This window comes from Epinephelus fuscoguttatus, linkage group LG7, assembly GCF_011397635.1.
Source record: "Epinephelus fuscoguttatus linkage group LG7, E.fuscoguttatus.final_Chr_v1".
NCBI lineage: Eukaryota > Metazoa > Chordata > Actinopteri > Perciformes > Serranidae > Epinephelus > Epinephelus fuscoguttatus.
In genome coordinates this window covers 47011072-47073700 of record NC_064758.1, presented here as the reverse complement: position 1 = coordinate 47073700, position 62629 = coordinate 47011072, and the positions used below count along the sequence as shown (strand labels likewise).

Here is a 62629-nt window from a genome sequence, read left to right as displayed (position 1 = left end):
ATAAACTGGACTGGACTGATCACATAACAGCACTGTACAGGAAAGGCTAAAGCAGACTCTACCTGCTGAGGCGGCTCAGGTCTTTTGGAGTGCAGGGGGCGCTCCTGAAGACCTTCTTTGACACTGTGGTGGCATCAGCCATCTTTTATGGAGTGGTCTGCTGGGGCAGCAGCGTCTCGGCTGCAGATAGGAAGAGACTGGACAAGCTGATCAAGAAGGCCAGCTCTGTCCTGGGATGCTCTCTGGACTCTGTGCAGGTGGTGGGGGAAAGGAGGAGGACAGCCAAGCTGTCATCTCTGAGGACTAATGACTCCCATCCTCTGCAGGAGGAGATAAAAGCTCTGGAGAGCTCCTTCAGCGATAGACTGATTCACCCAAAGTGTGTGAAGGAACGCTATCACAGGTCCTTCGTGCCTGCTGCTGTCAGGCTACATAACCAGCACTGCTCACAGTAAACTGCACCATGGACACTTTAGGGACACTATGGACACCACTATAAGCATTGTTGTCCCCCATGTTGTTATTTGCACATTCAGTATTCACTTTGCACTAAATATGTTCACTCTAATCTATTGCTCACTTTTTTATCCACTGCTCATCATTATTATTATTGTTATTATTTATTGCTGTTTCTTGTATCTTTTGTACTTTTTTCTGCATGCCTAGTTTTTTAAGTTTTTAAATACTGATATCTTTAATTTGACTCTTTCCCCTTGACTGCTGTAACACTGGAATTTCTCATTTGTGGGATCAACCAAGGTGTATCTTATCTTATCTTCATGTCAGTCTGACACGCACTCCTCTACTGATCCAGTTCATATCTGACACACACTCCTCTAGACATGCACCTCCCCAGAATTGTAACCACACTTTGCGGTGACGCAGACCTCCTGTCTGTCTTTGTAAGCTGACACCATTTCCCTCAGTGGGAATGAAGCTTGTATTTACTTGTATTTCACAGATAAGAAACAATAAATTGTGAAGACAGTAAAGCCTCCACTAAAAAAACATTTTAAGTCCTTTGTGTAATTTCAGGAATTCATACTTTGGGATTTATCTTGGCCTCATATGAGCAGAGGAACTCTCCGCTCATCGCTAGGCTAATGTGTACAACGTAAAATGCCATAGGCTGGCGCTAATAACGTTAGCATGTTGTATTAGCTTGGAAAACATGTTTAGTTTAAGACAGTTGTTTTGTCGGTGAATGTTGTAAGCTGTAATGGAGCTGAATTATGTGCTGTTACCTTTGTTACATGTTGGTGTTGTCCCTGGTTTTATATGAGAACAGGAAAAGATCGCTAGCTGCTAGGCTAATTTATACAATGTAAAATGCCATAGGCTTGTGCTAATAATGTTAGCATGTTGTATTTGTGGGGAAAATGTGTCCAGATAAAGACAAGTGTTTGTCTGTGAATGCTGCGAGTTATATGAGTGAGACCAATGCGGAAGTGCCAAAAACTGCAGTTCACTGACTGTCCACTTGAGGCTGGCTCCGGAAGTGAGTCAATTCCCATAGACCCCCATGTTAAAATGCCCAACTTTAGAGCAGAAATAAACATGTTTACAGCCTGGTACAAAAAATGGTTTTGGTCTCTATAGTTAAGTTCCCCTTTCATGACAACTCCGGGAATTTTTCTAACTCTTCCGTTTAAATGTTATTAAGGTTTGAAATTGCGCATAATTAAGGGCGTCTGCTCGGCATCATCTCAGCCAATTCGTGCCCATGTTCAAGGCATTGAACCTGTACTCTCAGCCGTGTTTGCGCCTTTCGGATAATTTTTCAGGCAAACATTGGAGTAATATGGCTTGCTGTTCGACTAATTATACCAACAGACCGTCCAAGAAGTCTGTGCTCCAGGTTTTTCGGTAAGTGAAATTCTGAAATTCTAGTATGATTCTAGTTATTTTAATGTGGATGAATTGCATACTGTACATTCATACTCCACTTGTCTTGATAGTACAGTTAAATTTAAAATCACATTCAAATATAAAGTTGAATATCTATAGAACTTAAACACAAAACTATTTTATGAATGACAGCCACTTACTCAGCAATAAGATCATTTTGGTGGTGAGTGGGCTTTTAACCAAGACAGGCTGTAGTCAGTGTTTTCTACCTGTGTTTTTAACCTATTATCTTTCTCTCATGTAGGACACTTGTGGAAAGTTACAACGCCTCGGCCAATGTGATATTTACTCCACAGTAAAGAGGTTGTTTAACAAGAAATTAAGATTTTGCAAATTATGACACTGGGTCCTAATCCATAGGTTTTATAATTACTGTTATAAATCTTTTCATTTATTTCATGTGTACTTTTTGTAACATTTTAAAATGGATGTTTTTATGAATGCAAGCTTTGACTTAATTTTGTTACTGTTTGTGAAATGGTTTGAATTTTTGTGATATTAAGTGGATCAGACAAAATTTACTTTAGAGTAAAAGCAATTTTTTTGAAAGCTGTCTTTCATCAGTTTCCTGTGATGATTGGAAATATAGTGGTGATTTAAACCTTTAACAAAATATAATAGTTATTAATGGCATCTTAATGTTTTCATTTATGTCTTAACATTTACCCAAGTTTGCATTTATCTTAGCAGAATGTAAAAAAAAAAAAGAAAATGAAAAGCTGATGTTATGTGCTGGTTTTGTTTGAACATTTCTTTAAGACAAATGAAGAAATTTCACTGAGAAAGTCTCCTCCTTTTGTGAAAAACAAGGAAATATCTGCACATTGAGTAGTTTTAAGTCCCGTAGGAGGTATTATTTATTTGTGACGTGACATATGAGAAGGTTCTGTGGGTATTGCTCGGTACTGAGACTTATATAGTGAGGCTAAAAAAAAAAACAGCAACACATAATTGGCTGATTATCTTTCTGCTTGCCTCACTATAAAAACGTCACAGTACCTTTGCCTGAGGAAGACCCTCTCAGAGTTGGCAACACAGCGAACAAGTGATACCTCCTTGGGGGTTCAAAACTATTGTGTCCAGCTAATTCTTTGTTTTTCACTTTGAGCCCTTTTATCCAGTCACATTCTTCTGTGTTAAAACTAGACTTCTAACAGAGCAGCAAACAAAGGTTACTCTTCAAAATCTTCTCAGGCTCTGCTGCTGGGTGTAAGATGCTTAGTTATCTTCAAGTACAAAGTTAAAATAATCAGGCCCACACAGAAATGGACTGCTTAATTTTTTGTCAGTGACAATGTTAAACATTAATGCTTAATGTTTTGTCTGTAGTATATGATTTGTTTGTCCTTTGAATTGACAGTCAGATTTGATTGTGAAATACAACATTCAGTCAGTAACAAAGACAAAAGGAGTGCAAATATAAATAGAATTTATTGAAATTTTAAACAAGTTATAGATGAATATCAAAAACTCAACATTAGCCATGACAGCCTGGGCTATGATCAGGCCTAACAAAATGTGTCCTAAAGGCCAAATTCAAAAGCAGTGACACTGCCAACAGTAAGCAGTTCACTGCGTTTGGAGGTGGTCTTTAAGACAATTAACTAATTTACTTAAAAACATATAATTTCCCCTAGGTGTGAGATGAATGTGTCTGATGTGAGGGTGCTCAATTATGGCACCATTTAAACTATGAACAAATGTAGCCATAACACACATTTCCTGGCCTTATCAATCTTTGCTGGATTGCCACCAGCCTCCCACCTGCACCTTTGGGCCAATGAAGAAAATATTATCTTAATGCCAGGATGCTGGAGGTGAAGCTGGTGCAGGTCCTCCTTCATCATGCTGACCAGCTTGACACTGCTGACCTTCCCCATGTCACTGCCGCCACAGTGGATGATGAGAACATCTGGTGCTGCTCTTCCTCGCAGGGAGTGCGAAAAGAAGGAGAGAAGGCCTCCCCACTGCAGTCAGCCAAACCAGCAGACACGGACGCCCGGCATGCTGAGGGTGCTTCCCAAGGTCTCTGCAGCTCTCTGGACACCACGCCGGACATAGCTGTCACCAATGATCCACGCTGTGTATATGAAAGTAAAATGAGTGTAATAAATTACTAGCGTTATATATTTTTAAAAAAGTTGAAGCTTTTTTTTTTAAGATAACAGCTGAATCATTGTTTCAAAGTTTGTTGTATAACGTTAGTTTCAGCTAAACTCAACTTACCTCAAGTTTCGTGAGGGAGCTGGCACCAAGGGAGCAGCCAACACCACAGGGCTAGCCAAAGTAACGTAGCTTCTTAGCCTCGTAGCTTCTTAGCCTAGCTTGTTAGCCTTAGCTAACTTAGCAGCGCTGAGCGAGGTGGGCGTGTTTAGGCAGCCAAGGCTTCCTTTGGCCCACCTCTTTGCCCATTTTTGATTGTCCGGGAGTTGGGCGGAGTCAGGCACCGCCAAGATGGCGACGTCCAGAGCGGAGTATTTTGAGCTTCAAATCCACTCTTCAGAAACGGACGGATGACGTCATGGTGACCATGTCCATTATTTTATACAGTCTATGGTTTAATGTGTGAATCAAATAAACTTTACAGCTCCTAACAGAGATCTCCACCACCAACTAGTGTTTTGGAGGTGTAACTGCAGAGTGATACAGACACAAGTAAAAATGCTCACAACGACATAGACGACATGCGTAGGCTACATGTGTAAGGTCTACGCACAACCATAAATCTTGCTTTACTGACACACACTGACTAAGCGTCCAGCAGAGATTACAGACTAAATATCCAGGGGCCTCATTTATAAAAGAGTGCTTAGGATTCATACTAAAAGTCGACGTGCGCCCAAAAGCTGAAAATGGCGTGTGCCAAAAAATAATCTGATTTATAAAACCATGCGCATGCACACTTGCACAAAGTGTTCTCTTTATAAATCACAGACCTCCTGGAGTTGTGCGCACCCAGATCCGCCTCATATTCCGACATCTACACGCCCTAGTTCAACCATAAATGGTCATGCAAATCACCTCATGAATGCGATCTGCATATAAATAAGCCGGCATGCAAGTGTTCTCTCGTGAGTCACGGCGACAGGTGAGAAACAAACCAAAAAACAGAATTTCTCCGAGACTGAGCTAGAGACCCTTTAACGGGAGGTGGAGGACTGAAGAAAGATTTTATTTGGTGGCCACAGCAGCGGGATCACTAATAAAGCAAAAAAAAGTGGCAACACATCAACGCTGCTGATGCTGTCAGCTGTGTCTGTGGGACTGCACCGACAGTGACAGAGAAATAAAAAGTGGTCTGATCTAAAGGTAGACCAAATATTTCTACTCCTTTACCAACATGTAGTTAATGTGTTGCTTTTAAATTTGAGGATGTTTGACATTGATGTGCGACATAAAGAATCACATTCATTAAAGGTGGAGGCAAAAAGGAGGATGTGCCAGTGCCATCTTATGCAATTACGCACGAGGGTCACCGCAGTATTTATATGTTTATGGCAATCAGTCTGATCAGACTCCCGGCCTGAATTACAGCATGAACCAGTGGTATCCCTGTCCCAAAATACAATGTGTAATTTGAAATACAATTCAAAGATGAAAGTGTAATAGGCGAACACGTTTCTTCATGCCGGTTTTGTCATGAACAGCACATGTCTAAGTAGCGCTGATGAAATGAGTGTAACGGTTGTGCTTAATGGCTGTATTTCGAGACATGATAAATGCACTGGAAATATTTAGCTAAATAAATAAATATATTCCATGCAGCCGCGCCGTCCTCTCCCCCTCCTGCGCTCACAGAGTGGACAATGAGATGTTAGAGGCAGTGCAGTGTAACAGTCAAATATATGAAATGTGCCTTTAACATGATGTATACTGTGTCGCTTAACAGCAACGTCATCAAGCAGCACTTGTTAAGATTTCTGTCTGTTGAGAGCGCACCCAAACGCTGGTCGGACTACACCTATGTGCTCCCGCTTTCCTTTATGTCTCTCAACACAATAGTAATGGTTGTAAGTACGTGTGGCAACTATTGTGTTCATGTGTGGAATTGTAGTAGCCATACAACTGGGCTTGGTAAGGTTGGAGTGTTTTAAGTGGACGTAAAAATAAACAACGAGCATTTGTGAAATCCCACACGTGTGTGAAAGTGAGTTTCTGCCTGTCCTCTAACTCCAAAGAGCTACACGGACCCAAAACCATTACAGCAGATTAAATACATATTTAGAAAGAATTTCGATTCAGGATTTGAGTTGGATTTTACAACGTTTTTATGAAACAATTATCCCTCACTCCAAGCGCAAAATAAGGCTGCTGGATTTAATTTCAATGATAACGTGTATCTAAGGTGGATATAGCGTGACATTAAATTTGTGTGAGACATCAATAAAAATCTGACTCCACTTCTCCACCTCGCCGTCTGCGTCGCCACTTCCCAGTGTCTCCAAAATATGCGCACGCATGACTCAGAGTTTGCTGACAGGTGCGCACATTCTCCCACCAAGTTTATTTTTATAAATCACAACCTTTGCGTGGGAAGTGGCGTCCGCCACTTTCAGGCCCCGTTTTGTGCGTAAGCAAGCTTTATAAATGAGGCCCTATATCATGATTAACTAGTGGAAAAACTTTATTTTCTAACATAGATAATAAACTCTTAAATTAAAAATGAGGAGAACTGAGTCAAAAAATAAAAACGCTCTGTCAGTTCCTACGTTTTCTGACTGAAAATATCAAAGTAATTCACCAAAATGCGAACTCATGCCACAGAATCATGAGCCAGTATTCATGTGTAACGCTCATATTTTGGGAGGCTGTGATCATGTGACCATTGTGTCGCTGGGATTGAAGAAGGAAGTGGTCCTGTAAGGTCGCAGGTCGGGGTGGTGAACAGGTCACAGAACACAGGACTTACCTCCGAAGATCACTGTTCAGGACCGAGTGAACTCTGAGTCTTTATAAAGGACATCATGTTTCTTTTCCTGAAGCCAACCACAGCAACTTTACTTAACTTACCTATCACGTACCTTTACATCAGGACACCACTAGTTCATATGATATCATTACAGGTCATTACACGAGGATATGTAGAAACATTATGGTGCATTTTTATCCAGAAAACGTTGATGTTGATGTACGATCCAGCAGCCAGTGAAGTGTCTATTTCTGTGCTTACAGTAATGTCGATCAATTTTCTTTTGAATTTTACGTGTCAGAGAAACTTTACCACATTTTTCCCACTGAACATCATCCGTCCTCAAACCTGTCAAAGACTCTGTCTCATCTTCCTCACACTCATGTCTCTCTGTCTGTCTAAAGGGATGACCTCTTTCTGAAGTTAGCGCTGGCCTGGTTCCCACTTCAAACAGGACTTAACGTAACCATCACAACCAGGCTGTAAACAAAATACACCACGGTCACATGACTAATGTCACATAAAGCTGTAAACTGACAGTGGACTATTGACGTCTCTCCAGCTCATGTTAACACACACCTCATATCACACATCTAACCAAAAACACTAGGGAACAGGAAGTGCTAATATGCTAACATGCTAACATGCTAACTCGTGTCTGCAGGACTCTGTTCAGTGTATTTGAGATATTCAATTTTGTTTTAAAGCAGATCGACAAAAATCTAAATTCAGACCGACACCAGGAAGATTAAATTAATTAATAAGAGGAGGAGGAGAAACACACACACACACACACACACACACACACACACACCTTAAGAGAATATGTGGGACTCGAACCTGTGACCTTCGTGTTAAGTAACAGTTGGTTCCCATCCAGTCTGTTCTTGTATGACCAATGGAGGTCTAGTCGCCTGTGTGTGTGTGTGTGTGTGTGTGTGGCTTCATTAGTGAACAGAGAAGTTTCTGTTCAGTCGTTTGTTTCAGACGAACTCTCACCACTACTAATGAGAACAACATCACCTCCTGAAACACTCTGTTCCTCCATCAATCTCTCCCTCTGTTCCTCCTCCTCCACCCCCCCCGTCCTCCTCTGAAGAGCTCCTTGTATCATGTTTTTACTCACCTGAAATTTCTGACAGTTCGTTATCAGCAACAGAAGAAACAGATGAAATGTGGTGACAGAGGCTTGAGGTCACAGTACAACAAACTTTTGGACTTTCTAACACATGGTGTGTGTGTGTGTGTGTGTGTGTGTGTGTACGTGTGCGTGTGTGTGTGTGTGTGTGTGTGAGTGAATTTGGGCTGGTATCCCATGGCGACGGGACAGTAGTGAGGTCATTGATATGCAGTGCAGCAGCTCGTAGCTGCTCTGAGACGAAGGATTCCTTCACATGAGTTTCTCTGTCTGTTTTTTTTTCATTGAAAATGAAACCAGATTTTATTTGTTCTTTAAATGTTAAATTAAATGTTTTCAGAGGTTCCTGAGTTCAGTTAGTGTTTGACTCCATCTTGTTTCCTTCGTCTTCATCACATTGTTCCTGACTTTAATTTTAACAGTTTTAGAATTTAGTTTTTAATTTGAGCAAAGTTGTTGTCTGGCTGTTTGTCTTTGAATATTTAACATTATAGAAACAAAGGTTTGTAATTTAAAATAAAATGAATAGTTTTAGTATCTGTAGTTTTTCTCTCCTCAGACTGAAGGTGAGAGATGACTTTAATTGTTTCCTCGTCGACGGACATTTTGTCTTGTTTTTTTTTGTTTTTTTAAAGATTATTTTTTGGGTTTTTTGCCTTTAATCGACAGGACAGTGTGGAATGGGGAGAGAGAGAGTGGGGGGATGACATGCAGCAAAGGGTTGCAAGCTGGAATCGAACCTGCTACTGAAGCAGTGAGGTATCGCCTCTGTACATGGGGCGCCGGCACTATCCACTATTCTACTGACGCCCTGTTTTTGTCTTGTTAATTAACCTTCATTAATCATCAGCCTGATGAAGTCAAATACATCATCATCGAACAACCAGATCGGTTTTAAAACCAGTCCTTCATCATTCTGATGATTCATCCGTCAGTTTTTTGGGTCATTAAAAACTTCAGCTGAGTCACTACGTCTAAACTTTAATGGACCTTCGTCATAACTCTTGAAACTTTCAGCTGCAGACATCGAACAGGTCGAATGACAGATGCCTCAGAAATGAACCCTGAGGGACTCCGCAGGTTGTTTGGTCAGTGACATCATTATTGCATCAATAAGTTTTCCAGACAGCTGCAGTTTAAATTACACAACTTTATTTATAAATTATCATGTCTACATGGGATCTGTCAGTTTATGCCTCCTTCACAAGATCAAGTCAACCTGCAGAGACACATTGACAGAAAAATGGACGACAGACACTGAAGTTAGATTTTTAGATTGAAACAGACACTTCATGTTCACATTAAACTCCAACATGACATCAGCTGTTAGTAAGTCACATGTCTTTTCTCCAGTCCAGGAAATAAAACAGCATTTTACCATCTGTAAGAAGAGACTAATAAAGTAAAAAAACACAATCACTGTTTGTATTTATGGTTCATATGTGACAAACAGCATCAAATATAAACCACCTGCATCAACTTTCCGACGTCCTGCGTGATTCATGTGAAACTGTCGTATTCAGGACGTCAGGCCTCAGTGAGGATGCAGGTTTCTGGTTCAGAGCCGTGTGAACTTTAACATACTCTTCAAGAACCGAACCTTTATAATAAGGGGTAGAGCTCCAGAGTGGAGTGATAGTTTGAGGGACATCATCTGAATAGTTGTACGAGGACACACTGTGACACGGGTTAATTATTTCATCAACTCCAGTTATCTGGCTTTATTTTCTTCAGATAATGAAATAAATAAATCATAATCTTGAGATAACGGCATTAAAACACGTTGTTGAGGGCACGGCCGCTCTCAAGCATGCTCAGATCTAACTGATCTTTTTATTTTCCATGTTTGGTCATTGATGATTTCTGTGCTTGCTGAAAACTTGTAGCGTCAGACGGTGACTCAGTTTGAGGGAGCTGCTCAATGTTAACGTTAGTCAGACTGTTTTCTCTGACTGTTACATCATCTGTTGATTCAGACAGCCTGACAGTCTGAGCTGAGGGCTGAAGGTACACTAAGGCACAGGTGGCTCTGACACGTATGAATTGAACATGCTGACAGTGAACTTTACAAACATTCATGTGACATTAAAAAAGAAACGACTCACTCAATATAAAGATTAGTTATAAATCTAAAATTAAAATGACGTCACTATATCTTCTGTCTGAGTGAAACATTAATACAATGACACACTAACTACACACTTTAACTTCCTGTACAGAGAGGCCGCCTCGGTACCGAGAGGGTCTGAGTCCTGTTCAAACACTCTTCAGATCTCCTCCCTCCCTTCCTTCACCTCCTTCTTTCCTCTAGGAAACATTAGACCTGTTTCCACTGAAGAAGTTCCTGGTACTATTTGGGGGGCAGGAACTACAACAGGAACGTCCTCTCGCTCGGCCCTCTCAACCGCCGTGTCTCCACTGAGAGAGCGGAGTAGGAAGAAGGTTCCTGTAAAGTTACTGGGCTCTGGATGTGATGTAATCGTTGTGCGACCATTTTGACCGGGTCGACGTAGGGACGCAGCTATCGCTGTTAGCCGATAGCGGTGTCTGTAATAACTCAGTAAACTCACAAAGTGGCCCGTGAAAAAAATATTTTTTCCAGCGGATGTCTTAGTTACAACATGATTGAGCTAACTGGAGTAGTTTCATGTCGTTTCCGACAGCAGGAGGCTTTTAACAGATGACGTCCTGATGTTAGCTTTGCTGCTGCTGTTAGCTGTCCCTGTCAGCTGATGCTTTCTAGACATTGTGATTTCCCAAAACTGAATAAATACCACACATAGCAACACAAAACTGCTTTGCTAGCTCAATCATGTAACTAAGATATCCGCCGGAAAAAAATATGTTTTTCACAGACTGGTTCTTGAGTTTGTTGCGGTGGTAGCTATATGAGCGAGCTAACTCTCGTCTGCTGAGTTTTAAAAATGCCGGCTATTTCGTTGCTTTCTGTTGACGTCACATTTCGCCTTGAGTACATCCAATCAGCACCAAGTAATCCCCAAGCCCCAGCCAGGAGTTTTTCGGGGCCGTTCTGAGTACCTACTCCGAGGCAGGGACTTGTTTAGCCCCTGTAAAAGTTCCGGAACTCTGTCCTTCAGAGGTGGTTTCTGCGGTGGAGACACGCACCAACGGCCCCGGCCCCGTAAAATTGCCCCAAAGTTCCTGCGGTGGAAACGGGCCTATTAATGAACCTGCAGAACCTCATCTGTCCAGATAAAACCTGCAGAGCTTTATCGGTCCACAGATGACATCTCCTCTCAGAAACTGATTCCAGGATCGTTAAATTGAAACCAGTAAAGTTCTCTATCTGACACCTTCAGTTCTTCTTCTCCATCTGACCCCCATCAGCTGACTGAAAGGTTTCAGACGCCACTGATGTTCTGATGTTTTGGTGGCGACTCCTTTAAACACATCACGCTGGACGTCACTACAGAAGGTACGGGCTGCAGCTTCTGCGGCAGCTTGACGATCACAAGTGACATTAAACCAAAAAACACTTCCAGTGAACCAAACAGGTTTTTCTCTAGATGTGGGTGGACACAGGACACAACACTAGGGTTGTTTCCAAACTGCTGGGGGCGGGGTAATTTTGGGCAATACTTTAAACTCAGATCTCCCATCAACGAAGCCCTGATTGGTTCACTGTTCTTACATCACTAAGTGAATCTATGGTGATTCAGATGCCTGGAATCCCGTCAGGTTAAAAACCTTTGCATAGTCATTCCCTTTCTTTTCGTTGGACGGCTAAATTTGAATATGACCTCATGTTGTGTCGATTATGCCAACGTTGAAACTTTCATCCGTCAAATAATTTTTGAACCATTGGGGAGGGGCTTATGGTTTTATTCTGGCTGAGGGGCGGGGCTTACATGGTTTTATTTTGGATTTATTTTACTGCAGATCTTCAAACATGTTTTCTTTAAAAATTTCCAAAAGGACTCGTTTATCAGCCGAAACTCTAAAAACAGAAATTATTGTTGGATTTTCAAATTTCCAACGGTCCTTGAACACATCATGTGATGAATGCGTCCATCATTAAAGACAAGAAAAACAGATCTGATGTTAAAACAGTCTACATCTTCTTTAAAATTTTTCCCAAAAAAACCCTCATTTATTGGTGGAGGGCAGAGTCACACTGCTGCTCCGCCCCCTCCTCTGGTAAATGAAGAAAAGTCCCTAACTGAAACCCTGTTTGTGCGACACACTGTTGTTCTGCTGTTTCTGATGTAACTTCCTGTTTCAGCTTCTTCTCCATGAAACAGGTGAACCCTTTGGATGTCTGCGGTTTTCAGATCGTACGTCATCACAGCAGGAAGTTGGGGGGAAGAGTCTGTGTGGCGTCCTGAAACAGGCTCCTGCTTTTACAGCAGCTGGTTGTGCAACAACAGCAACTTTTCTAACCTCACTACAGATTAAACATCACTTCCTGTACAGACAGGAAGCTGCAGGGGAAACACTGTGTCCACAGAGGATATCACACACATGGAGACTCTGAAGGAGGACGAGAGGACAGAGAGACAGACAGATGGTCTACAAGTGTTCTGGAGGAGGAGGAGCTTTGGACAGAGGACAAGTTAACACTGAGGATGATGATGATGAAGGGTCAAACAAAGGACTGACTCATGGACGAGGACATGGTGGACTGAAGGTTACAAAGGGACCTATGTCTCTAGCTGGAGATGGACAAGATGGCTGACGTCTCTTTAGCCTTGTCGAAGAAGATGGACGTCTCATTGGCTGCCTTCAGTTTGACCTGGGCGGAGCTTGGCAAGCCCTGAGTGGTGGTTGGCTGACACTCCTGACAGCAGCAGCAGCAACAGTCCATGAAGGCCTGTCCCAGAGCCTGAAGACACAGAGACACCTGGGTCAGGGACCAATTAGAGGACATCTCAGGGACCAATCAGAGGACATCTCAGTGACCAATCTGAGGGTCTCAGTGACCAATCAGAGGACTTCTGTCTGAGAACATCTCTGTGACCAATCAGAGGACTTCTGTCTGAGAACATCTCTGTGACCAATCAGAGGACTTCTGTCTGAAAACGTCTCTGTGACCAATCACAGGACATCTGAGGGATCAATCAGAGGATGTCTCAAGGACCAATCAGAGGATGTCTCAGGGACCAATCAGGGGACGTCTCTGTGACCAATTAGAGGTTGTCTGAGGGACCAGTCAGAGGATGCCTCGGGAACCAATCAGAGGACGTCTCAGGGACCAATCAGTGGACGTCTCTGTGACCAATCAGAGGACGTCTCAGGGACCAATCAGAGGACGTCTCAGGGATCAATCAGAGGACATCTCAGGGATCAATCAGAGGACATCTGAGGGATCAATCAGAGGACGTCTCAGGGACCAATCAGAGGACGTCTCAGGGACCAATCAGAGGACGTCTCAGGGACCAATCAGAGGACGTCTCAGGGATCAATCAGAGGACGTCTCAGGGACCAATCAGAGGATGTCTCAGGGACCAATCAGGATGTCTTTCTGACCAATCAGAGGACGTCTCAGGGATCAATCAGAGGACATCCGAGGGATCAATCAGAGGACGTCTCAGGGATCAATCAGAGGACATCTCAGGGACTAATCAGAGAATGTCTCAAGGACCAATCAGAGGACACCTCAGGGACCGATCAGAGGATGCCACAGGGACCAGTCAGAGGACATCTCAGGGACCAATCAGGGGATGTCTCTGTGACCAATTAGAGGTTGTCTGAGGGACCAGTCAGAGGACGCCTCGGGAACCAATCAGAGGACGTCTCAGGGACCAATCAGAGGACGCCTCGGGAACCAATCAGAGGACGCCTCAGGGACCAATCAGAGGACATCTCAGGGACCAATCAGAGGACATCTCAGAGACCAATCAGAGGACGTCTCAGAGACCAATCAGAGGACGTCTCAGAGACCAATCAGAGGACGTCTCAGGGATCAATCAGAGGACATCTCAGGGACCAATCAGAGGACATCTCAGAGACCAATCAGGATGTCTTTCTGACCAATCAGAGGACGTCTCTGTGACCAATCAGAGGACGTCTCAGGGACCAATCAGACGTGTCATCTCAGTGACCAGTTAATGACCATGTGACCATCTCATCCATTAACCACGTGACTTACCTTACACAGACACAGCAGCAGCACCGGTGTCACTGATGACTTAAAGAACAACAGGAAGTGATGCAGCAGAGTCAGCATGGTGGCCGTGTCCTCGGACACCGTAATGTGCGTGTAGGCCAGCGTGATGTTGCAGACGTGTTCGGGAAGAGCGCAGACACCGTAAACCACCGCTAAGGCCAACAGTGTGCAGTTGAGCTGGCGCTCAACCGCCTGGTGCTGCTGGCGCTTCTGATTGGAGGAGCGGTCGTCTTGGTTACGTTGCTTCTGGGTGGAACTTGAGTCGTTGTTGACGTTACGCGTGGCCATCTGGCAGAGAATGGTGAAGAGGATGGGGAGGCAGAAGTAGCAGCCGAAACACCACCACATACGACCCTGGGACAGAGTCCAGCAGTAATCTGATTACTTACAGTCATACTTTGTGGTACTTCAGTTGTTCATAATAATACGAGTCGTCATATGACAGTTCGTATGATATCTTAAATTAACACCTCTGCATATTTGGAAAATAATCACGGTCAGGCCTCGTCTTCGAGTAAAGTTTTGTACGTAACGCCACGTGACAATGTGGCGACTTATGTTACACCAACTCAAACGTCGCGTGCCGATGCGACAGCGTACGTTACAACTACTCAAACATCACTTCATGATGACGTATGTTACAATGAATCAAACGTCATGTACCAATGTGACAACATATGTTACAACTCAAACATCACGTGACTGTGACGATTTACGTTACAACTCAAACGTCACGTGACAATTTGACAACATATGTTACAACAACTTAAACATCTCGTTACGATGTGACGATTTACGTTACAGTAACTCAAACAAATGTTACAATAGCTCTAACGTCATTTTCCCAAGTGACAACTTACGTTATAACAAATCAAACGTCAAGTGACAATGTGACGACATACATTACAACAACTCAAATGTCATGTGACAATGTGACGACATCTGTTACAACAACTCAAACGTCATGTGACGACATACGTTACAACAACTCAAACATCGCATGACGATGTGACGACATAGGTAACCACAACTCAAACGTCATGTGGTGATGTGATGACATACATTACAACAACTCAAACATCACATGATGTACATTACAACTCAAATGTCACGTGATGATGTGACGATGTGACGATGTACATTACAATAACCTAGACTTCACTTGGTTTTGTATGATCACCAGTCTTGTGGGGTGAAGTCCTGTGTCAGTTTGATCCAACCTGCCTCGCTAAAATGAAATCAAATCTAAAATAACAGGTTTTTAAAAGTGATGTCAAAGACGAGTGTGTGTGTGTGTGTGTGTGTGTGTGTGTGTGTGTGACTCAGTGTGTCTCAGTGTGTGTCTCAGTGTGTGTGTTGTGTCCTCACCTGGTGGTACCTGAGCAGCAGAGAGTGGAGGGAGTCGGGCAGGTAGAGGGACAGAGGGGAGGAGGGGGTGATGGTGCAAGAGTCGACCAGCCGGCCAGTGGATGGGGACACGGCCTGGCTAAGCTGCCACAGGAAGATTTCGGGGCTGGACAACAGCAGGGCGGCGAGCCACACCAGCAGCAGCTTCAGCAGCACCGTGCGGCAGCGCTCCACCCGCCGGGCCTTCGGCTGGGATGAGGAGGTAGCGGCGTGGAAACGATCGATGCCCAGAGCACAGAGGGTGAAGGAGGTGATGCCCAGAGACACGGCCTGCAGAAATGAGGAGGAGGAGAGCGATGATGAAGGTCAGAGATGTCAGAATGTTTTAATCAAACCTGATAATCTGATCTCATTAAAATTGTCAGGACTCAAAGACGTAGTTCAGTTTTTAAATATCCTTCTGTTACTCTGGTTCTTCTCTGTGAACCAACAGCAGTAGTAAAGAAGCCTGTCAGTGAACAGTCTGAGTTAGCTTCACTTACATGGTGCATTCACTGACGTTAGCGTTAGCATCAGGTGTGTTACCTCATTTTGTCTTTTTTCCACTGTGACTTCACTTTACATACGTGTTCCTATAATGTGTCTGAGATGAAGAGATACAGTCTGCGTTACCACAGAGTTTCAAATGCCACTGTCTTGCCATCCAACACGTTACATCCTCCTGATGTTTGTACATGTCACTGAACTTGATATAAATCAGCCTGTAACTCTGTGAGGGTGGTGTTCATGGTGAAGGAAGGTTCTCTGGATGTTCCAACAGTCTCTCTTGTTTTAGAAAAAAATCATCTTTAGAAACCAAAAACTGACCTCGGTTAATTTAACCTGGATGTTGTTTGATCATCATGTTAACTTCGCAGCATTCCAGAGTTTTAATAACTTACAGAAACATTGTGTACAACAATCAATCAATCAATCAATCAATTTTATTTATAAAGCCCAATATCACAAATCACAATTTGCCTCACAGGGCTTTACAGCATACGACATCCCTCTGTCCTTATGACCCTCACAGCTGATCAGGAAAAACTCCCCAAAAAACCCTTTAACGGGGAAAAAACGGTAGAAACCTCAGGAAGAGCAACTGAGGAGGGATCCCTCTTCCAGGACGGACAGACGTGCAATAGATGTCGTACAGAACAGATCAGCATGATAAATTAACAGTAATCCACATGACACAATGAGAGAGAGAGAGAGAGAGAGAGAGAGAGATGCAGGACAGACAATAATGACAGTAGCTTACAACAACATTAATGAAAGTAATAATATTATAGTTATAGTTCTGGCTACTGTGGTACAATATGTTGAAAGTATGTATTAATATCTGACAGTATACATGTGTGACAATAATCATATGTGTATAATAACAGTAGAAGTATAACTAATGACTAATGATGGCAGCAGCAGCAGGAGGCATCTGGCAGGACCACGGCAGCAGCACAACCACACATGTCACGCTGTCCAGGCACCGCTGTGATATGAGTTAATCTGAGAGACAGTGGAGCACAAAGGCTCCGGAGAAGAAGCCGAGTTAGTGACATCCAGAATGGCCGGGTTAGCAAGATGCAGTAATAGGATACGAGAGAGAGAGAGAGAGAGAGAGAGAGAGAAGGAGAGAAGGTGCCCGGTGTATTATAGGGGGGTCCTCCGGCAGACTAGGCCTAAATCAGCCTAACTAGGGGCTGGTACAGGGCAAGCCTGAGCCAGCCCTAACTATAAGCTTTATCAAAGAGGAAAGTCTTAAGTCTAGTCTTAAATGTGGAGACGGTGTCTGCCTCCCGGACCGTAACAGGAAGATGATTCCACAGGAGAGGAGCCTGATAGCTGAAGGCTCTGGCTCCTGATCTACTTTGGAGACTTTAGGGACCACGAGTAACCCTGCGTTCTCAGAGCGCAGTGTTCTGGTGGGATAATATGGCACTATGAGCTCTCTAAGATATGACGGAGCTTGACCATTTAGAGCTTTATAAGTTAACAGTAGGATTTTAAATTCAGTTCTGGATTTTACAGGGAGCCAGTGCAGAGAAGCTAAAACAGGAGAAATATGATCTCGTTTCTTAGTTCCTGTTAGTACACGTGCTGCTGCATTCTGAATTAGCTGGAGAGTTTTTAAGGACTTACTAGAGCTACCTGATAATAGAGAGTTACAGTAATCCAGCCTAGAGGTAACAAACGCGTGGACCAATTTTTCTGCATCTTTTCGGGTCAGGATAGGCCTAATTTTCACAATATTACGCAGATGAAAAAATGCAATCCATGAGGTTTTAAATGAGAAATAAAAGACAAATCTTGATCAAATATTACTCCGAGGTTTCTTACGGTAGTGCTAGAGGCCAGAGCAATGCCATCTAGAGAAACTATGTCATCAGATAAAGAGTCTCTGAGTTGTTTGGGGCCAAGAACAATAACTTCAGTTTTGTCTGAATTTAACATCAGGAAATTGGTGCTCATCCAGGTTTTTATGTCTTTAAGGCAGTTATGGAGTTTAGTTAATTGATTACTTTCTTCTGGCTTCATCGATAAATACAACTGAGTATCATCCACATAACAATGGAAATTTACAGAGTGATTTCTAATGATGTTACCTAAAGGAAGCATATATAGAGTAAATAGGATTGGTCCGAGCACAGAACTCATGGAACTCCAAAACAAACTTTAGTACGTAAGGATGATTCATTATGAACATCAACAAACTGAAAACGATCAGATAAATAAGATTTAAACCAGCTTAGTGCAGAACCTTTTAGGCCAATTAAGTGATCCAGTCTCTGCAGTAGAATTTGATGGTCAATAGTGTCAAACGCCGCACTAAGATCTAATAAAACAAGTACAGAGACGAGTCCTTTGTCTGAAGCAATCAGAAGGTCATTTGTAATTTTAACTAGTGCTGTCTCAGTGCTATGATGCACTCTAAATCCTGACTGAAATTCCTCAAATAAATTATTATCCTGGAGAAAATCACAAAGCTAGTCTGCGACTACTTTCTCAAGGATCTTTGACATAAAGGGAAGATTAGATATTGGTCTATAGTTGGCTAACACCTCTGAATCCAGGGTGGGCTTTTTTAGGAGAGGTTTAATTACAGCTACCTTAAAAGACTGTGGTACATAGCCTGTTAATAAGGATATATTGATCATATCTAATATATGAGTGTTAACTATAGGTAAGACCTCCTTAAGTAGCCTAGTTGGGATGGGGTCTAAGAGACACGTTGATGATTTAGATGAAGAAATCACTGCGGTCAATTCTTGAAGAGAAATTGGGGAGAAGCAATCTAAATATATATTAGATTTTACAGCTGTGTTTGAGGTTAGATAGGTACTATCTGAGGACAGGAGGTCATGAATTTTGCCTCTAATAGTTAGAATTTTGTCATTAAAAAAGCTCATAAAATCATTACTGCTAAGGGCTAAAGGAATACAAGGCTCAATAGAGCTCTGACTCTCAGTCAGCCTGGCTACAGTGCTGAAAAGAAACCTGGGGTTGTTCTTATTGTCTTCTATTAATGCTGACTAATAGTTTGCTCTGGCATTGCGGAGGCCACTCTTATAAGTTTTGAGACTGTCTGCCCAGATTAAATGAGATTCTTCCAGTTTGGTTAATCGCCAATTCCTTTCAAATTTTCGCGATATTTGTTTTAACTTACGGGTTTGAGAGTTATACCACGGAGTGAACTTTCTTTGCTTTGTTAACTTCTTTTTAAGAGGAGCTACAGAGTCAAGTGTTGTTCGCAGCGAGCCTACGGCGCTATCGACAAAATGATCAATTCGGGAGAGGTTAAAGTCGGCACGGGAAACCTCTGTTACTGAAGGACTTGGTATTGAATTTAAAGACGGAGTAATCTTTTCCTTAAATTTTGCGACAGCACTATCTGATAAACATCTAGTATAGTAACTGTTGCTGAGTGGTGTGTAATCGAGTAAAAAGAAATCAAAAGTAATCAGATAATGATCCGATAGCGAGGGATTCTGTGGAAAGTCTGTTAGGTTATCAATTTCAATTCCATACGTCAGAACTAGATCGAGGGTATGGTTAAAACAGTGAGTAGGTTCATGTACAGCCTGACTGAAGCCAATGGAGTCTAATAATGAGATAAACGCGGTAGCCAGGGAGTCATTATCAACGTCGACATGAATGTTAAAATCACCTACAATAATAACTTTATCTGATTTAAGAACTAAACTGGATAAAAACTCTGAGAATTCAGATACAAATTCAGAATACGGGCCAAGAGCACGGTACACTATAACAAATAAAAGTGGCTGCGAGGTTTTCCAGGTCGGATGTAAAAGACTAAGAACGAGGCTTTCAAATGAATTATAATCTAGTTTAGGTTTAGGACTGATTAACAGACTAGAGTTAAAAATGGCTGCAACTCCCCCTCCTCGGCCGCTGCCTCGAGGAATGTGGGTATTACTATGACTGGGAGGAGTGGACTCATTTAGACTGACATATTCATCTGGACACAGCCAGGTTTCAATGAGACTGAGTAAATCAATATGATTATCTGATATTAATTCGTTTACTAACACTGCTTTAGACGATAGAGACCTGATATTTAACAGTCAGCATTTAATTCTCCTGTTTTGTCTTTCTGTCACAGAAGAGGTTTTAATTTTTATGAGGTTGTTATGCACAACTGCTCTTTGTTTAATTTTAGATTTAAATAATTTAGGTGGTCGGGGGACAGACACCGTTTGTATAAAACTATGAAAACTATGGCTGGGTAACTGAACTACAAGCTCAGAGAGGCGTATAGGACTGTGACTCCGAGTCCTGAACTCAACTCTGGGTTGTCAGGGATTTAAATTACTAGGCAAGGCAAGGCAAGGCAATTTTATTTATACAGCACCATTCATACACAAGGCAATTCAGTGTGCTTTACAAGAGAAATACGTTAAGATAAAACATTAAAGGAACAATAGATCATTAAAAACAAAAGCTAAAAGCAAGAAAAACAGTGCAGAAAATGCATTTAAAAAGCAAACATAAAGCAGACAAATATAAAAACAATAGCTACAGATTATCCTAACAATAAGTTACATATCTAGTTCACTGGTAAGCTGCAGTAAATAGTAATGTTTTAAGCCCTGATTTAAATGAATTGACAGTTTCAGCCGACCTCAGATATTTTGGAAGTTTGTTCCACAGGCGGGGAGCATAGAAACTAAAGGCTGCTTCACCTTGTTTGGTTTTGATCCTGGGAACACTGAGTAAACCTGTTCCAGATGATCTGAGGGGTCTGGATGCTTCATAACGTACAAGTATATCAGAGATGTATTTAGGCCCGAGACCATTTAGTGATTTATAGACAAGTAACAAGATTTTAAAGTCTATCCTTTGACACACAGGAAGTCAGTGCAGTGATTTAAGCACTGGTGTGATGTGCTCCACTCTCTTGGTGTTGGTGAGGACTCTGGCAGCAGCGTTCTGGATGAGCTGCAGTTGTCTGATTGATTTTTTACTCAGGCCTGTAAAGACACCAATACTAATAAAATTTGCCAGGCTCCTAGAAATGAGAGCAGCTCCATCCAAAGTGGGATGAATGCCGTCTCTCCTAATAAGACCAGGTTTTCCCCAGAAAATTTGCCAATTATTAACAAAACCCACATCGTTTGCTGGACACCACCTGGACAGCCAGCGATTAAATGATGACATGTGGCTAAACATGTCATCACTGGTCAGATTTGGGAGGAGTCCAGAGAAAACTACAGAGTCCGACATAGTTTTTACATATTCACACACCGAGGCAATATTAATTTTAGTGACCTCCAATTGGCGTAACCAGGTGTCACTGCCGCCGACGTGAATAACAATCTTACTGAATCTACGTTTAGCTTTAGCCAGCTTCACGTTTCTCAGAATAGAGCTGCCAATAACCAGAGTTTTATCCTCAGCGGGTGTGTCGCTGAGTGGGGTAAAGCGGCTGGAAACGTGAACAGGCTGGTGGTGAGCCGTGGGCTTCGGCTTGGAGCTACACTTCTCCCGGACAGTTACCCAGCCTCCTGGCTGCACGGGGGTTCCCAGAGGACCACTAGCAGAGGCTATGCTATGTGGCTCCGTACCGGCTACAGGGGGCTGGCTAACTACTGCAGCTACTGAATGGTTTTCCATGGTGCGGAGCCGCGCTTCTAATTCACTAAGCCTCGCCTCCAACACAGCAAATAAGCTACACTTGTTACAATTACCACTGTCGCTAAAGGAGGCAGAGGCATAACTGAACATTTGGCACACCGAGCAAAAAAGAGCAGAGGGAGAAGCCATCGCTAACTGTTAAGCTAATGTAGCTACCAAGGCTAGTAATGTGCAAACAACAACTAAGAGATTAGCAAGAAAGTCGTAAAAGGAGGAGAGCTATAAGTGCTTAAACAGAACTAGTGTGGGTTAAGACTTGGAGTAGATGTTAAGAAACTGAGGTGAGAAAAGCAGAAAGCAGGCTAGTAGAATTCACTAAAGCAGCACAGAGACGCTGTCACAGAAAACACCGGAAATGTCACAACATGCTTATCGCAATACGATGCACTTCACCTTCTCCCCGCTCTCTGTCCTTTATCTCTGTCTCCACAGTGCTGATTGTTCTCAACACAAATTTATGTTTCCTCGGATGACCCGCCCTACTCTCCCTTACTCAGCCTCTGATTGGCTTACACTGACATTGTTACCCTAACCCTGACTAATCCCATTCCTCATGTCTAAACCTAACCAACCCACCCAACAAAGGCAACAAGAAGCAGCCAATCAGAGGGGGAGGAGGGTAGGCTCCTAAAACTGTCGGTGAACAGAAAGTCAAGGCTGAAGTCGTGTAGCATGCACGAGGTAAAGGTGGCTGCAGTAGCATCATAGAGGCAGAACAGCGAGATCTTTACATCTGTTACACAGCACAAAGACACATCTGATTCTCTGGTAGTGATTCATATATGTCGCAGACGACGAGTTCCACCCTCAGTGTTTGTTTGAGTCTGTTCAGAGATTTTCCTGCCTGGTCTCAGGTCAGTTTTAAATGATGTGTCTCTGTTGCTTTATTTTATATTTGTTTTAAAGTCAACCAACAGGCCCAAACCAACAATGTGTTAGCGCGTCTCTCAATACTGTCTGACTTCCTGTCTGACTTCCTATCAGTGGCTCTGATCTCCAAACCCAGTGGTTCCTGCTGAAGACACAGATCTTTAAAATATATAGTTTGATTCATATAAAAAGGCTCAGTGAATTCCTAAAATGCTGATGAATAAAGTAATAGACCCCAGGTGACGTTCTTAATCCTTTTGTTTTAATCCAACTACTGACCTGACAGAACAGTTTTATTAGATTAAAACCAGCACTGCTCACAGTAAACTGCACCATGGACACTTTAGGGATACTATGGACACTTTATGGACACCACTATGAGCATTGCTGTCCCCCATGTTGTTGTTTATTTGCACATTCAATATTCACTTTGCACTAACTATGTTCACTTTAATCCATTGCTCACTTTATATCCACTGCTCATTGTTATTATTATTATTATTATTATTGTTATTGTTATTGTTATTATTATCATTATTTATTGCTATTTCCTGTATTTTTTTGTACTTTTTTCTCCCCTAACCCTAACCCATCAATAAAGGTGTATCTTATCTTATCTTATCTTATCTTATCTTATCTTATCTTAATAGCAACTGAGGAGGGATCCCTCTTCCAGGACGAACAGACGTGCAATAGATGTCATACAGAACAGATCAACATGATAAAGTAACAGTAATCCATATGACACAATGAGACAGAGAGAGAGAGAGACAGAGACAGAGACAGATGCAGGACAGACGGTAATGACAGTAGCTTACAACAACATTAATGAAAGTAATAATATTATAGTTATAGTTCTGGCTACTGTGGTACAATATGTTGAAAGTATGTATTAATATCTGACAGTATACATATGTGACAATAATCATATGTGTATAATAACAGTAGAAGTATGACTAATGATAACAGCAGCAGCAGGAGGCATCTGGCAGGACCACGGCTTTTGTTACCTCTAGGCTGGATTACTGTAACTCTCTATTATCAGGTAGCTCTAGTAAGTCCTTAAAAACTCTCCAGCTAATTCAGAATGCAGCAGCACGTGTACTAACAGGAACTAAGAAACAAGATCATATTTCTCCTGTTTTAGCTTCTCTGCACTGGCTCCCTGTAAAATCCAGAATTGAATTTAAAATCCTACTGTTAACTTATAAAGCTCTAAATGGTCAAGCTCCGTCATATCTTAGAGAGCTCATAGTGCCATATTATCCCACCAGAACACTGCGCTCTGAGAACGCAGGGTTACTCGTGGTCCCGAAAGTCTCCAGAAGTAGATCAGGAGCCAGAGCCTTCAGCTATCAGGCTCCTCTCCTGTGGAATCATCTTCCTGTTACGGTCCGGGAGGCAGACACCTTCTCCACATTTAAGACTAGACTTAAGACTTTCCTCTTTGTTAAAGCTTATAGTTAGGGCTGGCTCAGGCTTGCCTTGTACCAGCCCCTAGTTAGGCTGACTAATACACCGAGCACCTTTTCTCCTTCTCTCTCTCTCTCCCTTGCTAACACTCATGTCCTGTTACTGCATCTTGCTAACTCGGTCGTATTGCATGTCACTAACTTGGCCATTCTGCATGTCACTAACTTGGCCATTCTGGATGTCACTAACTCGGCTTCTTCTCCGGAGCCTTTGTGCTCCACTGTCTCTCAGATTAACTCATATCACAGCGGTGCCTGGACAGCGTGACGTGTGTGGTTGTGCTGCTGCCGTGGTCCTGCCAGATGCCTCCTGCTGCTGCTGCCATCATTAGTCATTAGTCATACTTCTACTGTTATTATACACATATGACTATTGTCACACATAACGTATACTGCCAGATATTAATACATACTTTCAACATATTGTATCACAGTAGCAGAACTATAACTATAATATTATTACTTTCGTTAATGTCGTTGTAAGCTACTGTCATTACCTGCATCTCTCTCTCTCTCTCTCTCTCTGTCTCATTGTGTCATACAGATTACTGTTAATTTATTATGCTGATCTGTTCTGTACGACATCTATTGCACGTCTGTCCGTCCTGGAAGAGGGATCCCTCCTCAGTTGCTCTTCCTGAGGTTTCTACCATTTTTTCCCCGTTAAAGGGTTTTTTGGGGAGTTTTTCCTGATCAGCTGTGAGTGTCCTAAGGACAGAGGGTTGTAAAGCCCTGAAAGGCAAATTGTAATTTGTGATATTGGGCTTTATAAATAAAATTGATTGATTGATTGATCTACATCATCTACGTCTTCATCTACATCTTCATCTAGATCATCTACGTCTTCATCTACATCATCTACGTCTTCATCTACGTCTTCATCTACATCATCTACATCTTGATCTACATCATCTACATCGTCATCTGCGTTTTCGTCTATGTCTTCTTCTACATCATCTACGTCTTCATGTACCTCGTCTACGTCTTCATCTACATCATCTACGTCTTCATCTACCTTTCCATCTAGATCATCTACGTCTTCATCTACATCTTCGTTTATGTCTTCATCTACATCATCTACGTCTTCATGTACATCTTCATCTATGTCTTCATCTTCATCTACATCTTCATCTACGTCATCATCTACTCCTTTATCTACATCATCTACGTCTTCATCTACGTCTTCACCTAGATCATCTACATCTCCATCTACATCTTCATCTATGTCTTTATCTACATCTACGTCCTCATCTACATCTTCATCTACGTCTTCATCTACATCTTCATCGATGCCTTCATCTACATCTCCATCTACGTCTTCATCTAGATCATCTACGTCTTTGTCTACGTCTTCGTCTATGTCATCATCTAAATCATCTACGTCTTCATCTACATCTTCATCTATGTCTTCATCTACCTCTTCATCTATGTCGTCATCTACATCATCTACATCTTCATCTACATCTTCATCTAGATCATCTATGTCTTCATCTACCTCTTCGTCTATGTCGTCATCTACATCTCCATCTACGTCTTCATCTAGATCATCTACGTCTTCATCTACGTCTTTGTCTATGTCATCATCTACATCATCTACGTCTTCATCTACATCTTCATCTAGATCATCTACGTCTTCATCTACCTTTTCATCTACCTCTTCGCCTACGTTGTCATCTACATCATCTACGTCTTCATCTAGATCATCAACGTCTTCATCTACGTCTTCGTCTTCATCTACATCATCTACGTCTTCATCTACGTCTTCATCTACATCATCTACATCATCTGCGTCTTCATCTACATCTTCGTCTACATCTTCATCTACATCATCGGTCTTCATGTACATCATCTACGTCTCCATGTACATCTTCATCTACGTCTTCATCTTCATCTTCATCTACATCTTCGTCTACATCATCTACGTCATCATCTACGTCTTCACCTAGATCATCTACGTCTCCATCTACATCTTCATCTACGTCTTCATCTACATCTACGTCTTCATCTAGATCATCTACGTCTTCATCTACCTCTTCGTCTACGTCGTCATCTACATCATCTACATCTTCATCTGTCTTCATCTAGATCATCTTACGTCTTCATCTACGTCTTCGTCTACATCTTCATCTATATCATCTACGTCTTCATCTACGTCTTCATCTAGATCATCTACGTCTTCATCTATCTCTTCGCCTACGTCATCATGTACATCATCTACGTCTTCATCTAGATCATCTACGTCTTCGTCTATGTCTTCGTCTACGTCTTCATCTACATCATCTACGTCTTCATCTACATCTTCATCTACGTCGTCATCTACATCTTCACCTACGTCTTCATATACATCAGCTACATCTTCATCTATGTTGTCATTTACATCTTCACCTACGTCTTCATCTACGTCTTTATCTACATCTTCATCTACATCACATACGTCTTCATCTACGTCTTCATCTACATCATCTACATCTTCATCTACATCTTCAACTTAGACTTTATCTACGTCTTCATCTACGTCTTTATCTAGCCTACGTCTTCATCTACATCTTCATCTTAGACTTTATCTACGTCTTCATCTACGTCTTCATCTTAGACTTTATCTACATCTTCATCTACGTCTTCATCTACGTCTTTATCTAGCCTACATCTTCATCTACATCTTCATCTTAGACTTTATCTACGTCTACATCTACGTCTTCATCTTAGACTTTATGTACGTCTTCATCTATGTCTTTATCTAGCCTACGTCTTCATCTGCATCTTCATCTTTGACTTTATCTACGTCTTCACCTACATCACCTACATCTTCATCTACGTCTTTATCTACATCTTCATCTACATCATCTACGTCTTCATCTACATCTTCACCTATGTCTTCATCTATGCTCTGCTATCTTGCTTTGCCACTGTCTCCAGAGTCAGATCAGTTTGATGTTTGCATGCCCATTACAGAGACAAGTCCAAGACATGTTAGCCTAGCTTAGCACAAAGATTGCAGGTGGAAAGAAAGAGAACAAAATCTAAATCTGTATAAAGAAGAAGAAAAGCTGATCTATCACGTCTGTTCAGCTGAGCAGAGCTGTAATATGGCCGCCACAGACGGAGAGTCACAAATCATACAAACAAAGTTTCACCCCACATTTGTTCCTGTCAAACACTGAAAGCAACAGCAGGATGTTCCAGCAGAGAGAGCAACAGGTTACCATGACAACTGACTCACAGCTTCAGTTTGTGTGACGGCTGTTTGATGAAATCTCCTCAGCACAAAGTCAGAACTAAAACGACAAACAGAGGAGTCCTCTGACCACTGAACCAGACAGAGCAGTGACCCGACAGAGCAGTGATCTGACACAGCAGTTACATGATGGAGCAGTGATCTGACACAGCAGATACATGATGGAGCAGTGATCTGACACAGCAGTGACCTGATGGAGCAGTGACCTGATGGAGCACTGGACTGATGGAGCACTGAACTGAGAAGCAGTTACCTGATAGCGCAGTGACCTAATGGAGCAGTGAACTGATGTAGCAGTGATCTGACAGAGTAGTGACCTAATGGAGCACTGAACTGAGGAGCAGTGACCTGATGGAGCAGTGAACTGAGGAGCAGTGCCCTGATGGAGCAGTGAACTGAGGAGCAGTGACCTGATGGAGCAGTGACCTAATGGAGCAGTGAACTGATGGAGCACTGAACTGATGGAGCACTGAACTGAGGAGCAGTGAACTGATGGAGCAGTAAACCGATGGAGCACTGAACTGAGGAGCAGTGAACTGAGGAGCAGTGACCTGATGGAGCAGTGAACTGATGGAGCAGTGAACTGATGGAGCAGTGACCTGATGGAGCAGTGACCTGGTGGAGCAGTGAACTGATGGAGCAGTGATCTGACACAGCAGTTACATGATGGAGCAGTGATCTGACACAGCAGTGACAAGATGGAGCAGTGACCTAATGGAGCAGTGACCTGATGGAGCAGTGAACTGATGGAGCAGTAAACTGATGGAGCAGTGATCTGACACAGCAGTTACATGATGGAGCAGTGATCTGACACAGCAGTAACATGATGGAGCAGTGACCTAATGGAGCAGTGAACTAATGGAGCAGTGGACTGATGGAGCAGTAAACTGATGGAGCAGTGATCTGACACAGCAGTTACATGATGGAGCAGTGATCTGACACAGCAGTGACATGATGGAGCAGTGACCTAATGGAGCAGTGAACTGATGGAGCAGTGACCTGATGGAGCACTGAACTGATGGAGCAGTGAACTGAGGAGCAGTGACCTGATGGAGCAGTGAACTGATGGAGCAGTAAACTGATGGAGCACTGAACTGAGGAGCAGTGACCTAATGGAGCAGTGAACTGATGGAGCAGTGACCTGATGGAGCACTGAACTGATGGAGCAGTGAACTGAGGAGCAGTGACCTGATGGAGCAGTGAACTGATGGAGCAGTAAACTGATGGAGCAGTGACCTGATGGAGCAGTGACCTAATGGAGCACTGAACTGAGGAGCAGTGACCTGATGGAGCAGTGAACTGATGGAGCAGTGACCTGATGGAGCAGTGAACTGATGGAGCATTGACCTGATGGAGCAGTGAACTGATGGATCACTGAACTGAGGAGCAGTGAACTGATGGAGCAGTGAACTGGTGGAGCACTGAACTGAGGAGCAGTGACCTGATGGAGCAGTGAACTGATGGAGCAGTGACCTGATGCAGCACTGAACTGAGGAGCAGTGACCTGATGGAGCAGTGAACTGATGGAGCACTGAACTGAGGAGCAGTGACCTGATGGAGCACTGAACTGAGGAGCAGTGACCTGATGGAGCAGTGAACTGATGGAGCAGGAAACTGATGGAGCAGTGACCTGATGGAGCAGTAAACTGATGGAGCAGTGAACTGAGGAGCAGTGACCTGATCAAGCAGTGAACTGATGGAGCAGTGACCTGATGGAGCAGTGACCTGATGGAGCAGTGAACTGAGGAGCAGTGAACTGATGGAGCAGTGAACTGATGGAGCAGTGAACTGATCAAGCAGTGAACTGATGGAGCAGTGACCTGATGGAGCAGTGAACTGAGGAGCAGTGAACTGATGGAGCAGTGACCTGAGGAGCAGTGAACTGATGGAGCAGTGACCTGATGGAGCAGTGACCTAATGGAGCAGTGAACTGATGGAGCACTGAACTGAGGTGCAGTGACCTGATGGAGCAGTGAACTGATGGAGCACTGAACTGAGGTGCAGTGAACTGATCAAGCAGTGAACTGATGGAGCAGTGACCTGATGGAGCAGTGACCTGATGGAGCAGTGAACTGACGGAGCAGTGACTTGATGGAGCAATGAACTGAGGAGCAGTGAACTGATGGAGCAGTGAACTGAGGAGCAGTGAACTGAGGAGCAGTGACCTGATGGAGCAGTGAACTGATGGAGCAGTGAACTGAGGAGCAGTGACCTGATGGAGCAGTGACCTGATGGAGCAGTGAACTGATGGAGCAGTGAACATGTCAGAGCACCTGGAGAAAACCCACACTGACATGGGGAGAACATGTCGGAGCACCTGGAGGAAACCCATGCTGACATGGGGAGAACATGTCGGAGCACCTGGAGGAAATCCACGCTGACACGGGGAGAACATGTCGGAGCACCTGGAGGAAACCCACGCTGACACTGGGAAAACATGTCGGAGCACCTGGAGGAAACCCACGCTGACACAGGGAGAACATGTCAGAACACCTGGAGAAAACCCACACTGACACGGGGAGAACATGTCGGAGCACCTGGAGGAAACCCATGCTGACACTAGGGAGAACATGTCGGAGCACCTGGAGGAAATCCACGCTGACACGGGGAGAACATGTCGGAGCACCTGGAGGAAACCCACGCTGACACAGGGAAAACATGTCGGAGCACCTGGAGGAAACCCACGCTGACACAGGGAGAACATGTCAGAACACCTGGAGAAAACCCACACTGACACGGGGAGAACATGTCGGAGCACCTGGAGGAAACCCACGCTGACATGGGGAGAACATGTCGGAGCACCTGGAGGAAACCCACGCTGACACGGGGAGAACATGTCGGAGCACCTGGAGGAAACCCACGCTGACACAGGGAGAACATGTCGGAGCACCTGGAGGAAACCCACGCTGACACAGGAAGAACATGTCAGAGCACCTGGAGGAAACCCACGCTGACACGGGGAGAACATGTCGGAGCACCTGGAGGAAACCCACGCTGACACAGGGAGAACATGTCAGAGCACCTGGAGGAAACCCACGCTGACACGGGGAGAACTTGTCGAAGCACCTGGAGGACACCCACGCTGACACAGGGAGAACATGTCAGAGCACCTGGAGGAAACCCACGCTGACATGGGGAGAACATGTCAGAGCACCTGGAGAAAACCCACACTGACACAGGGAGAACATGTCAGAGCACCTGGAGGAAACCCACGCTGACACAGGGAGAACATGTCAGAGCACCTGGAGGAAACCCACGCTGACACGCGGAGAACATGTTTTGATCACCTGGAGGAAACCCACGCTGACACAAGGAGAACATGTCGGACACCTGGAGGAAATCCACACTGACACAGGGAGAACGTGTCGGAGCACCTGGAGGAAACCCACACTGACACAGGGAGAACATAGCGGAGCACCTGGAGGAAACCCACGCTGACACAGGGAGAACATGTTGAAGCACCTGGAGGAAACCCACGCTGACACAGGGAGAACATGTCGGAGCACCTGGAGGAAACCCACGCTGACACAGGGAGAACATGTCAGAGCACCTGGAGGAAACCCACGCTGACACAGGGAGAACATGTCGGAGCACCTGGAGGAAACCCACGCTGACACTGGGAGAACATGTCGGAGCACCTGGAGGAAACCCACGCTGACACAGGGAGAACATGTCAGAGCACCTGGAGGAAACCCACACTGACATGGGGAGAACATGTCAGAGCACCTGGAGAAAACCCACGCTGACACAGGGAGAACATGTCAGAGCACCTGGAGGAAACCCACACTGACACAGGGAGAACATGTCAGAGCACCTGGAGGAAACCCACGCTGACACAGGGAGAACATGTCGGAGTACCTGGAGAAAACCCACACTGACACGGGGAGAACATGTCAGAGCACCTGGAGGAAACCCACGCTGACACAGGGAGAACATGTCTGAGCACCTGGAGGAAACCCACGCTGACACAGGGAGAACATGTCAGGGCACCTGGAGGAAACCCACGCTGACACAGGGAGAAAATGTCGGAGCACCTGGAGGAAACCCACACTGACACGGGGAGAACATGTCAGAGCACCTGGATGAAACCCACGCTGACATGGGGAGAACATGTCGAAGCACCTGGAGGAAACCCACGCTGACACAGGGAGAACATGTCGAAGCACCTGGAGGAAACCCACGCTGACACAGGGAGAACATGTCGGAGCACCTGGAGGAAACCCATGCTGACACAGGGAAAACATGTCGGACACCTGGAGGAAATCCACGCTGACACAGGCAAAACAAGTGGTTCAACATATCAGTACCTTCAACCAACATGTGTCAGCACTGAGAGAATTTCCTGAGAGAATTTTTACAACAAAAAACATCAAGTCGATCACAAGTGGACAGAACTGAATACAACGATCACCAAGACCTGTGACCTGATCACTTCAATTCTTCCTGACATCATTCCACCACAATTCTTTGGTTGCGTAAATACTAATGAGTACTGATGCGTCAGCGATAAGGATGACGTCATCAGTGCAGGACATGGTGGTTGTTTTAGTGAAAGCCTTCTGACTCTCTGTAACCTGCCAATTTTGTGATGAGTTAGACAAAGTGTTGCAAGACCATCCTTCGTCTTTGTCCTGTGTAAAGAGACGTCTTGGATTCTGCTGACAGCGATATCTCTGGCTGTTCCAACACAACCGTGACTGAGGACACAGGTGTGAGTCTCCACCAGGTGTAAACAGGCTCACACACTTCCTCTTCCTCCTAACACACTCCCTCCTCACACACTTCCTCCTCACACACTTCCTCCTCACACACTCCCTCCTCCTCACACACTTCCTCTTCCTCCTCACACACTCCTTCCTCACACACTTCCTCCTCACACACTCCCTCCTCCTCACACACTTCCTCTTCCTCCTAACACACTCCCTCCTCACACACTTCCTCCTCACACACTCCCTCCTCCTCACACACTTCGTCTTCCTCCTCACACACTTCCTCTTCCTCCTCACACACTTCCTCTTCCTCCTCACATACTTCGTCTTCCTCCTCACACACTCCCTCCTCCTCCTCACACACTTCCTCTTCCTCCTCACACACCCCTCCACCCACCTCCATATAAGGCACCATGCGGCAGGTGATGTCACCCAGGATCCTCCTATGGGAGAGCTGGTTTAGGACCACCACAGGAAGGCAGAGCACCAGGACCAGGAAGTCCCAGAATGCCATGCTGGCCAGCAGGTAGTTCCAGGCTGACCTCATGTAGTAGTTGTTCCAGACTATACACATTACCGCCATATTTCCCACCACGCCCACCGCCAGCACCAGGCCGGCCAGGAAGAGGACTGCGTATGCCGCGTACGAGCTGTCTGCCAGCGGGTAGAAGGGGTTGAAGAGTCCCGGGGCGTCGTGGTCAGAGCTGGAGGCGTTTCCATGGAGATTGGTGTTATCATCATGATTATCAGTCTCCCCCGCTCCTACTTTTGTCCCGTTGTCAAACTCAGTGGCCTGTGGCGCTGTCACCGAGTCATTCTCGAAGGATTGGCTGAAAGTGGACTGTTGCTCCTCCTCATCAGCGCCGCGGGCCTGGCGATGGTGCTGGCCCACGTCTAGATCCAGCAGCTCAGGGAGGGGGAGGCTGTGGTTGGGGGCGTCCACGGTCCTGAGCTGCTGCTTGGTGATCCAAAGAGGTTCCAGTTTGACAAGGGAGGAGGGTTGGTCAAGGGCCTCGCTCTGACTGTCATGTTGTCCAACGCTCTTTGCGTCCATGAACAGCAGCGGCAGGCAGAGACACACCCACAGACCAACAGACAAGGCCATGACGCAGGTTTTAACTGTGACAGACAGTTTTAGGATCGGTGTTTGAGCTTTACAAGACGTGATGACAGAATGAAGGTGCAAAATTCTTTCAGAGCTTCAATTAAGTTTCAGAAAATCGTTCCAAAAAAAATCCAAGAACTCAGAACCAGGAGACGAACCCGCAACCTCTCAGATGATGAAAGGTCTAGTTCAGAGTGAGTCAGAGGAAAATCACCAGAGGACAGTGACGTGTTTGGCAAAGTCGCCAATCCAGAAAACAGTTAAATTATACCAGAGTGTCAGCTGTTAGATGTCAAACAGAAAGTTTCTAACTGGTAAAAAAAAAAACGCTGATGTTTGCTGAGACGTCCTCGAGATCTTAAATAAGATTGTAGTCCAGACGAGATGAAGATATCCTCTGAGGTTCTTCTCTTCTCTTGTCTTCTCTTCTCTTCTCTTCTCTTCTCTTCAGGTGTTGTCTCTATAGACTCCAAACTTTCCCACTTTAAAACTGGACTCCGTGTTTCCTGTCCATTTGTCCACACAGGTGTCGGAGCTCCAGGAGAAGGAGGGGGAGCAGGCTGAGGTCTGAGTCCGTGTCAGGGCTGCTGTGTCTGGGCTGCAGGCTGCAGAGAGACTGGGCGTCCTGGAGCTGTGAGGGTCTCTGGGAACCAGCAGCCCTCTGCAACACGGCTGGATGGAGCCTTTGTCAGGATACACACACACTGAAATACACACAGTGACACACACAGTGACAGGCAAACACAAACACATGCATACAAACAAGGTTGGCACACACATACGCACACACACACACAAATACACACATTTGTCTGCACAATCATGCACACATACTTTCTTTTTCTCTTTTTCTCTCTCTCTCACACACACAAACACACACGCGCTCTCTCTCTCTCTCTCTCTCTCTCTCTCTCTCTCTCTCTCTCTCTCTCTCACACACACAAACACACACGCTCTCTCTCTCTCTCTCTCTCTCTCTCTCTCTCTCTTTCAGTCATGCTGCCCTCTAGTGGTGTGATGGTGTTTTTACTGGGAACCAGGTCCGGCATCTCTACGGCCTGTCTCCTGTAATTAACCCTTTAATGTCTTTACATTTTTTATGTCCTCAAGATTGATGAACGTTTTAGACATCCCTTCATACTGTAAAACAGAAAGTAAAAATCCAAATGACAAACATATGTTGGTATAACATTGCTACTACGTAAGTGTGCCAACATGTGTCAGTGCGTCATCATGACGACTAGAAGAAGATAGCAAAGTGTTTTCAGGGAGCTGCTTCCTCACTTGGTCATGTCATTAAGAAATGGCAGTTAACATGAACTGTGGAGGTCAAGCTGAAAACTTTGTGAGAGAGCTGCTCATAGGATTGTTAGAAAGGAAGAGTGGTGGTGCACTGTTCTACTGTGCAGACACACCTGGACAGGTATGACCTTCACAGAAGAGTCATCAGAAGAAAACCTTTCCTGTGTCCTCACCACTGAATTCAGACTCTTGTTTCATCACTGCAGCCAGTGTCTCACTATCACTATCCTCATTCAGATTTTAAGAAGCTGCAAATTATATTCAGCCACAAAATAAGTCTGAAAAGCTGCAAATCAGAACGAAGCACAGAGAGTCGTTGACTAGAGATGATACGCCGTCTCATGGCGGTCACTTCCTGTCAGCGTTACAGATCAGAAGCACAGAGAGTTGTTGACTAGAGATGATACGCCGTCTCATGGTGGTCACTTCCTGTCGACGTTACAGATCAGAAGCACAGAGAGTCGTTGACTAGAGATGATACGCCGTCTCATGGCGGTCACTTCCTGTCGACGTCACAGATCAGAAGCACAGAGAGTCATTGACTAGAGATGATACGCCGTCTCATGGCGGTCACTTCCTGTCAATGTTACAGATCAGAAGCACAGAGAGTCGTTGACTAGAGATGATACGCCGTCTCATGGCGGTCACTTCCTGTCAACGTTACAGATCAGAAGCACAGAGAGTTGTTGACTACAGATGATACGCCGTCTCATGGTGGTCACTTCCTGTCAACAGAACAGAGCATTGACAGTAGATGTTGTGAATCTTTGGTCTCAGCTGGACTTTAAGGTGTGAAGTGACGGAACGTTTCTACAGTGTTCAGAGACGACTCACATTTAAAATCAGAAATAATGTCATATTTAACATGACTGATGGTTAATCCGACTCTGAGCTGCAGCTCCACTCTGAATCACTGGAGGGGGCTGTTGTTCTGAGGAGCAGTGTCTCCTACATCACTGTGTTAAATATTACTGCAGTAACACTGAGTGAGTCAGAGTATTACTATCATTATGGATTCATCTGCTGGTTTATTTCTCCATGAGTAGACTGACTGTTTGTTTGTTTGTTTGTTTGTTTGTAAAAAAAAAATAGTGATAAATGTTCACAGTGAGCAGCAGTACAAAGTGACACCTTCACAGTGTCTGTTTGAATGAATGAACTTTATTGATACACCTGTCATTATCAGAGAGCAGCACGTGTTTTAAAATTCAGCAGAAACAAACACAAGTTAAAAAACAAACAGGGTTCAGACAGATTCAGACAGACAGATTCAGAGAGATTCAGACAGACAGATTCAGACAGACAGATTCAGAGAGATTCAGACAGACAGATTCAGACAGACAGATTTAGACAGATTCAGACAGATTCAGACAAACAGATTCAGACAGATTCAGACAGATTCAGACAGACAGATTCAGACAGATTCAGAGAGATTCAGACAGACAGATTCAGACAGACAGATTCAGACAGACAGATTCAGTCAGATTCAGACAGATTCAGACAGACAGATTCAGACAGATTCAGAGAGATTCAGACAGACAGATTCAGACAGATTCAGACAAACAGATTCAGACAGATTCAGACAGACAGATTTAGACAGACAGATTCAGACAGATTCAGACAAACAGATTCAGACAGACAGATTCAGACAGATTCAGACAGACAGATTCAGACAGATTCAGACAAACAGATTCAGACAGATTCAGACAGACAGATTTAGACAGACAGATTCAGACAGACAGATTCAGACAGATTCAGACAGACAGATTTAGACAGATTCAGACAAACAGATTTAGACAGATTCAGACAGACAGATTCAGACAGATTCAGACAGACAGATTTAGACAGATTCAGACAGATTCAGACAAACAGATTCAGACAGACAGATTCAGACAGATTCAGACAGATTCAGACAGACAGATTTAGACAGATTCAGACAGACAGATTCAGACAGACAGATTCAGACAGACATATTTAGACAGATTCAGACAGACAGATTCAGACAGATTCAGACAAACAGATTCAGACAGACAGATTCAGACAGATAGATTCAGACAAACAGATTCAGACAGATTCAGACAGACACATTCAGACAAACAGATTCAGACAGATTCAGACAGACAGACAGATTCAGACAGACAGATTTAGACAGATTCAGACAGACAGATTCAGACAAACAGATTCAGACAGATTCAGACAGACACATTCAGACAAACAGATTCAGACAGATTCAGACAGACAGACAGATTCAGACAGACAGATTCAGACAGATTCAGACAAACAGATTCAGACAGATTCAGACAGACACATTCAGACAAACAGATTCAGACAGATTCAGACAGACAGACAGATTCAGACAGACAGATTCAGACAGATAGATTCAGACAGACAGATTCAGACAGATTCAGACAGACAGATTCAGACAAACAGATTCAGACAGATTCAGACAGAAAGACAGATTCAGACAAACAGATTTAGACAGATTCAAACAGACAGATTCAGACAAACAGATTCAGACAGATTCAGACAGACAGACAGATTCAGACAGACAGATTCAGACAGATAGATTCAGACAGACAGATTCAGACAGATTCAGACAGACAGATTCAGACAGATTCAGACAGATTCAGACAGACAGATTCAGACAAACAGATTCAGACAGACAGATTCAGTCAGATTCAGACAGACAGATTTAGACAGATTCAGACAGACAGATTCAGACAAACAGATTCAGACAGATTCAGACAGACAGATTCAGACAGATTCAGACAGATTCAGACAAACAGATTCAGACAGATTCAGACAGACAGATTTAGACAGATTCAGACAGATAGATTCAGACAAACAGATTCAGACAGATTCAGACAGACAGATTCAGACAAACAGATTCAGACAGATTCAGACAGACAGACAGATTCAGACAGATAGATTCAGACAAACAGATTCAGACAGATTCAGACAGACACATTCAGACAAACAGATTCAGACAGATTCAGACAGACAGACAGATTCAGACAGACAGATTCAGACAGATAGATTCAGACAGACAGATTCAGACAGATTCAGACAGACAGATTCAGACAAACAGATTCAGACAGATTCAGACAGACAGACAGATTCAGACAGACAGTTTCAGACAGACAGATTCAGACAGATTCAGACAAACAGATTTAGACAGATTCAGACAGACAGACAGATTCAGACAAACAGATTCAGACAGACAGATTCAGACAGACAGACAGATTCAGACAAACAGATTCAGACAGATTCAGACAGACAGACAGATTCAGACAGACAGATTCAGACAGATAGATTCAGACAGACAGATTCAGACAGATTCAGACAGACACATTCAGACAAACAGATTCAGACAGATTCAGACAGACAGACAGATTCAGACAGACAGATTCAGACAGATAGATTCAGACAGACAGATTCAGACAGATTCAGACAGACAGATTCAGACAAACAGATTCAGACAGATTCAGACAGACAGACAGATTCAGACAGACAGATTCAGACAGACAGATTCAGACAAACAGATTTAGACAGATTCAGACAGACAGACAGATTCAGACAAACAGATTCAGACAGATTCAGACAGACAGATTCAGACAGACAGACAGATTCAGACAAACAGATTCAGACAGATTCAGACAGACAGACAGATTCAGACAGATTCAGACAGACAGATTCAGACAGATTCAGACAGACAGAAACAGTTACTGACTTTATTAAAATCTGTTCCCTGACTCAAACGTCTGAATTTAAAAATGTTTTTGTTCCATAACTGTGAAGAGTCACAGCTGAAACTTTATTTAAACAAACACAGACTCACAGCCAATCAAACGTTGAGTTGCAAGATTTACAAAGGTCACGTTATCAGGATGTTATCAGGTCTCTGAGCACACACACACACATCATGAAGTTATGATTGTCTGATATGTGTTGTGTGTGTGATCTCTGTACAGTGTTTGCTAAATGGGCGTTCACACAGTTCAGAGACACGGTGACGGCCGAGTGCAGCAGCATCAACATCTCGATGCTGCTGCACTCGGCCGTCACATGAAAAGTGACAGAAGAATGAAAACAGAGCTCGAGAGAGACGTTCAAACTATGCCTTCATTCTAAAACGTGTTCAACGCCACATTCTGGAGATCTCAAGAACCTTTGGATGACTGATACTGTGAAGTCAATGATGACATCATCCTGATCCTCAAAACATTCAACAATCCAGCAAAGACAGAGTTTCACTTTATCTCTGAGCTTCACAGCAGAAACAGAAACAGGAGAAGACTCTGCTGTGAAGCTGTCGAGGCTCAGAGACACAAAATCACCACGTCAATCATCAGAGGACAAGCAGTGACAAAGGCCCCCTGCTGTGTCGACGCAGTGTCTCCACCAAAAAAGTTGCACCTGAACACACCACAAAGACTCCAGCCGACGACCAATCAGCTCGTCCGTTCTGCTCCTGCTGAGAGGAAATGACTCTCCACAGCAGCAGACGGTGGTCGTCTGTATTCATCACCAGGAAGAGCGTCTTGATGCTCATTAGCCAGTTAGCACATGAACAACACCATCAGAGCATATTTACCGTGCGCCAGTGAACAATAACACAAACCATCAGGAAACGTTTCTGCTGAAGAGAAAAATAATCTGACCTGATGGAACAAGTTGGTTTGGTCTCACTCCCTCTGGACTTTAGCTCCTCCTTCACTCACTGACACTGAGATCAGCTGATGAAGTAGCTGAAAAGCTGCTAACAAGGTCTGATTGGTGTCAACAGACACACCACACCAACTGAGGTGACGGCCCGACGTTGACCGCCGGTCGATGGTCAGCCTGGTGTTTCAGGACCTTCAGCCTCTCACCAGAAACTGAACTACAAAAGCTGATCATCCTCGACGAATGAGGCTCCACCTTGTGGACGAAGCTGTGCAGCACATTCACAAACATGTTGCATTAAATGCTAAAAGATAACTGAGTCACATTGGTATGTCTGAAACATGAACTCTGCATGTAGCTGAGAATAAACCTCACAACAGTCCTTTATAAACCATACAGATCAGCTCTTATTAAAACTGAAGACATGGACAACCTTCCAGGTGTCTCACTTGTCCACCTGTGTCTCTGGTCCCAGTATATTCTCCTGGTGATGACATCATGTGACAGCAGAGAATCGTGGCTGTGTGACAGCTGATTGACATCCTGCTGTAAAGATGTCAGGAGATTCCTTCAGCGTGTTTTTGTTCTTCCCTGGAAGTGAAACATGTTCCACCGGTCATCAGACTCCTGCACGTTACAACCTACCAAACACTTTAGTCACCGACGAACATTTAATGACACCCTGTGAAAAAACCCGTCAGCCTGGAAACATTAATGACACAAACAACTCTGAACTGCTGTGTGTCTGTCAACATATAAACTGTAAGAGATACATACATGTGTCCCGTCTGACTGCAGAGTGTCTCTGTGTCGACTCGTCACCACATGGATCAACTTTAATATCATTAATGTTCTGAACTCTGTTTCTCTGGTGTTAAATAAACTGCTGACTCACACAAACAGACAAACGCTTGTCGTTTGCCAGATTCTCAGGACGTGTAGCTACCTGCCACCTGAGTCATTCGTCAAAGTCGATCTGACAGAGCACAGCCTCAGAGAGGAGACAGCACATACTCGACCTCCTAATGATGAAGTCAGCTCAGATGACACATCACTTTAGAAATGATATGGGTCAGAGAGCTAACGCCATCTTAGACAAAGTTCAGTCTTTAAACTGAAACTGAAGATTATTCAGACAGTTTTAAAGACATTATGTCACTGATATTTACTCCTACTGACTATTTAGGAATACAAAACAAGACGAAACCAAACTTTTTATTCCAGGTTTTTGTCTGTGTTGGTATACCAGACAGCGCACATGATGCAGCGGTATTCAACACGTCCAGTTTATTCAGGTAAGTTGTGAAATACACTCACCTGACACTGGAGTGATTACCTCTCTCTCTAAGTTCACACAGGTGTGTGTGTGAAGTAGAAGTAGGATTCGGGAGCCTACGTCATTGTTTATTCGCTAAATCTGTTTCCATTGCCAAAAGTTGCATTTTCCTAATATTGATACGCTGACTTTTCCACCTCCTCCAAGCGTAAAAACTTTTTTGCGATATTTCAGCCCTTTTTCGAATTTCTGGTGTTTCCATTCAAGTTTCTTTTCGCAATTGTTGAAAATGCAAATAAAAATAGGTGGATGGAAACCCATCTTGTGATGCCTCGTGTGTCTGATTGAATAATGAGAAGTCTGACAGGACGACCCGGCTCCGTTTGTCTGAACACTTTAAAGTCTTCTTCATCTGAACTCATCATCCTCATGTCTCCATCCAAAGACTCCAGGTCATCCAGGTCTTTCAGGTGTGATGGCCTCCATTCATCAGCCAGTCAGGTGAGCAGACAGGCCGGATATGGACACAGCGTCCTGCTCAGTCGTCTCTGCTGCTGCAGCTCTATATAAGGTCTTTATAACAGTGTGAGCAGTGGAAAGACACGGAGGGTACCAGGGGTCAACACACACACGCACACAGTAACACACACACACACACACACACACACACAGTAACACACACACACACACAGAGTAACACACACACACAGTAACACACACACACACACAGTAACACACACACACACAGTAACACACACACACACACAAACACACACAGTAACACACACACAGTAACACACACACACACACACACACACACACACAAACACACACAGTAACACACACACAGTAACACACACACACACACACACACACACACAGAGTAACACACACACACCTTATAAGGCAGAAAGTTGGTGGAAAATGTTGGTGTGAAACAACAGAGCGTGAAATTCCTCCTTTCTCTTAAATCCGATCTAAATCTCTGAGCTGACAGTCCTGTTTGGTTTGGAGCTGCAGTTCAGAGACGAGGCTGCCGTCCGCCATCCGCCTGGTTCATCCACTGACAGGTCGGACCTCATCCCCATCGTCTCCGTCGTCCCTGCAGTAGATACGTCACTATGATCATGAGACACCAGGTCTTTATTATCATGTGAACATCAGTCATCAGATCTCAGCCCTAACCCTCTGACACTCATCAAATAAATACAGAAACAAAATCACAGCATCGCTCTGATCTCTGATGTTGTTCAATATCTGCATCTGTGTCATCCGTATGGTTCAATAATTGTCTTTGCTCTAGTGCAGAGACACTCATCTTCATCAGAGGTACAGTGTTTTCATTTATTTATGATCTGTTGTGGTGACTCGTCACAGAGCTGCAACCACAATATGGTATAAAGTATAATAATGTGTCATAAAGCATAGCTGTGTGTGTTTGTGTCTCAGCTGTTAGAGGAAACCAGCAACTGAATCTTTGAACAGTCTCAGATCAAATCATCCAAATGATCTAAAAACAGCAGAAGATGAATTATAAATGTTTCTGTCAGCTGTCTGTTCTCTGTCTGGCCCAGTTATTCGACCTCGTCCAGCGCCGTGACCTCCAAACAAGTTTGTGTTTTCAAGTTCAGATGGAAAATCGCCTCTTCGTCTTTTTTAGATCTTCTCCCTATTTAGACAGCTGTCTTTTTCTAAATCCGTCCATCCCTCTGTCCTCCCAACGTCCAGCCCGCCGCCAGCCCCCATCACTTCAAAAGGTAGACACAACTGTGTCACACACACACATGTATGAGCATGTGATGAGCCGTCAGAGAGTTAAACTCTGTTCAGTCTGATGATCTCTGAAAGTTTATTGACACCAGATTCAGGTCTGAAAATAAAGTCAGATCTGTGAAGACTCTGAGGAGAGGAGGAGGAGGAGGAGAGGAGAGGATGAAGAACGTAGTTTAAACATTAAACTGACTGTAACATGAATTATTGGTCTGGATGCTCCTTGATGTTTTCTGGTCAATGATGAACTCATGTCGTACAAATAACTTTATTAAACCTCATTTCAAATCCGTTAACATTCCTGCGAGCTTAGCAGCTGCACACTCTGTCAACACTTATTTATAATATATATATATATATATATATATATTAAAAAACCTTCTTTAATCAGGTGAAGTCTCAGGAAGTGAAACGGGGGTGGTATGGACCCAAATGCAGTACACAGGCGCTTTGGAACAGTTGATAACGACCTTTATTCCCACCACAACAAACAAGGTACGGTGCAGATTGAATAAACACAGAATAAAGTTTGTTCTTCGGGCTGAAAGCCCTCACACAGTCTCCGGGGCTCAGACGAGGGGAAGAGAAGTAGCTTACTTCAGCCGAAGACGATGAGGAGGAAGCTCCGTGGTCCGAAGAGCCGGCTGCACGTGTGGAGGTGCCGACGGGGAGAGAGCAGAGGAGTGGTCGGAGGCAGGTGGGGGGGTCGTAGCCAGATGAGCAGTCCGCGAAGGCAGAGGCACCGAAGAGGAGCAGGCAGGAGGATAAACGAGGACAGGCGGAGGAGTCGTTACCAGCCGAGCAGTCAGATACCAGAAACGCTGAGGCAGAGCACGAGGTCAGGGACAGAAGGCAGGTGAGTTTACCGGGAGGCAGACGAGGAGAGCAGGTCGGGAACAGGCAGTGTCGGCACCGGGAGATCAGGCAGAGAAACGCTGGAAAGTCTGGTGCAAGCATCGAGAACAATCTGGCAATGAGTGAGAGTGCTGGAGAGGCTTATATGCAGGGCTGATTATGATGAGCTGCAGCTGTGTAGGCAGGTGAGCAGAGTTGGGCTGATGAGGTGGGCGTGGCTGGCAGGTAGAGTGGAGCAGAGGGAGGGAGAGTGGAAAATCACTGCAGCAGAGTGACAGGAGGGGAATGAGAGACAGGGACTGTGACAGAACCCCCCCCTCAAGGGACGGCCCCTGACGTCCCAAACAGTTCTAGAGGAGCCGGGTGGGTGGAGGGGGCCTGGAGGAGGGCTAAAATTCTTCTGAGGCCTCCGTCCCAGCCTCCTCGTCCTCTTCAGAGACTGACCCCCCGTCTTCCTCCTCAGATCCAGATGTCTCAGCTGCAAGAGGGGACTGAGGGTTGGTGTTGTGACCCCCTCGTGCGGAGGCGATGTTGGAGGGCTGATCAGGGTGTTGGCGATGGAACTCCTCAATGAGTCGCGCATCCAGGATCTGACGGGCCAGAACCCATGACCGCTCCTCCGGGCATTACTCTCCCAGTCGACGAGGTATTGCAGACCCCTTCCACGACGACGAGAGCGCAGCAGGCGGTGCACCGTGTAAGCAGGGGCACCGTCAATGATGCGAGGAGGTGGAGGTGGCTGGGAGGCGGGCTGCAGGGGACTCTCCCGGAATGGCTTAATCCTGGAGACATGGAAGGTGGGATGAATCCGCATAGTGCGGGGCAGCTTGAGCCGAACAGCCACTGGATTTACAACCTTCTCAATGGGGAATGGTCCAATAAACCTGGGAGCCAATTTCATCGACTCCACCCTCAGAGGAAGGTCCCGGGTTGACAGCCACACTTTCTGTCCCACCTGGTAAGGGGGGGCCTGGGAGCGGCGGCGGTTGGCTGCTGTTGAGTAACGATCTGTGGCCCGTAGGAGAGCGGTCCTGGCCTGTGTCCAGGTCCGGCGGCAGCGGCGGATGAAGGCCTCCACTGACGGGCAGACGGTTTCCTTCTCCTGGGCAGGAAACAGAGGAGGCTGGTAGCCATAAGCGCACTGGAATGGAGAGAGCCCAGTGGCAGAGCTGATGAGGGTATTGTGGGCGTATTCCACCCACAGCAGTTCTGTGGACCAGGAGGCAGGGTGCTTGGAAGCCATGCAGCGGAGCGCCGTCTCCATCTCCTGATTCATCCTCTCGGACTGGCCGTTGGATTGGGGATGAAACCCAGAGGACAGGCTGGTGGAGGCTCCCAGGAGGCAGCAGAATTCTCTCCAGAATGCAGAGGTGAACTGGGGACATCGGTCGGAGACCACGTCGGACGGAAGGCCGTGGAGCCGGAAGACGTGCTGCAAGACTAGCTCAGCAGTCTCCTTGGCCGAAGGGAGCTTGGGCAGGGGCACGAAATGAGCCATCTTAGTGAACCGGTCTACTACTGTCAGGATGGTGGTGTAGACTCCTGACAGCGGCAGCCCGGTGACGAAGTCTAATGAGATGTGGGACCAGGGTCGATGAGGCACAGGCAGAGGGTGCAGGTGACCGGCGGGGGCCCGTCGCGGGCCTTGTTCTGGTTACAGACTGGGCACGCGTTAACAAAGTCTCTGGTGTCATCATCCAAGGTGGCCCACCAGAACGCTGCCGCAGAACCTCCTTGGTTCTATGAATTCCAGGATGACAGGTGAGTCGGGAACCGTGGGCCCACTGCAGAACCTCAGACCTCAACTCCTGAGGGACAAATAAGTGGTCTTGGGGGCAGGAGCTGGGCCCCGGCTGGTCCTCCAAAGCAGCTCTTACCCGCTCCTCCACCTCCCAGGTGAGAGCGGCCACCAGACGGAAGCGGGGAGGATGTTGTCTGGACTGGAGGGGTCCTCTTCCCCGACCATGAACTGTCGGGACAGGGCGTCAGGTTTAATGTTGCGGGAGCCTGGCCGGTAGGAGAGGGTGAAGTTGAATCTGGCAAAAAACAGAGCCCACCGGGCCTGACGAGAGTTCAGTCTTTTGGCCGAGCGGATGTACTCCAGGTTCTTGTGATCGGTCCAGACGAGGAAGGGGGTCTTGGTTCCCTCCAACCAATGGCGCCACTCCTCCAGCGCCAGCTTCACCGCCAACAGTTCTCGATTACCGATGTCATAATTCCTCTCAGGTGGAGACAGACGCCTGGAGAAGAAAGCGCAGGGGTGTAGTTTCTGGTCCTTGGCGGAACGCTGGGAGAGGACAGCCCCCAGCCCCACATTAGAAGCGTCAACCTCCACTACGAACTGTCTCTCGGGGTCAGGGATCAGGAGAATGGGGGCTGAGCTGAATCGCCCCTTCAGGTGCTGGAACGCCTCCTCGGCGGCCGAAGTCCATCGAAAGGGGACCTTGGAGGAGGTAAGGGCGGTGAGAGGTGCTGCCACCATGCTGTAGCCCCGGATGAACCTCCTGTAGAAGTTGGCGAACCCCAGGAAACGTTGCAACTGCTTGCGAGAGTCAGGGACAGGCCAGGAGGTGACGGCTGAGGGTCCATCTCCATGCGGTCCGGGCCGATGATGTATCCCAGGAAGGAGACAGAGGAGGCGTGGAACTCGCATTTCTCAGCCTTGACGAACAGGGAGTTCTCCAGCAAGCGTTGTAGCACCGTCTGGACGTGATGTATATGTTCTTGCTTGGACCGGGAGAAGATCAGGATATCGTCTAGGTAGACGAATACAAACTTGTTGAGCATGTCCCTTAGTACGTCATTGATGAGGGCTTGGAAAACAGCCGGGGCATTGGTGAGCCCGAAAGGCATCACCAGGTATTCATAGTGTCCTGTGGGGGTGTTGAAGGCTGTCTTCCACTCGTCCCCCTCTCGGATCCGAACCAGATGATAGGCGTTGCGGAGGTCCAACTTGGTGTAGATGGTGGCCCCTTGGAGCAGCTCGAAAGCTGAGGCGATGAGGGGGAAGCTCCGTGGTCCGAAGAGCCGGCTGCACGTGTGGAGGTGCCGACGGGGAGAGAGCAGAGGAGTGGTCGGAGGCAGGTGGGGGGGTCGTAGCCAGATGAGCAGTCCGCGAAGGCAGAGGCACCGAAGAGGAGCAGGCAGGAGGATAAACGAGGACAGGCGGAGGAGTCGTTACCAGCCGAGCAGTCAGATACCAGAAACGCTGAGGCAGAGCACGAGGTCAGGGACAGAAGGCAGGTGAGTTTACCGGGAGGCAGACGAGGAGAGCAGGTCGGGAACAGGCAGAGTTGGCACCGGGAGATCAGGCAGAGAAACGCTGGAAAGTCTGGTGCAAGCATCGAGAACAATCTGGCAATGAGTGAGAGTGCTGGAGAGGCTTATATGCAGGGCTGATTATGATGAGCTGCAGCTGTGTAGGCAGGTGAGCAGAGTTGGGCTGATGAGGTGGGCGTGGCTGGCAGGTAGAGTGGAGCAGAGGGAGGGAGAGTGGAAAATCACTGCAGCAGAGTGACAGGAGGGGAATGAGAGACAGGGACTGTGACAGGAAGATTTAAAATCTCTTTCTTTAAGAACAACGGGGCCAAACAAGCAGCAGAAACATCGATGAGTCCGAGTGTCAAACACCAGTGAACAAACTAACATCATCCAGTTTAACCTGTGACACAGAAAATGAACAAATATAAACAGTTTATTAAAATGATTTGAGATCTTATCATATTTATTATATTCATACTTAATAATTACTAATTATATTTATTATATTCATACTTATTAATTACTTATTATATTTATTATTCATATTTACATGAGACCAGATGTCATCTCAGCTTTTATGTACAATCACTTTAAAAACTTAATGACAGCAAAGTTTGATATTATTTTCTGAACTGATCAAACTGTTCTGTTATTTGTCTTTAATGAGTCATTCGGTCAAGTTATTGATTATTGGTCATAAATCTCTCTGTGTATTAATCCGCCCCACAGTATCGTCCTGATGTCGAGGTGTTTGATGTTAATATCTTCAGTCTGACACAGTTTAATATGGTGCTGGTGTCAGAGCGGCTCTGTCCTGTCCTCTGATTGGTTCACTCTCACAGTGGCTCTGTCCTGTCCTCTGATTGGTTCACTCTCACAGTGGCTCTGTTCTGTCCTCTGATTGGTTCGTCTTCTGACGTGACCTCGGCTGTGTTCCTGTGAGTCGTTAGATGAGCTTATTAACGTTGGCGTAGCAGTCACCACGGAGTCCTGCATTATAAATCTGACTGAAGTATCAGTAAAGTATTGGTAAAGTGGAACTTTACTCTGGTACAGTTTACTTGAGTAAAAGTACTTTGAGATTCTCACAGAACGGTTCATGTGACATCCTACGAATGACATCACATCCGCACAGTTACGTCTTTAAGGTAAAATCACAGAGGTCAGGTTTAGGTACAGAAACCACTCAAAGTTCACACGGATCTGAACACGTGACTCCACCCACCACCCCAACCTGCCTCCTTACAAGTGCTCAGGACTACTTCCTGTTTACTGCTCATTGGTCACATGATGGGTGGGTTGATGTTTGTAGGAAGACATCAGAGACATGAGTGAGAGCAGCCTGAGTCTGAGCACTGATTCTCTGTGTGAGGACGTTTGAACCAGAGACATGAAGTTTGTAGAGACTTGAACATGACGTGGAGAGACGTCTGGAGCTGATAGGACACGTCTGTTCATCAGAACATGATTATTGATTATTAACAACCCATAACTAACGATCGAGTCTCTGCAAACACGTCTGATCAGTGTTCAGACGTCCACAGTGTCTGAGCAGCAGCAGGTTGTTTCTCTGAGACTGAAAGAGGACCGCAGACCACAGTGTGTGCAGTATATCATACACACACACACACACACACACACAGATACACAGATACACCCAGTAACACACACTCAGGTGTAGATTTGTTGCCCAGCGGAAGTCTTTTTTTGCCCCTCCAGAAACAAACATGTTGTTGGCCTGTTTCTCTTCATTGCCACGGAGACCACGGAGACCCTGGCAGCCTGCTGTCACCATGGAGACCACACACACACACACACACACACACACACAGCTGATGTTATAAATCTGTGAATGGACAGAACAGGTGGAGCGAGCGGACTACTGATGAAGAACATCAACAACAAAACACTCTGTTACTGATCCTCACACATACACACACACACACACACACACACACACACACACACACACTCCTCTGTACTCTTCACGCATGTAGACTGTGTGTATATGTGTATATATGTGTGTGTATTTACTCTAAGCACAAAAAGTAAGGACGTGTGTTTGGTAGATTATTTCTTAAATAAATCTTACACCGTTGGAAAGCCTGTTTATTTTCCTTTTAAGTGGAGCCACATTTGTAAGGAACATGTATTTGTGGGATGAGCAGCAGAGCGGAGTATGTGGGTTGTGCCCATAAAAAATTTGCCAAATCTTCTCTGCCAATGCCAAAAAGCTTTTGTTTTTGCTGTTGACTCTTGTTTTGAGCTTCTGGTACATGAACATGTGGAGGAACGTTATCTTCAGTGATGACTCCAGATTTTGCCTACAGCAGTTGGATCCATAGACCGCGGAACCAGGGGGGCCAGGGGGGCCATGGCCCGGGTAACTTTTGTACTCTGACATAGAGGGCTACATTGGGACCCGGCAGGACCCAACGCAAATAGTAATAATCATTTTGATCCACACTCCACCAGTTGGTGGCGGTAATGGGCCAATTCGCTGTTTGCCAACCGCCATTAAACAGTAGAAGAAGAAGAAAAATAAGAAGAAGAAGATGTAGCCTAGCGACGGGATATCAACACAAGAACTTGGTGCACATGCATGAGCGTTTCCACTCCATATTTATTCATAAATGGACGAATATGCCCTGAACCAGCTTTCATACCAATTTGCCGCTTGCTCCACCTGTCTGTCTGTCTGTCTGTCTGTCAGCTCCATCTGTCATGAGACAAACATGAAAGAAGACGTGCAGTTTATTGTGTTTCACCGGCGACGAGCTCTCATTACGAGCGACTATTACGCACGTCTGCCCGCTCTTTATAACTCACTGTGTGAACCTATGTTGCATAATAAAGATTTGCCCCCTCGTAATTTTTAACCACTCCCTCAGTAACTTCATCCTGTCGCCAGGCTTGCCTTAACCTCAATCACTGCGTGATTATATAAAGGTAGAAAAATAGCCTAAATAAATACAGAGGAGGAGAATAGAATATGAAACAGCCTTTATTTCATTAAAAACCAAATGAAAACACCGAAATAGGAGCGCTATTCTTGACCAGTGTGTCAAAAGACATGCAGGCCAGGGGAATGAAACAAACAACCCCATGAATCTCTCTATTAATAGCCTATAACATGACGTGTTTTCTCCTGCGGGACGGGAAAAGACACAAAATCAATGCATCTCTATTATTGTGCGGGCATAAATTCTCAGAGTTTTGCGGGAGTGGACATACACATTGTGGGAGCAGGCGGGAGTGTAACACACACGTTGCGGTTGCGGGCAGTAATGGTCAGAAATTCAGCGGAGCGGGCAGGAGCGTGATGAAGAAAACAGTCCTGCGCAGGGCTCTACTCTGACAAACTATTTTATATGAATAAAAGCCTAAGTTGTAGCCTATCTGTGTTTTTACGAGTCAAGTCACCACACACCTTCACTCACTCTCACCAACTGCTGCCGATAAAAAAAAACTCCCACTGAGTGCTGCATATTGATTTGATATTAGTGTGCCTATCAAGTGCATTGTTTATCAATAGGTCATGCATGAGCGTCGCGAGCTAACGGTGGGCACCTGTGCTGGCTGCATCTGGGAAAATGAAGAGACAGAAGTCGATATCTGATTTTCTTCAAGTAAACAGAAAAAACAAAATGATCAAATTACTCCAGCTTCTACTGTGGCCTCATCTGTGCCTTTATGTATAAATAGGCTTGGCCTGTTGTGTGTGAATGTTAGAGTGGGATCAGAGGGGTTAATCTGAGCAAGCATGTGTTCGTGTTCATGCGTGTACTGTAGATGTCACTGTGTGGCGTCGGAATAAAAAAAGTGCTCCGCAACGTCAGTAATATTGTCTGTTTCAATGCATATGCCCCCCCACCCCCTCCGCGTGACTTGAAATTATGCCCCCCCCCCCTTGTTCAGATGCGTTCCGCGGTCCATGGTTGGATCGTAGGGTCAAAGCGTGGGGAGGAACACTTTGCTGATTGCCACACCGATAGAGTAACATCTTTTGGTGGCGGCAGTGTGATGGTGTGGGGCAGCATCTCCCTCACTGGAAAAACAAGGTTGTCATCATTGGAGGCAGTCTCAATGCAAAGAGATGTCGAGATGAAATTCTGCAACCAGTGGCAATCCCATATCTCCACAGTGTGGGACCAAACTCTATCCTCCAAGATGACAACGCTCGCCGCCATAGAGCAGGGTTTATCAGAGACTACCTCCAAACTTTGGGAGTGGAGACCACACAACCACGTTGGCTGACTTGTGACAAATGCTGGTTGAAGACTGGGGAGGAGGAGGTGCCAGGCTAGTGTGGCTATGTATGGTTCTTCCACACGCTACTGAGGCTCCTGTTTGTTAAATGAAGAAATTGTTAAATTGCCAATATTTCTTGTTTCTCTTTGTCCCCCTCCCTTCAGGCAGGATGCTGCGGAGCATTAAGAGCAGGACCAACAGACTGAGGAGCAGCTTCTGCCCTGAAGCTGTTTTACTATTGAACTCTGGTGGGGCACTTTAGCTATGTACCTCTGTAGCTCTGCAGCTATGGAGTTACAACAACTACCTCCAGATTATTTTGCACTAGACTATTTGCACTATAGCCATACTGCTGTTACTGTTTGCTGTTTGTCCATTGTTGTTGTTTTTCAATGTCACTTTATGTGCCCTTATTACCTTTTATATTTGCTGCCTTACTTATCTTTTTTTAGAACATGGCACTCTTAAATACTTGATTCTGATTGGTCAATCAACAAAATTCTGCTGTGTTTATTTCTTGAGGTATCACCGCTGCTCTGCTTCCTAAGGACGCCATAGCATCGGCCTCAGACTGAGGAGCATCAAAATCAGTTAACGTTCGTCCACACAGCTCTCCCAAGCTGGCCTGGAGAGCAGGGAGATCATGTCGGTCACTGGCCATAAATGTGAGGGCAGCCTTCGCAGCTACTGGGCACCCAGTATCTCTGACTGGGAGAAGTGGAGTAAAATCCTCTCCTCCACTCCTGTTTGTCTGGTGAACGCCTCTCCTCTGTCACTACAGTCTGCCAGCAATTTAATAATATTGCTCCTTCGGTCCATTGGTCCATTGGTCCGTCGGTCCGTCGGTCCGTCGGTCCATTGGTCCTTCGGTCCTTCAGTCCGTCGGTCCGTCGGTCCATTGGTCCTTCGGTCCATTGGTCCATCAGTCCATCAGTCCTTCGGTCCATCAGTCCATCGGTCCTTCAGTCCATCTGTCCATCAGTCCCTCAGTCCATCAGTCCATCAGTCCTTCAGTTAGAGCGTCACACCTGACGTAGGTTTATTTTCCTGTCTCTGTCTCCGTCCCTCAGGATGAAGATCTGCGATCAAATGGATGTCTGTCTCCATCAGTGACATCAGCGCCTCTGTGTACCCTGTGGTTCCCTTCTTCAGGTGGTGGCCAATCAGATTCATCCAACTGTATGATGATCATTTCACAGTAGTGTGGGAGGGGCGTGTTTTCACCGAGACCTTCAGTCCTGGATCCTTCAGAACCAAATGTCACCTGTGTCGACACGAAGGAACCTGTGTCGACCCCAAACGTGTCATCAGACTGAAGAAGATTCATCTGATCTACTGATGTCACTGTGTGTGTGTGTGTGTGTGTGTGTGTTTGTGTGAAGTCATGCTGACTGGACTTCCTGTTGTTAAAACAGCAGCTCCACACACACACACACACACACACACACACACACACACACACACACACAGTGTGTATCTCTCTCAGTAAAGCACCAAACACCTCCCTGTGATAATAAAAGGACTGCAGTCACAAAACTCATCATTTTCATCCCTCTGTAAGTTAGCAGCACGCTAAACATGAAGTAGCTGCTCAGCCAGTGTAAGTGTGGAGCAGTGGTTTCAAACAGATGGGTTGTGGTCCAAATGTGGACTTTATTAGCTTCATGAGCTTCACTGAGCAACTTTGACACGAAAAAAACCTACAGAGGAGCTGCTGCAGCCACCGCTCCTGTGAGGTCACCGCTCCTGTGAGGTCACAGCTCCTGTGAGGTCACACTGAGGGTTAAACACAGACAGACCTTGTTTGAAAGTTAAAAAAAAAGTTTTTATTTTTGGACAAATTTCAAGTTAGACGTAGAATAAAAAATGATTGTGATGAAATATCACTATTTTAACATCAGACATTTTTTTTTTTCTAACAGAAGTGTTCCTCCCACATGATGTGTTCAGGGAGTATTGGTAATCTCACAATAATTTCTGTTGTTACAGTTTCTGGCTTATAAACAAGTTATTTTGCTGATTTTTACAGAGAACATGTTTTCTGTAAAAATCAGCAGTAAAATAAATCGAAAATAAAACCATGTAAATGTGTAAGCCTCGCCCCTCAACCAAACAACAAAAGTCCCCCCCCCCCCCCCCCACTGCTTAAAACAATATTTGACGACCCCCCCCCCGCCCCCCTTAAATAAAATTAACGACCTGTTCTTAAATTAACCTGATCAAGTGACATTAAATATATTTATGTATATTTTAGTTTGAAATAATAAAGTTGAAACTTTAAACAGTTTTATTTGATCTGTTTCCTGTTTGATGTGTTTATTTGTGTCAAAATGTTGATTATCCGGTTTGTTGTGTTTTGTTCGTGGTGGAGGGGGGGTACTGGGGGACATGTGTGCGCGTGCACATGCCTCGTGGACTTGCCCGTGCACGCCCGTGTGTGTGTGAGTGTGAGTGTGTTTTGTTCCGTCTTGAAACTGTGTGTCAGCCTTATCAACACCTCGGCTCACTTCCTGGTTTTCATACCCGAGTCTTTAGCGGGAGCACGCACCGCACGTGCACGCCAACACACACACACACACACACACACACACACACACACACACACACACAGTGTCAGAGGAGGGAGGGAACAGCTCGGTTCACCTCCGTGTGTGTGTGTGAACACGTTAAACTGCTGCACGACACAAACTCTGTTAGAGACCAGGAGGAGACCGAGGATCGGGTCTGACCGGGTCTGACAGGGTCCGAAGCTGCGGGTTCGGGTCTGAGAGGAGTTTATAACCTGCTGTTTGAGTCTGTGAGGAGCTGACTGAGGAGTCTGAAGTTTGAATCTGCTGCTGCGGACTGGTCGGGAGGTTTTTCCAGTTTGCTGTCATGAACCCGGCTGTCTCTCTCTAAGACTTTTTATCTCTCTGAGCCTGTCTCACACCGAGGGACAGACAGATCTGATCTGATCTGAAGCTGCAGGAGACACTAACTTTCCTGTACTGTCTCTGAAGAGTCCTCCCGCTCACACGGAGACATTGAGACAGAGGTAAAGATTGTCTGTCCCTGTCCACCTGAGTATCTGCACCTTCGTCTCAGTCTGTCGGCGGGTCCCGGATCAGCTGCAGGATGTCGGACTCTGCCTCCAGTTTCCTCCACATCGGGGACATCGTGTCTCTGTACGCCGAGGGATCCGTCAACGGCTTCATCAGCACTCTGGGGTGAGTCCTCTGTCCTCATACTGTCCTCTGTCCTCATACTATCCTCATACTGTCCTCTGTCCTCATACTGTCTTCTGTCCTCATACTGTCCTCATACTGTCCTCTGTCCTCACACTGTCCTCTGTCCTCACACTGTCCTCATACTGTCCTCTGTCCTCACACTGTCCTCTGTCCTCACACTGTCCTCACACTGTCCTCTGTCCTCACACTGTCCTCTGTCCTCACACTGTCCTCATACTGTCCTCTGTCCTCACACTGTCCTCTGTCCTCACACTGTCCTCTTACAGTCAGCATCAGTATCTGAGTCTCAGCCTTTATTTATTCATGTTAATATTTCTCTCTGATTCTGAATCACTAATTTCACCCTCAGAGGTTCAGATATTAAAATCACTCTCGCCAACATGTTCCAGGTCAAAACTGAGCTCCAGATAAACTTTAAAGTTTACATATTGTTTTTCCTCTGAAACACTTTACACCCGTCCATTCAGGGACAAACTGAGCTGTCAGAAATTAAAGGCACATTTCACCATCATTTTATAAGTAAATACTAAAGACTCTAAATATGAACTTCAGATACAGTTTATTTTTTCAGATTAAAGATGTGACGTTATGATTATTAGTCAGTAATCATTGAGCAGAAACAGAACTTTATTTTAAAACATTTATCAATCAGAGTTGTAAATAAATATGTTAATGTGAACAGTGGAGGAAAGTAACTAAGTACATTTACTCAGTTACTGTACTAAAGAGCAGGTGTGAGGTACTCGTGCGTTACTGGAGTGTTTCTGTGCTGTGGTTCTTACACAGCTGCAGTTTCATTACTGACACACACTACAGACGACCTCAGAGTGCTGCGTCTGACTTCTGAATTCTCTGATGGGAGGTGTTTTGGTCAGTTTAGTTTCCACAGTAGATGAAACTCTGGGATCATCATCATCATGACGCCATGTACAACTGTGATGACATCATCTTTAATGGTCCTAAGGACAGAGGGATGTCGTATGCTGTAAAGCCCTGTGAGGCGAATTGTGATTTGTGATATTGGGCTTTATAAATAAAATTGATTGATTGATCGCTGCTCTGTAGAAGGAAGCGTAAGCGTCACACCACCAACTACTGGCCACGCATGTATACCGCAGCGCACAGCGATTGTTATCAAAACGTTGTTGTCCAAATGCAGAACTTTTTTCAAAATGAAAATGAGAAACAATTCTGTTTTCAGTGGATCATTTTCGTGTAAACATGTCCTATACCTGTCGACCTCAGACTGAAGCTTCAGCTCAGTCACAGTGTGTGAGGGGAGTTCACCACGTACAGTTTTATACATGAACAGATACAGTGACTGAACCTGCCAAAGGTCAAAGATGGCCGCCGGCCCTGGAGTAGAGCGCACAGTGACGAGTGAAGGCGTCACAGTTTGTAACAGTCTCTCAGCTCTGTGTCTGTTATGTTCAGGTTCATATCTTTTTAAAAAGATATTTAACCTGATGTTTCAAAGAAAGAGAGTCAGCGAGTCAAATACAGAGATATTTGGGAGGAGACAAACCTCGTGTCTCTGAGCAGTAATAAGATCAGGACAGTCCACAGGACTTCTCTCACCACTGAGCAATAAATGACTGTAGTTTTAAAATGTTAAATAGACTCATTGTCTTTAATCGTCCCACAGACCATAACATCTGATCAGTCAGCTCCACTGTGAGACATGGATCTAATAAACATCCAGTGTGATGTCAGCAGACTGTACGATGACGGCGCCCACTGAATCATAGGCTATGATGTCACAGCTTCACACACTGAGTGATGCTGCAGGGTTATTAATTCAACTGTGAAGGACAACACAGAGGGACACATTAACACATAACCCACAGTTTAGTGGTCACTATATCCTGCAGTGTGTGTGTGTGTGTGTGTGTGTGTGTGTGTCTGCTAGCTGTAGGTGTCTCACCTGGCAGCTGTAGCTCCGCCTCTATTTCCTTCCATACTTCATCCTTTACGCGATCATGGTCAGAGCTGGAGCACACATCACAAAGCTTCACAAGGTTTTCCTCACATGTCTTTTAGCGCTTTAGTTTTGCCTCTATGGCGAGCTGCTATCTGTCTGTTTGATTGGCTCATTTAATGCTGCATTTCTATTGGTTGGTTAGTATTAAGTATTCTGTCCACTGTGTGTGCGTGACTGCACGGAGTAACAGATAGCTAAACACCAGCTTTGGCACTGAATGATGACTCGGATGTTTAAGTAAGTTGAGGCTGTTTACTGTTGGTCTTTGTCAGAGCTTTACAAAGCCAGAAGCCGTTTTTTGTGAAACTGGAATAGGAATACAGAAAAAACAACAAAATAGCACTTTTAGCATTAGCATCTAAAGGTAAAAAAAAAAAAAATGAAATTAGCGATCAATATCCACAAACTACAAACTGCACAAATATAATATATAATAAAACTCACAAACAAAGCTTCTCCAGGGCTCAATGACGGTGGATGCACCAGATTAAAAGAGGGATGCTCTGGAGCACATTTCCATCCATAATAATAACCAAGATGGCCGGTCTGACCTGTGACCTTACCCATGTGACTTTAACAACAAATAGAAAGCCAAGGAGTTTCAAAATAAAAGAGCACCTTTCAAAATACAGCTAGGGGGCACTGCTGTGCCACATCACAGTAAGGGTGTAACAGTCCATTGATCTGGATCAATATATATATCGAAAACATATCAATTAAATGATTAATGATCCAATATCATTGATATCAAGTGAAAACATCGATATATATATCGTCATCTTTAGGATACACTTTTATTTTGAAAGTCTCTGTCACCGTCGAACAGCAGCAGGCAGACGGCGAGCAGCCGAGAGGAAGGCGTTGAGGAGAGCGTTATTTACTCGGGAATAAATCAATGTTCGACTGCAATAACGTTCACACAGTATGAAATTCAACCGAGCTGTTCTATCAGGAGACGCAGAGACTGAAACCAACGCTGAGGAAAAAAATAATAACGTTACACCAAATTTGTTAAGATATGAACAGAGGAAGAAAGTCAGCTAGCTGCGCGGCTAATTTATAAACATGCTAGAGCTGATAATGTGTGACTAGCAACGGACAATTGTCTTTAAGACAGAAGGTTGTCTTCAGGACTTCGAGACAGAAGTTTGTCTTCAGGACTTTGAGACAGAATTTTGTCTTCAAGTTTGTCTTCAGGACTTTGAGACAGAAGTTTGTCTTCCGGACTTTGAGACAGAATTTTGTCTTCATGTTTGTCTTCTGGACTTTGAGACAGAAGTTTGTCTTCAAGTTTGTCTTCTGGACTTTGAGACAGAAGTTTGTCTTCAGGACTTTGAGACAGAATTTTGTCTTCAAGTTTGTCTTCAGGACTTTGAGACAGAAGTTTGTCTTCAAGTTTGTCTTCAGGACTTTGAGACAGAAGTTTGTCATGGGGACTCTAAAGCCCTATTCGGACGGGATTAGTTTTACATAGGGACGAGGGGTAAAGTAATAATTACCAGAGATTTTAGTCCCGTCCGAATGTGCCATGTCAGTAATCATTACGGCACGATGTCAGTAAAGATTACCACGACTTTCACCTTCTGTAAAAGGGTCCCGCACAATTACCCCAGGTAATACTAATCCCGTGCGAATAGACCAGCAGTAAATATGTGTGTTAGGGCTGTCAAAAAAAAAAATCGAAGTTAGAAATATATTCGAATATATATATATTTTTTATAAGTTCGAACCTAAATTTGATAACTCGAATATCATTAATAATTAATTAATACTATCAATAATGTTGTATATCACGGCGAATCCCGTTCGGGACTCAGAGGGAGGGAGAGGCGCCGACGGAGGAGCCCGCTGCGCCAACACCACCCACTGTGCTGTCCGCGATGTGTGACCTGTTTGGGCAGACGTACAGGGAGAGTGTTGCACCTGCTGCCTCCCTGCCTACCCTTTCTGAAGAAGAGATGAAACGTTACCAGAATGAGACACCACTACGAGCCGACCAGGATCCACTCTTGTGGTGGAAAACTACAGGCGCACTGAAGTATCCAAACATTGCTCTGATAGCGAGGCAGAAGTTGGTCATACTGGGCGCTTCAGTGAGGTCAGAACGGGTGTTTTCATCCGAGTGTCACGTTCATATTGCAATAAGCATCTTATTTTTTGTGGGGGTTTTTTGTAAAAAAAAATAAAATAAAATAAAGTAATAATAATACTAATACCAATAGCCTACTAATACTAATAATAATAATAAATTCTAATATTATTCAGACTCTACTAAATTAATTCAAAAATATTCAAACTCAATTTCCTGGTGCTTTTGACAGTCCTATCATACGCACATGACGGCAGGAGGGGACGGTGGTGCGTGAATGGATTTACCCCTCCCACTTGTGGTACTTTTACTGATATTTCTTATCCCGTGCGAATCGGCCATTAATATTACTGACGTCCTGTGGTAAAGTGACATTACCCCACGTCCCTATATAAAACTAATCCCGTCCGAATAGTGCTTTAGACAAACATTTCATCCAGCCTTTATCCAGCCCCAAACTTCATCAGCTCTCTGTCTGTCCACCAGTAAAATCCAGTGTAGGTTGTTTAGTCTCAGTTCAGGGAGGAGAGCGGTCCTCCATGGCCGAGGAGGATTCACCTTTGGTGGGGTGCGTTTCCTGGAGCTGTGACCGTCACCTCTCTGTCAATGAGGCTCTTGTTCCGGGACCAGCTTTTTGTTGTTTTTTTGTTTCGTTTTTGACCGTCCTCTCCGACCTGCGACAGATAAATCTTCCTGTCCCTGTGAGACTGTGTTTATCCTCTGGTTTAATAATTAATAATTATCAGTGTTGATGCTAAATGAATCACGTTGTGTTATTACATCTTCTTTAATGGGCTGTTTGGGAGTTTTATGCAGATATATAATTTATATTTTATAAAAATCGAATAATATGAACACCGATTTGCATGTTGGTCACCATGGCAACAATCAAAGCATTCAGGTCAGCTCTGAACGAGCTCCTCTGATCGTTACAGTCCAACACTGAATGAGATAACTAGATGAAGCAAAGCGTGCTGATGTCAGAAAGCTGACTTGAGTCTACTTCACAGACTTAACAAATGTGTTTTATGATGTAAACATACGATGTCACTTATTTACAAATACTGTGTGAAAAACTCAACTTTATTTACACATCATCTTTGACACAAACACACAGCGCGTCGTGGGTCACAGAAACATAGTTTACATGATGCCTGAACAGAACCTTCCAACAATAATGTGATAAAATATTTAAACAAAAAAAGATGATTAAAAGTTCACAGAACAAAAATAAAGTAAATCAATAAAACAGAATAAGAATAAACAGGAGGGATAAAATAAAAAATGGTTTTAAGTGGTGGTTAAAACTTAAAAATAGTGTAGCTGTCAGCTCGTCTCTGAGCGCCGCCGACGTTCAGTCATCAGATGCTCGGACACTCTTTGGACTCCAGTTTGTCCAGCAGCTGTCCTTCACATTAAAACCTCTCTGGTGATGCTTCCTGTCAGAAATATCTGAGAGTTTGGACTCAGGCTGGACTCTTATTTTGAAGGGATGTTGATTCCTATCTTCAGTCAGCGGGAGATTTTTTATTTTGAAGGGGTGTTGATCCCTGTCTTTACTCAGAGAGAGATGTTTTATTTTGAAGGGGTAAAGCAGCTCTCTGCAGATTCTGGGTTTAATCCTAACTTCTGTATCAGGACCTGGACCTGTTTGAGTTTCATGAGGAACTTTTGCCTCTGATCCCAGAGACTTTTTATTTTTCTTTAACTGTTTGTGAACATGTGAAGCAGAAAGTGACTCTAACCTGACGTTGAATTAAAACCTTTAACACACACACACACACACACACACACACACACACACACACACACACAGAGAAAGTGGCAGCTGAGTGTGATTGTATGACAGGAAAAGGAAGTGGTACACAGTCTGTCCAAGAGAGATTTCCACTGTGCCACTGTGTGTGTGTGTGTGTGTGTGTGTGTGTGTGTGTGTGTGTGTGTGTGTTTCCTGTGCCATGGTCGTACACCCTCTCTTTTGTATTTGACTTGATCGTGACCTTTTCCAGTTTCTTTAACTTGACTTGTTGGCGACTCTCTGACTCCGCCTCCTCTCAACAAAACAACACACAAACAAAGGTTCATTTATATAAATGTTTGTTTGTTTATAGCTGAGAAATCTTCATGTTGTGTTGTTCTGAACCCAGAACAGCACAACTGCAGGACTGAGTCACTTCATAGCAGATAGAAGACCAAAGATCCTACAGACAGTACAGACAGTACAGACAGTACAGACAGTACAGAGAGTACAGACTGTACAGACAGTACAGACAGTACAGAGAGTACAGAGAGTACAGACAGTACAGACTATACAGACAGTACAGACAGTACAGAGAGTACAGACTGTACAGACAGTACAGACAGTACAGAGAGTACAGACAGTACAGAGAGTACAGAGAGTACAGACAGTACAGACTATACAGACAGTACAGACAGTACAGACAGTACAGAGAGTACAGACTGTACAGACAGTACAGAGAGTACAGACAGTACAGACTATACAGACAGTACAGACAGTACAGACAGTACAGACAGTACAGAGAGTACAGACTGTACAGACAGTACAGACTGTACAGACAGTACAGACAGTACAGAGAGTACAGACAGTACAGACTATACAGACAGTACAGACAGTACAGACAGTACAGACTATACAGACAGTACAGACAGTACAGAGAGTACAGACTATACAGAGAGTACAGACAGTACAGACTATACAGAGAGTACAGACTATACAGAGAGTACAGACTGTACAGACTGTACAGATTATACAGAGAGTACAGACAGTACAGACTATACAGACAGTACAGACTGTACAGATTATACAGAGAGTACAGACAGTACAGACTATACAGAGAGTACAGACAGTACAGACTATACAGACAGTACAGACAGTACAGATTATACAGAGAGTACAGACAGTACAGACTATACAGAGATTACAGACAGTACAGACTATACAGACAGTACAGACTGTACAGACAGTACAGACTATACAGACAGTACAGACTGTACAGACAGTACAGACTATACAGAGAGTACAGAGAGTACAGACTGTACAGAGACTACAGACAGTACAGACGGTACAGACAGTACAGAGAGTACAGACAGTACAGACTATACAGAGATTACAGACAGTACAGAGAGTACGGACAGTACAGACAGTACAGACGGTACAGGCTGTACAGAGAATACAGACAGTACAGAGAGTACAGACTATACAGAGAGTACAGACTATACAGAGAGTACAGACAGTACAGACAGTACAGAGATTACAGACAGTACAGACAGTACAGACGGTACAGGCTGTACAGAGAATACAGACAGTACAGAGAGTACAGACTATACAGAGAGTACAGACAGTACAGAGAGTACAGACTATACAGAGAGTACAGACTATACAGAGAGTACAGAGAGTACAGACTATACAGAGAGTACAGACTATACAGAGAGTACAGACTGTACAGAGAGTACAGACTGTACAGACTATACAGACAGTACAGACTATACAGAGAGTACAGACAGTACAGACTGTACAGAGAGTACAGACAGTACAGAGAGTACAGACTGTACAGAGAATACAGACAGTACAGACTATACAGACAGTACAGACTATACAGACTATACAGACAGTACAGAGAGTACAGAGAGTACAGACAGTACAGACTATACAGACAGTACAGACTTTACAGAGAGTACAGACAGTACAGACTATACAGAGAGTACAGACAGTACAGAGAGTACAGACAGTACAGACTATACAGACAGTACAGACGGTACAGAGAATACAGACAGTACAGACTGTACAGACTATACAGACAGTACAGAGAGTACAGAGAGTACAGACAGTACAGACTATACAGACAGTACAGAGAGTACAGAGAGTACAGACAGTACAGACTATACAGACTATACAGACAGTACAGAGAGTACAGACAGTACAGACTATACAGACAGTACAGAGAGTACAGACAGTACAGACTATACAGACAGTACAGAGAGTACAGAGAATACAGACAGTACAGACTATACAGACTATACAGACGGTACAGAGAATACTAACAGTACAGACTGTACAGAGAGTACAGACTGTACAGAGAATACTAACAGTACAGACTGTACAGAGAATACTAACAGTACAGACTGTACAGAGAGTACAGACTGTACAGAGAATACTAACAGTACAGACTGTACAGAGAGTACAGATGGTACGGACAGTACAGAGAGTACAGACGGTACAGACAGTACGGACAGTACAGATAGTACGGACAGTACAGACTGTAAAGACATTATAGACTGTACAGACGGTACAGAGCAGGGGCGATTGCTCTGAGACAACAAGGGAGACTGAACTTCCCCTTAAATTTCAAAGAAGAAATGGTCAAATATGCACTATTGAATTTATATGAAAATAACAATTTACATTGCATTAAACGTGCGCTAGAATGCGTTTAACGTCAGCTGTTTATCACCAGTTTGCAAACGCGACCTCCCTGTCATACATTCTCGTGTCAGCATGGTGGACACGGAGCCTCCACGGACGCTCATTGGATAAATGCGACAAAATTGTCACTTCCAGGGAGGCTCAGCTTCCCTGGGACCTAATGGAGCGGTAGGCGGGAGAGGACGCATGATGATTGGAGGAATTGTCTAGAAGGCTGAACCCGTTTGTGATTGACAGCGCTTTGGAAATACACACTGGCATCGGCGAGTGGAGTCTTCTGACAGAGTGCTATCTGGAGTTCCTTATTTCCATAAGCCATATAGCTCATTTTCACCGTTTGTACAGTACACACTAGTGTTGCACAGTATACCGGTACTAAAATAGTGCCGCGGTACTAGAGTATTCCAAACGGTACTATACTGCATTTGGAAAATACTGGTACTTTGAAACTGATTCAATTCATTAATTTAGTTAATTTATTTTACTCATTTATGCA

The 62629-nt window shown here is 44.6% G+C and overlaps 2 protein-coding genes and 1 long non-coding RNA gene across 5 annotated transcripts in view; 1 reads left to right on the top strand and 2 right to left on the bottom strand.

Moving 5' to 3' along the window:
- Positions 1–3320: 3320 nt before the first annotated feature.
- On the bottom strand, positions 3321–4272 carry LOC125892447 (uncharacterized). Its single transcript, XR_007449743.1, has 2 exons — positions 4135–4272; positions 3321–3988 (listed from the first exon to the last, which is right to left on the bottom strand). It is a non-coding gene; the product is annotated as an uncharacterized LOC125892447 (long non-coding RNA).
- Positions 4273–9087: 4815 nt separating this feature from the next.
- Positions 9088–33715, bottom strand: gpr37l1b (G protein-coupled receptor 37 like 1b). The gene is made up of 4 exons (XM_049582451.1): positions 32305–33715; positions 15451–15759; positions 14065–14436; positions 9088–12798 (listed from the first exon to the last, which is right to left on the bottom strand). Exons 1-4 carry the CDS (start codon positions 33010–33012, stop codon positions 12625–12627), a joined length of 1563 nt encoding a protein of 520 aa, XP_049438408.1. The 5' UTR covers positions 33013–33715; the 3' UTR covers positions 9088–12624.
- A 19308-nt stretch (positions 33716–53023) lies between these two features.
- Positions 53024–62629, top strand: part of itpr3 (inositol 1,4,5-trisphosphate receptor, type 3) — a 110656-nt gene continuing 101050 nt past the window's right edge. For all 3 annotated transcript variants that reach the window (XM_049582438.1, XM_049582439.1, XM_049582437.1), the window contains exon 1: positions 53024–53598. In XM_049582438.1, coding sequence (XP_049438395.1) covers positions 53507–53598 — 92 coding nt within the window. In that variant the 5' untranslated portion in view covers positions 53024–53506. The remainder of the gene's footprint in view (positions 53599–62629) is intronic.

What these genes read in the sequence shown, in the direction of transcription:
- gpr37l1b (XM_049582451.1), bottom strand. Translation starts at nt 33,012, where the DNA reads ATGGCCTTGTCTGTTGGTCTGTGGGTGTGTCTCTGCCTGCCGCTGCTG. An exon ending in GCATGGTGCCTTATATGGAG is followed by an intron (nt 15,760 to 32,304) that starts GTGGGTGGAGGG and finishes TCATTTCTGCAG; the next exon opens with GCCGTGTCTCTGGGCATCAC. An exon ending in TGCTGCTGTGTCTGTGTAAG is followed by an intron (nt 12,799 to 14,064) that starts GTAAGTCACGTG and finishes CTGTGTCTTCAG; the next exon opens with GCTCTGGGACAGGCCTTCAT.